Below are 72089 nucleotides of genomic sequence, written 5' to 3'. Positions count from 1 at the left end.
GAGAGAGAGAGAGAGAGAGAGAGAGAGAGAGAGAGAGAGAGAGAATGTGTGTATTGTATGAGAGGAGAGAATGAGCTACTTGTGTGTGTGTGTGTGTGTGTGTGTGTGTGTGTGTGTGTGTGTGTGTGTGTGTGTGTGTTTGTTCATTTGTTTATAGAGAGATTGAAGGTGATGGTAGTGGTAGAGCTAGCAGCGAGATGGTGACGGCGGCGGCAATGGTGGTAAAAGTGGAAGTGAAGGTGGGTACATCTAAGGGTAGAATAAGTGAACTATGCGAAATAAGAATAGAGGGGTTGCTCAAAAAAAATCACCCAAAAGCTTGCTAAAAAAACTTGCTTCTTGCCCTTCCCCTCATTTGAACACCAACTTCATGACGAGAAGCCTGATATTCAATGCTTGCAAGTGCACTTATTTGGTGAAAATAGTGTTGCTTTTCATGACTTTAATAATACTTGTGAGGTAATACAATATGAAAATGCTCAAAAAACAACTCTCACAAAGTGGTTTACTTGTAATTGTATATATCTTGAGGCTAACACACTTATGTATCAAGAGTTTCCAACATATTGGGTTTGGAGTGCATAAAGGAAAATATGGACAAAGAGAAAGTAGGAAAACACATATGGTCGAATCTATTTTGTTACTCCTATAAGTGGACAAAGGTACTACTTATATCTACTCCTTATGGCATGTAGGGGGTACACTTCATTTGAGGCCTTACTTATAGTTGATAATGTTATCTATTCTACTTTAAAGGATGATTGCATAGAAAAAGGTATATTGGTAATTGATGAAGAATGGCATATGTGCTTGTAAGAAGCTACATTGATGCAAACTAGCATGAAATTGAGGATTTTATATGTCTCTATTTTGATATTTTGTGAGCCAACACGACTTGGTCAACCTTTGGGAAGACTTTTTAGTACCACTCATAGAGGATATAGTACATTAATTATCTTTGCAAGATAGACCAAATTTTTATTTGTAGGATGAGACTACTAATGAAGCATTGTTGCATATGTAATATCTTTTGCATCAACATGGTCGCACCTTAGCTGACTATCTAGGATTACCCGAGGTGATGATGTACACTATGCAAATCTTTGTTGCAATATGAATTGATTTATGACAAAATGGAAGAACAGAAAACTTTATTTGCTTTGAAAGCTATGTTTAATGATGGACAAATGAATACTTTTCTAACTATAATAAATGCTATTGATAATGGTTCTGATAAAATATTCTTTCTAAATAGCCCAAGTGGTTTAGGAAAAATATTTCTATAGAAATGCTTGCTAGGCAAAGTTGCATAGTCATGGTTGCATTGCCTTGGCCACAACATCTTTTGGTATTACTACATTGCTTTTTCCAAACGGTCATATGACCCATTCCAAATTCACAATACCTTTGCAATTGGATAACCATTCTACCTGCAATATACTTGTTTATAGTAATCTTGTAGAATTATTGAAAAAAACTAGTCTCATTTTATGGGATGAAGCTTCCATGATACATCGATACACTTTTGAAGCACTTGATAGGACTATGAATGACATAATACACAATGATAAGCCATTTGGCAGTAAGGTTGTTTTGCTTGGCAGAGATTTTAGGCAAATCTTACTTCTTGTACCAAAGGCTGGATGTGAGGACATTGTGGGTGCAACTCTTTGTTAATCCAATTTGTGGCAACACGTCAAGGTTTTGAAACTAGCATAGAATATGCAAGAAATGGTGAATGGGCATCCATTTATCTAATGATTGTAAGACATTGGAGATGGAAGATGTTTGTCAAATAATGATGGTATACTACAAATTCCAACTGGAATGGCATTGGATGGGGAGTCAATGTAAGTCTTGGTTAAATGTATCCATCATATGTGGATAGCATAAATGAGCATGATGCCAAGAGACATATTCCATGGTGGATTCCGTGAGGTTTTGCGGTGGATTCCGTAAAATTATATTTATTGCCTGGGCTCATACACAAGGTGGATTTCTTGTGCGAAAAGTCGATGGGGATGCCTGTCCTTTTCGAGCGTCTCGTTAATTTAATGTGCAAGTAGGTAATTCCATAGCAGGTGATTCCGCAAAATACATATTTAAATTAATGGACGTTTATGAGTTTAGAGTGTGCACTGGTAATAAATTAAGGTTAGGACTGAGTTCTAACCTATCTATTTATTTTGTAGCTGAAGACTACTAGGTATTCACTTTTGTCGATTTAATTTTATTAATTTCTAACAATTATGAATGCTTCAATTGATGTGTAGAGCAAGTGGCGATGGCGCTGGGAAGCACTGGGCGATAGTGTGTATTCAAGTTATTTAGAAGAAATTATCATTTTTTATGGGCGTGCATCTTAGGCATGGCGCCAATATTTATTTTGACGCACTTATTTATTAAAATGCTTAACATATATTTATTATTTTGTATACGCATGGGTACACGATTTAAATATTTGTTATTGGACATTGTATTTGGGCACAACTTGACTCTTTGGGCGCCCAACCACTTTATTATTTATTTGGACAAAAGCAAACACAAAAGCTAAAGCGTGCTAATTGTAAATTTGGGCTATTCTTGAGCTTGGAGATGAATAATATATTAAATACATGCTTTGTGGAGCGCTCACACAAGGCATGGGGGGAGATTGTACCCAATGAGTCTTCTTGCTTCATGTCGTGCAAATTTTCTCTCTTGGTTTTTGAGCAAAAAGTAGAGTTATTTGTTCTTGGGACCTTCCGGCGCACTCGCTACGTATGCATACGGCATCCGATTTGCACGCTAGTGGTATCAGAGCGAAGCTGAGATCGAGGGCTTCCAATCGCTTATCATCTCGCGTGAAGGCGAAGCTCGTGGAACGATCAAGCTCTACAGTCAATCTCGTGACAATCTGTCAATACCAACGCGTTCCTGGCGGTGCAGAACCCCTTGCTACATAGTCAGATCGCAAGGAACCACTCATAGGAAGCGAAGGACCAGCAAGGAAGTCTCTTCGGAAGTCATTTTTATCTCAAAGAATCAGAAAGTTTGAATCTTATGAAAGATAAGCTTAAAGGCTTAAAAGAGCTTAAGCTTAACTTAAGCTTTAAAAAAAACAATTGTCGACGGCGTGGCGGCAAGATATACTACCGTTTGACGGCATCGTCCAACTTATCCTGACGTCTTGGAGGGAAAAAAATGACTATTAAAAATCTTTAAAACTTAAAGATTAAACTCTTTAAGGCTTACTAAGGCTTAAAGATTTAATCTTTCATCTCCAGCATAGAGGTAGTTCATACTTAGCTCTTCTTCGAATCACTATCGGACTCGTTTCAACCTCTCTACAAGCCCCTGTTCGCATCTGCGCTCTGACAGAGTTAAGTTCCAGCACATAGATTGCTATACGTAGTCTACACAGACAACATATCCTTTTGGAAGAAGGCCAATATCAATTCCCATAACCATGCGAAAGAAAGATCATCAAAAGCCACATTTAAAATAAATAAATAAGCCTTGTAATCCCAAACTTGAGCTACGCTCATCCCACTAACAAGATTTCGAGTGTGTGAGGTTGTTTGAAATTTTCGAGGACGATCGATCAAAATATGGAAGATTTTATGGCTGAAGGTGATTTACCGGAACCAACGATGGAGCGAAAACTAGACCTAATTATGATGCAACTTCAAGAGGACAGAGAGCACATTAAACTTTGCAAGCTCAATTGGCCAGTCTGCAACGATCTACTGCTGATCAAGATGGACCGCAATCTGAAGATATTATACGACATACGATCGATGCGACACTTGAAGCGCAATCTATTCGGAAATAAACAAAGATAAGTTTAAAAAAATTCAAATTTCATACTTTCAATGGGTCACGCGATGGAAAGACTATACTTGCTTTTATCAGCCAGTTTGATGATTATTTCCATGAAGAATAGTATGCTGAAAAAGACAAAATTAAGTGTGTCACTAATTATCATTTAGTGGACAGAGCATCCCTATGGTGGATTGTTGTCCACAAAAGCATTGATTATCCTACTACTTGGGAGACTTTCCAAAAGAATTTTTTGCAGAATTTTTTTCCACCCCAATTCCACGAAAAAGCAATCAAATAGTGGGATCTTCTACAACAAAGAGATCGCGAGCCTATTTCCCAATATATCGAGTGTTTTTGGAATGCTTTATTGCAACTATGAATGCTCAAAGATGTACCTGAGGCGACTCATAAGCGGAAGTTTATGTATGGGTTACTTGGTCACTTCTATGCGGAAGTAAACATGTTTAAGCCAATGACTCTCGAAGATGCACTTTCCTTGGCCCATGGTGTTGAATATAAGATTCGAGGACGAGAAAAGCGACCACAACAATTTTCAAACAATGGTAACTTCGGTTCAAAACAATTTAATTCTAATTTTCGAAGATTCAATCAAAATCATTTCCTTCCATCTTCATTCCATAAATCTTGGACACGACCCCCTGCTTTACCATCAAACACAAATCCAAATCCTAAACCATCTCTTCAGCCAAATCCCAACATTCCTAAACTTTCGGCTATTACCAATAATGTGTCTAAGGCCAAATCCATAGTCTGTTACAAATGACATCAACCTAGACATCTAGCGGTAAATTGTCAATCCAAAAAGCCAACTTTCACATTAACTATTTGGGAGTGACAAAATATGAAGACCATGAAGAAAGGCCAGATTTCACGGAGGACGATGACGATAACGGTACTACTTCAGATACTATACTAGGTATAACAAATCCCCATTCTTTATTAATGATGAAATGTTTTATGCATGTTAAAGAAAAGACTATTTTACATGATGATGGGAGTACACACGACTTTATTTTTGCAAAATTGGTCAAAGAATTGAAATTACATACTGTTTCTACTCATTATCGCATCAAGGCTGCATTTTTAGGCACTAGATACAATGGAACACAAGAAGTGCATGACTTAGAAATTAAAATTGGTGATTATGTTGAATGTAGAAATTTCGTAGTTGTCCCTTTGCAATCTAGTGACATTATTTAGCCATGCCTTGGCGTCATCAGTATAATCCCGATATAGATTATTCTACATATCCAATGAAGATTCATTCTCATGGAAAACAAATCACATTGCATGGTATGCACACCTTTGATAATTTCCATTGCTTAGTCATACACAGGCTAAACTAGCATTAAGAAAAGGTAGCAAATCTTATTAATATGGGTGAATCAAATTGAAGTTAAAGAAAATAATATGCATCCTATAGGCACACAATTTCTTTCACAATTTAAAGATTGTTTTGCTGCTGACTTACCACCTGGTTTACCACCCACACATCCTAAGATCATAAAATAGACCTAATTCTAGGTTCTCAACCTCCATGTAAAGCACCTTATCAACACAATCAAATTGAACAGAAAGAAATTCAAACTCAAGTTGAAGAATTATTAACCCGAGGACTCATTGGACCCAGTAGTTCTCCATTTGGTGCACCATCTCTATTAGTTAAAAAGAAAAACAACACTTATAGGATGTGCATTGATTATCGTGCCCTAAATAAAATCATTGTCAAAAATAGATATCCCATTCCTAGGGTAGACAATCTTATGGACAAGCTACAAGGGGCTGCAATATTTAGCAAAATAGATCTTAAATCTAGATACCATCAACTACGACTAGACACATCTAACATTTTCAAAACTACATTTAAAACTCAATTTGGGCATTATGAATTTCTAGTTATGCCTCTTGGATTAACTAATGCACCAGCTACATTCAGTCGTATGATGAATCACATCTTTTTGAAGCATCCGCATTGTGTCATTGTTTTCTTTGATGACATATTGGTTTTTAGCAAGAATGAAAATGAACATTATGAACATTTATCTTTGGTTTTCAAATTACTGAAAGATAACCAATTATATGCTAACCCTGAAAAGAGTGAATTTTTCCAAACACAAATTGAATACTTAGGACATATTGTTTCATGTGAAGGTATTAAAGTTGATCCTAAAAAGATAGAAGCAATTTTGAATTGGCCGATACCTAAAAATGTGCATGAACTACGTTCTTTCTTAGGTCTTGCTTGCTTCTACAGAAAATTTGTGAGAAATTTTTCATTGCTTGCATTACCTTTAACAAAATTATTAAAGAAAGGTATTGTATATCATTGGTCCAACAATAAGCAAAAGTCCTTTGATTTACTGAAACATGCTCTAACTCATGCTCCTGTATTGCAACTTCGTGACTTTACTAGACCATTTTTCCTAGTAGTCACTAATGCTAGTGGATTTGGAATAGGAGCTATCCTTATGCAAGATTCCCATCCCATAGCTTACTCCAGCTGCAAACTTAAACCTTCTGAACTCAAGTACTCTACCTATGATAAGGAATTGCTAGTTGTAGTACAAGCTTTACGTCAATGGAAACACTATTTAATGGGATCTGAATTCATGATTAAAACTAACCAACAAAGTATTAAACATCTCCTTAGGCAGCCACAAATATCTGACTGACACATTAAATGGGCTGCTTTTATTCAAAATTTTCATCCACTTATTCAATATAAACCCAGAAAAGAAAATGTTGTTGCCAATGCTTTAAGTAGAAGATCGACTATTCATAATATCTCTATGATATCTTTTGATTCTCTTCTCCCTATGAAAGATACCTATGACCAAGACCCTAGTTTTTAAGCTGCTTAGAATAAATTAATTGTCGATAACTGGATTCCAATTAATTCATTGTCTTACACTGATGGATTTATGTTTTATGAGAAAAGGTTATGTGTAACTGTTCCATTTAGATCCTTTGTGTTGCATGAAATTCATTGTTCCCCATATCAAGGCCTTAGAGGTATTATTTCTACTTTATGTACTTTGATTGAAGATTTTTATTGGCCACAGATGGAATCTGATGTTTCTAATTTTGTATCTGAGTGTTTAATTTGTCAAATAGTTAAGTGACACCATGGTAAGCAATATGGTTTGTTAATGCCTTTACCAATCCCTGAAAGATCATGGGAGTATATTTCAATGGATTTTATTACTGGTCTGCCTAACACTCAAGCTAATCACGATATGATATAGACTATTGTAGATCAATTTAGCAAACATGCATATTTCATTCCATGCAAGAAAACATTAACTGCATCTCAAGCTGCTCAATTGTTTCTGAAAATTATTTTCACTAACCATGGTTTACCAAAAGTTATTATTTTTAATTGAGATTCTAGGTTCTGCAATAATTTTTGGACTACTTTGTTTGCTAACTTAGGAACAAAGATTGATTTTTCATCTGCATTTCATCTTGAAACAAATGGGCAAACAGAAGCTACAAACATCACAATCTTAGATCTGTTACATGCATACACAATTTCAAAACCACAAACCTGGGATACACACTTGCATTTACTTCAATTTGCATACAATAACACACCCCATACCGCTACAAGAAAAGCACCTTTTGAAATCATTTATGGATATAGATTGCCTACACCTCTTACTTCACTGTCAAACAAAGTTAAAGCTGCTGATGATATTGCCCACATGCATGCTATTATTTTCGATGAAGTTAAAGATATGATTGCAAAAGCCTAGCAATCATATACTAAACAAGCAAACAAGAAAAGAAAAGCTATGAATTTTACAACCGATGATTATATATAGTTACGAATTGAAAACCGAAGTCTACAAAGTGTTGAGAAACACCATGTTGTAAAGTTAGCTCCTAGATTTTATGGACCTTTCAAAATCATTCACAAAATCAATGATAATGCCTTTAAACTAGAACTACCCCAACACTAGAAAATCCACAACACTTTTCGTATTAGTTTGTTACGACCTTTCAAAGGCAAATTGCTCCTGTTTATGAAAATCCTCCTTTGTTAGAAGAAGAAACTAAAATCCTTGAACCTGAGACTATTATCGATACGGACTTCATGACCACTAGAATCAGCCGTAGAAACTCTAGATATTTGGTGAAATTTAAAAATTCATCCTGTTGAAGAGGCCCAATGGATGCACGCTCATGACCTAAGTGCTTACCCCTCATTACTCGCTCCACATTGAGCTAATAGCAATTGAGGACAATTGCTATCCCACCCTGGGGATATGATGCCAGGAGGCATATTCCACGGTGGATCCCGTGAGGTTTTGTGGTGGATTCTGTAAAATTATATTTATTGTCGGGGCTCATACACAAGGTGGATTCCTTGTGCAAAGAGTCCATGGGGACGCCTGTCCTTTTCGGGCGTCTCGTTAATTTAATGTGCAAGTGGATGATTCCATAACGGGTGATTCCGTAAAATATATATTTAAATTAATGGACGTTTATGAGTTTAGAGTGTGCACTCCTAATAAATTAAGGTGTAGGACTAAGTTCTAACCTATCTATTTATTTTGTAGTTGAAGACTGCTAGGTATTCACTTTTTTTTTTTAATTTGATTAATTTCTAACAATTGTGAATGCTTCAGTTGATGTGTAGAGCATGTGGCAGTGGCGCTGGGACGTACTAGGCGATAACATGTATTCAAGTTATTTAGAAAAAATTATCATTTTTTATGGGCGCGCATCTTAGGCGTGGTGCCAATATTTATTTTGATACGCTTATTTATTAAAGCGCTTGACATATATTTATTATTTTGTATGAGCATGGGCACACGATTTAAATATTTGTTATTGGACATTATATTTAGGCACAACCCAACTCTTTGGGTGCCCAACCGCTTTATTCTTTATTTGGACAAAAGCAAACATAAAAGCTAAAGCGCTCTAATTGTAAATTTGGGCTATTCTTGACCTTGGAGATGAATAATATATTAAATACATGCTTTGTGGAGCGCTCACACAAGGTGTGGGGGGAGATTGTACCCAATGAGTCTTCTTGCTTCATGTCTTGCAAATTTTCTCTCTTGGTTTTTGAGCAAAAAGTAGAGTTCTTTATTGTTGGAGACCTTCCGACGCTCACTACGTATGCATACAACATCCGATTTGCGCACCAAAGCATAAGTCCTTCTTTAGTGAGCTGTACCATTCTTGTATGCCAAAATAGTAAGGTGGAAATGTTAAACAATCATGCATTGCAATTGATGCTAAGAGAGGTCAAATAATATTATAGTGTTGATTCTATTGTAGACATTGATGAGAACTCCTTCATGTACTCTATGGAATATCTTAATTTTCTTGACTTCGGTGGAGGTATTCCTCCTCCTGTATTGCTACTAAAGATAAATGCTCCAATAATATTGCCTAGAAATTTGAATCCTGCTAAAGGTCTATGTACAATGCATTTAACAAAAAGCTGATTGAGGTCAAGATATTAATAGGAACCAATGTTGTGAAAAGAGTGTTCATTCGAAGCATAACCTTTATCCCAACTACATTACAACTCCTTTTCCTTATGAAACGTATGCAATTTCCTATTCGTTTACCATTTGCAATGATAATTAATAAATCTCAAAGACAAATGCTATCATATTTGGGATTATATCTAAAGACCACATTCTTTACTCATGGGCAACTTTATGTTGTGTTCTCTAGAGTAAAATCACTACATGGATTGAAGGTCTTGCTCAGTGAGAATGATATGGTAAATGCCACCATCAACATTGTATTTAAGGAAGTTCTACATAGAGTATTATAATATCTCATTTCCTACATTGATAGTTTGTCAATATTTTTGTGCAAGTGTAAAGTCTTTACTAGCCTGCTTTAAGACTTTAGTACATATCTTATTAGGAACATATTTATATATAATTTCTCTTGAGTAAAATCACCATGTGGATTGAAGGTCTTGCCCATTGAGAAAGAGGACATGGTAAATACCACTATCAATATTGTATACAAGGAAGTTCGACAAAAATCTCACATTTCTTACTTTAACAATTTATCAATATTTTGTTTGGTTTGTGTAAGGTCTTTCATTGCCTACTTAAAGCCTTTAGTTATTATGACATTAAAAACATGCTCATATATAATTTCAAATTATGCTTCATTGAATTTAGTTTTATTTTTTAATACTTATTTATCTCTAAATATACTCTCATGTAATTAATAACTTTATTAATGTCAAATGGAGAAGATACAAATAATTAAATATTTAGTATCTTCTTTGATTATTTATTTTCAACCTTAAGTTATTTGAATTTGAATTCTCTACATCAAGTATTATTTCAATTTCACTATCATAAAAGTTGTTATTTTTGTTGTCTTTGCTTATTTGTTTTTATTTTATTCTTTCATATCTAGGGTGAGTTCTCTTTTAAAATGATTGAAGGAACTCAAAAATGATAATCATTGCTATTTTTTAGATCCCTTAAATCAACTTTATTTTCTTTGCTAGTTTATTATTTGTGTATTCTTAATTTCAAAGGTATCTTATCTTATATTTATAATTGAGATTATTTAAATTTGATAATAAATACTCATTTTTTATTTTTTATTCCTTTTAACTATGTTTTGTTAGATGGCCCAATTAGTCTTCCAATATTATTGTGCCTCAACTTATCAAATGCAATTGCAAGAGGCATTACATCCATTAGCAACAATTGATATTATCATATATCTTTTGTGAGGGTGATTGAAAGATGGTCAACATATGGGTTTACCAATGGAAACTCTCCTTTGTATATAGAGAATTTGTATTATGGTTATATCTAGTGCTACTATATTGTGCAAACAAATGATGGATACTATATACACATCTCACATACCAATCAAATACCAAACGATTGGAGTAAATGGGAGTTTCAAGATCTCGCATGTTTTGTTACTTTGCATCAGTTTCATCTAAATTCTATAGATTGCTCTACCAATGCTAGGGGTAATGAAAATACTCGTAAAAATTTTATTCTTGAACTTTTTTTTCCCATAAAATACATCATCAAAAACTATTTTTCCTAAATTTTAAACAAAATTTCAAGTGTGGTGAGAAATGCTAGTAGGTGATGTGGGGTAACACAGTTTGAGAGGGGACATGGCATACCACCCTTGCATGTTGTGTGAGCCACGTTAACTTTCAATAATTCAAATAGAAAGAGCAAGCTATCTTTCCAATAATTAATGTAGGATGATTTAGAACAATGAATGTATAAGTCAAATTTATGCGAGCAATGTAAAAAAGGTTATCCATTTCTTTATAGATACAAAAGTTTTCAAAAAGTGAAACTATATTCGGAAAGATGATGTTATATTTTCTATTTGATATGGGACAATGAATCCATATTACCAAAAAAATGTATGTAGCTTTATTCATTCATCTTTTTGTATGGTTGAGATATCAAAAGTTGTATGATGTACTAATCCTTTTTTTGTACTTCGATATTGCTATAAGTAGGGATAAGTAGGCATATTGCTTGCATGTTCATATACAAGTAAGAATTTGAATGACATTCTTAGTTTAATTTTAGATGCACCCTAGAATCATATTGAAAATATATTTAAATATATGGTTACATTAATAGAGAAGTGCTTTGAGCTTTAGTGCAAATCATCAAAAGAACAATGGCACGAAGTGACGATAGAACAATGGCACAAAGCGCCAAGAGAATCTAGTGCATAGCACCTAGTGATGTTTATTGAGACTCCATTCATATCATCTACTTATGTTTGTAATTACACGAGAAAAGTAATTCAAGTATGGTGAATTAATAAAGTGAAAGTATATTGCTATTTTTGAATGACCATAACTTTAAAGGACCCTAGTTGCCTTTGCAAGAGGGCTTAAGTGTTGAGAAATGAAGCTCACTCTAGACTAAGGATTGCAATTAATTGATGTGCACTAGTTACAATTAGTATTAAGTATAACCTTAGTCATAAAGAGTGCTAGCTAGATGAGATTTGTTGATGCCACTAATTGTCTTCAAATTAGATTTGCTTATGCCAATGATGATGTCATCCACATTGGTCAATTTAATTGAAACATTCTAAAGTTGAGGAGGTGGATAGAATCAAGGTTGCATTCCAAATTCTAGGAAACTTTGTGTGGCAACTATGTCCTATAGTGAGGCCTAACTACATCTATAAACAAGGCCATTGTATGTGTGATTATTGAAGCTCTGTCTCTCTCTCTCTCTGTCTGTCTCTCTCTCTCTCTCTCTCTCTCTCTCTCTCTCTCTCTCTCTCTCTCTCTCTCTCTCTCTCTCTCTCTCTCTCTCTCTCTCTCTCTCTCTCTCTCTCTCTCTCTCTCTCTCTCTCTCTTTGTGTCCCCCCTAACACACGCACGCACACACACACACACACACAGTGGGCTCAATGTCTTGGACCATCCCATGATAGATATTCTTGTCTCGAGTTGGGTACCTTGTCTCTAGAGAGTCATATTGAGCAAGGTGGGATCTTATGAGCTAGTTGAAGGATCATTGAGACCATTTTGTACATGATAGCAGCCTATACTTGTAGTCATCATAGTTAATGATTTTTAATTTTCGTTGTTGTTCTCGAGTCAATACATGTTTAGATGTACTCATTTCTTTGTCTCATTGGCCATTTTGGCTTTTTGGAGATGTAAATACATCTCTCTCTCTTTCTCTCTTGCTCTCTTTCTATGTGTGTGCGCATGCGCGTGCATTTTTCTCACATCATGTCAAAGCCATGGCTCTCTCTTAAGTCCTCTCAACTCATAATCAAGTCATATCATACCCACCTTCACAATTTAACCCACAGCTTGTTGTAGACACGCTCACTCTTAGAGTTATTTACGCAAGAATGAAGATGACTTCAAGGCCTCCAATTTATGTATTCACATCCCATTGAACTTTCTTTATCAATGCCCTCATACTTTTCTAGAAATCTCAATCACCATTCTTGGCAACCATAGTTACTTAAGAGCTTTGATAAATCTACTATATGTTCCACCAAATAACATTAGTCTTTGAGATCTAGAGCTCAATCCAAAGAGCATAATAGTGCATCAAAGTTTCCCCAAATAGAACTAGAACTAACTTCTAATGGGATTTGGTTACTTCAAAGATAATATGCACTATATATGTTGACAAGATATGGTATGTTGGAATGTAAACCTAGGGACATGCTTCTTGATCAAAATCTAAAATTGATGGCAAATTATGGACATGACTAGTAGTTTAATTTTTCTTACTCCCGATCATAGAGCATGGCATGAGGAGTATATTGGGAATTTTAATCAATGTAAAAGAGAACTGATATGACTAGTAGTTTAAAAATTAAACATATGAGGAGTATATTGAGAATTTTAAGAAATTTGGAAGGGCATTTTGGAAATTTCAACCAAAACGGAGGGTTACCATTAACCACATATGGGGGTTCTTGGATCATTCTGAAATTTCAAGGATAGTGGTAGGGGTGTTTTGGAGAGAGAGAGAGAGAGAGAGAGAGAGAGAGAGAGAGAGAGAGAGAGAGAGAGAGAGAGAGAGAGAGAGAGAGAGAGAGAGAGAGAGAGAGAGAGAGAGAGAGAGAGAGAGAGAGAGAGAGGGGACAAAGGCATGTGAACCAAGCTATGATACTTGTTTTGTGTGGGTTAGTTGGAAGCACTAGCAAATAATCGCTTGAGGATTCTAAGAGAACCTCCATTTGCAAGTAGTTTACATGTGTGACGAATTGGGTGACCATATATGCAAGGAGAGAGGACTACATGACATTAGGGAAAAATGAAAGAGTATAAAATTGACCAGCTGGTTGGCACTTAACATGTGGCAATCGCTTGGTTGAGTTGGAGTACCCATTGAAAAGGGGGTGCATTGAGCACAATGAGTCACCTTCAAAATTAAGCCAACGTTAAGGAGCTGAAGGGGATGCAATGGTAGTGGAGAAGGAGAAGAGGAAGATGCGGGAGAGAAGAGCACACACAATGTAGGTGCTGTCCAAAATGATATGACAGCTTTATTACACTATCTTATATATATGAATGAAGAAAATGGGTGGTCACTATACATGGGCAGGCCCAAGGGCCTTTTACCCCCAACAATCTCCCACTAAAAGGCCAATGTGGATGGGGAGTGAAAACAAAAAAAAGGAAAAAAAAGACAAGGTGAGGAATCATGACATCTCACCCAACGCCCAATCGGAAAGCAAGCTGTGCAAGAAGTGTTGGGAACCTCTGTAGAAGAATAGTCAGGCATCCCCGAGTCCATGACATCCAGGGGATAAGCGATCCCACAGCTCCATACAATGGAGCAATCCAAGAATGCTTCTCATGAAGCAAGCACAACTTAGCAGTGCACATCTGTAAAGCATCAGAGTCACGCATAACATCACCGTAGCGCATACAAGATAGCGAAGAGTAGTCAAACTCTCTAGAATAAATCACTAAAAGAGAGACAACATCCCGAACACTCGTCCAATGGGGTCTCAAGACTACATGTGGCCTCATCGAAGCGGAAGACTGACATATGGCTGGCTGTCCAGCCTACAAAACTACAAGAAAACGGCTCTCATGAGCCAGCAAGGGGTCTAGCAACTGACCACTAACATCCTGACCCTAACTGCTATGCATAGCTATGTCATCTGGGCCAATAAGTGCCTCATTTTCAGCATAAACAACTTGCTATAATGGCACTATAGCTGCTTTAAAATCAGCCATAAAGCTTATTGAATGCTCATCAAGAGGCCTGAGAGGTGTCTGCGTCTCATAGAAGCCAACATGACAGCTGCGTATGACCTGCTGGGCATCCAAATCCCATAATCTATAGGCCTTAAAGTCACCATCTCCATAACCAAGGAGGATACATCTACGTGACATAGGCTCATGTGGCATATGTACAGATGCCTAGCATCCAAACATCCTCAAGTAATCATAGGAGGATTGCATGCCACTCCATGCCTCATGGGGTATAATACCATCCAAGGTCAAGCACGATGTCTTATTAACCAAATAGACTGCCGTCATAAAGGCCTTAGCCCAAAAGCCATAAGACAACCTAGCTGTGGTAAGCATAGAAGCAACCTTTGCCTATAAGGTCAGGCACATGCCATGAGCAATCCCATAATGCCGTGGGCTCAAGAAATCAATGCCATACTGCTGACAAGAGGTTTGAAAGCTGGGAGAGAGAGCATGACTCTCATAATCCATCTGCAAGCACCTAGGCCTGCTACCAGCAGAATGCATAAACCTGTCAAGCATAACTGCAACATCCTCAATTTGCACCAAGGGAAAAGCCCAAACACGGTGGGTAGCATGATAAACAAAGGTCACAAAGTACCACGCTCCACCAAGTGATTGGGAAGGCATAGGTCCATATACTGCACCATGGACAAGATCTAGAGGAGCATGCCTCATACGATTGCCATAAGCCAAGGGGGCTCTGCAAGGACCAAGAGTACAATCAGGGCAAGCATCAAGATCTGTAAGTGACATAGGAGGCAACAATTAGTCTAAAAAAGACAAGATATCCATCTCTCTGTGATGCATATGGCCTAGGCGATAATGCCATAACAATGCATGTGGTATCCGGATAACTGCAACCATACAATCTCCTACATGAGAGACATGCACTGGGTAATGAGAACCAACTCTAGAACCTCTGGCCAAAACCAAGCAACCACGATAGATCTTCCATGACCTATATTGAAGAAAAATAGTATATCCTGCATTATGCAGTAGACAGACAGAAATCAAGCTCTTACTGAGCATGGGAACATGTAAAACATCCCTGAGTATAAGAGAAGTCCCATCAGGCAAAGCCAGGTGTATGTCCCCTGTACCAACAATAGCATAAGACTGCTCAAGGCCCAAATCAATACATCCGTCAACCTCCGTGTAAGGAGAGAATCATGCTTTATGAGGGGTAACATGACAAGATGCCATAGAGTCCAAAAGCCAATCAAACGTATAGGCTTGATCACTGAGCAAGTAAGCTATAGGGATACAAGATGACAAGAGTACATGCTCAACTGCATCATCATTGGTAATTGCATGTACCTCACCACTAGTAAGAGTGGTAACATCTGCTGCATCTGCTGTATCTCTGACTCTCTGCTCATGTCAAGTCCATCTCTGTCTCTGATGCTCTCTAATCTGTCTAAAGCATTTTCTTTGAACATGCCCAAGCTTCCCACAATGGAAGCAAATAACATCTAAAGTAGAAGAACCTGTAGAAGACGACAAGGAATCCAAGTCATCATGAATAGGGCTATCCATAGCATCCACGGAGCTCAAGCAGTCCAAGGGCTATCCCAACAGAGGGAACTTACTCATAAAGGCAATCATTTGCAAGTACATTAGTGGTAGAAGCATGCTGCAAAGGCTCATGAAACCTCAACAGATGGGAGGACATAAAGGCATCAACCAAGGATGCAAAAGCTCCCACATGAAGAAGAGTTGTAGCCAACTGCATGACATAACCAACCACAGTACGGTAAAGCATAAGACATTTGCCATAAGAGTATATGGTATTTAGCCATGAAATCAACCCATAACCATAATGGCAAACATGGCTCTGCAGTACATCAGACCACATAGTAGCATCCAAGTCAATGCAAGACCGGTAAGTGGCATAAGATCCTGTAATGGTCAAGCTCCATGAGAAGTCCAAGTATCTATACAACATCATCCAAATAAGTGGCTCTATAAAGTACATGACAATAGACAAAGTGCATAGCCGGGTAAGCATCAAGAGCAACTGCTCTCTGATCTATATAGGCAAAAGCAACCCAACTAGCATAGAAGCTAGGCAACACAGAAGCAACAAAGCCATAACTACTAAACCCAAGCACTGTCAAGAAGTCTAGTGATCAAGGAGTAACCCGCAAAGAACCAAGCACAATGAGCAATGAAATCTCAATAAGTAACTGCCAAGACAATGGAGCAAGCACTGCTCAAAACACGTATCTGCATCCAAGTAAATCCAAGATCCATAATCGGGGTGCTAAGGGCCAAATAGCATCCAAGCTGCATAAGTGATAAGCCAACCAAATGCAAATTGCTCCACAAAATTCTCAAATGCGAGTCAATTCAAGCCCAAACATCTGCCATACTGTAGCCGAACCCAAAAGCATCCACATCAGACATCAATCCCATAATGGGTGGCACGGGACATAAACCTTGTCAAGTGAAATGCCAGTTGCAAAGAAAATGACAGTGAACCAAGAATTGAGCTCTACTCTTTGCTCAAGAAGCATTCGGGAGCATAAACATCAAAGTGGCATCATCCAAATACATCAGCATATCATCTCGAGTAGTCGGGAGTACCCGTAGACCATAGGCATAACCAAACTGGAGGTAAAATAGCCTGTCAACCAAGGTAGCATAAATCTCAACCAACAATGAAGTGTCGGCATCCAAATCAAGGCTCAATAGCTCTCAAATAGCATATCCGGGCATAAACCATGATGACTAAGCATCAATACATCTAACAGGACACCCGAATGTCAACAAAGAGTATTATGCATAAGCCGTCCCTGATAAAACCTTGCTGCCTAAACAATGTATAGTAGTAAATCCCTGCATAAATCGAGCTATGGAAGCTCAAACCAAGTCCCAAAGCATCTCAAAACATCGGGCAAACATCCGCAAAGCATTTGTGCATCAAATACCAAGCCTCGGGAGCATCACATAAGCTAAGAGCATGACATTCTCTTGTTGTAAATCAACTCAAATCTTGCTTAAATCGGGTTCCGGATGCCCTAGATATGTGAAAAAATGGGATTTTTGAGCTAGATTTTGAAACAAGCGCAAAAAAAACGTGAGTTGCTACTGTGGGGTATGCTGGTTATGCTTGTAAAATATTACACGGCGCAGCGAACAGAATCTGAGAAAGAGATAGAGAGTACACAACAGATAAGAGGAGAATCAGTAAAATTCTTTAACTCCAAACAACTGATACAAAGATGGCTCTGTCCACCCGTGCGCTTCCACTAAATGAAGCTTAGATGGCGATCTAGACAGAAGATAGGTGAAGAGCTTAAGGCTAGCTGGAACAACAACTCTGGCGAAGGTCGTTAGGTCGGCTTGCTGACCGACCTACCATATGAGCCTCCACTAGTCGGCCAGGGAATATTCCAGGGAATATTCCCTTTACCATCGGGCCGGGGGCGCTGCCCCCGGACCCCCGCCAGGGGGGCCGCTGGCCCCCCTGGGACCCCCCAGCCAGGGGCCGCTTCCGCGGCCCCCGGACCCCACAATAGGGGCCCCTTTTAACTCCCTTACCACGCAACTCAATGCAATGTGCCTCGAGTTGCTACCAGCTTAACCACTCCGTCTAACCCAAAGATTAGACCCACAACAGTCACCTTTTTTTGCCATCCGGTCACATAGACCTCATCTGATATACAAGTCAGGACTCAACCAATGTCCGGGCCGGTCACATAGACCTCATCTGATATACAAGTCAGGACTCAACCAATGTCCGGGCTCACATTTGGCTTCTCCTCATAATGGGGGCCTTACAACTTTGAGCACCATGGATCATTGGTAGCACCTAATGAGGGTGGGGCATTGATCATATCTAACACCCCCCCTCAATGTCCACCCATAGGTGAACTATCTCCTCGGCCCAATGCCGAGTCTCTGAAGATGAACTTGAAGCAGATCCTTCGTAAGTGCTTTGGTGAAGATATCTGCTCCATTCTCCTCTGTTGGACAGTAGACCAATTCCACTATCCCATCCTCCATCAAATCACGCACATAGTGATACTGGATCTCTATATGTTTGGTGCGTGCATGAAACACTGGATTTTTGGCAATGGCGATGCAACTCTGATTGTCACATCTCAGCACAGTTGGTTCTTCATCCTGCACTCCCATATGCCATAGAATCCTTCTCAACCATACGGCCTCACATGCAGCAAAACAAGCTGCCTTGTACTCTGCTTCGGTAGAAGACAATGCCACTGTTGGTTGCTTCTTACTAATCCAAGAGAAAATTCCTGAACCCAAAGAGAAACAATAACCAGAAACTGACTTCCTGGAATCAATGTCTCCTGCCCAATCTGAGTCACAGTTCCCCACAAGAGAAGTTCCGAAACTGTATGTGATACCATAGTCAAGAGTTTTCTTCAAGTATCTGAGCACCCGCATCCCAGCCTTCCAATGACTCTCATGAGGTTTGTTTGAGAACCTGCTCAAAACACCAACAGCAAAACTGATATCTGGTCTGGTGTTACACAAGTAGATTAGACTGCCGACCAACCTCCTATACCTCCCAATGTCTGCTAGTGCTGATGTATCCTCAACGGATAACTTTACATTCACCTCCATAGGTGTAGCTATCTCCTTGCACTCGGTCATGCCAAATGCCTTCAAGATCTCCCATGCATACTTCTTCTGAGAGATGAAGATCTTTCCTGGCTCTTGCCAGACTTTAATCCCCAAACAATAGTGCAGCAAGCCCAAGTCTGTCATTTCAAACTCAAAACTCAAAGCCTTTCGAGTTTGGTTGATCATATCTTCATAGTCACCTGTAATAAGAAGGTCGTCCACATATAGGACAATCACTACAGACTTTTTACCATCCCTGTAAACATACAAGTTAGCATCTGAGGCACATCTTTTGAAGTTTAGGTTTAAAAAGAACCTATCTATCCGCTGGTACCATGCTCTGGGGGCTTGTTTCAGCCCATACAATGCCTTCTTCAGTTTACACACTTTGTTCTCAAAATGGGGGGCCTCAAACCCTGGTGGCTGAGCCACGTACACCTCCTCCTTGAGGTCACCATTTAAGAACGCTGACTTAACATCCATTTGGTACACTGGCCACTTCTTGTGGGCAGCCACTGCAAGTACCGTGCGAATAGTGGTCATTCTGGCAGTTGGGGCAAATGACTCTTGAAAATCAAACCCTTCAACTTGTGAAAATCCTTGGGCAACCAGTCTAGCTTTGTACTTTTCTAAGGTACCATCAGCCTTGTACTTTACCTTCCAGATCCACTTGGTGCCAATAATCTTCCGCTTTGCTGGCCGATCCACTAGCTCCCAAGTGTCATTCTTCATTATGCTGTCATACTCCGCCTGCATAGCAGCCTTCCATGATGGATCTGCAAGTGCTTCTTCTAAGTCAGTTGGCTCCTTTACTTCTCTCATAATCTCAACCATCAAGGCCATGTTGACTATGTGAGCAGAAGCCCTCCTTTGCTCCTCTATTCTCTGAGACCTCCTTGGTCCGTCTGCCTTCTCCTCAACAGATGCAGGCCTAGGATTATTGTGGTCATAGAGCTGCTTCACCCAGCGCGGCAATGGCTTTTCCGGTGGGGTGATGTCAGGTTGGTGAACTTTTTCCTCATCATCTGAAGATGATGCTTCCTCCTCCTTAAGGATAGGGATAGCTCTCGGGACAGGTTCATAGTGGACTACTTCTTCGCTTGATGATAAAGTGGAAGACCTTGCCTTCTCCTCCTCCACTGTATGCGGCTCCTCCTTGAACACCACATCACGGCTCGCGATGATCTTCTTTGCCTCTTGGTCATATAACTTGTAAGCCTTCTGCTCATCACTATAACCCAAGAAGATACATTTTCTGCTTTTTGGTTGTAACTTGTTTCTCTTCTCATCTGGAACATGTGCATAACATTCACATCCAAAAATTCTGAAATGTGAAACAGATGGTTTCTTACCAGTGTAAGCCTCATGAGGTGTTTTTCCCTTGAGAGCCTTTGTGTAGCTCCGATTTAGAATGTAGACTGCAGTATTAACAGCTTCAGCCCAAAAATGGTTAGGCAATCCCTTGCCCTTTAGCATGCATCTTGCCATCTCCACAATGGTACGATTCCTGCGTTCCACAACACCATTCTGCTGAGGTGTGTGAGGCGTCGTCAATTGACGCTTGATCCCTTTGCTCTTGCAAAAGCCTTCAAACTCCTTTGAGTTGAACTCACCACCACCATCTGTTCTAAATTTCTTCACACTTTTCCCTGTTTCATTCTCAACAAGTATTAGCCATTCTTTAAACTTACCAAAAGCTTGAGCCTTATCACGAAGGAAGTACACCCACATCTTCCTACTGTAGTCATCGACAATCAACATAAAATAAGAAGATCCCCCCAAGGCCTGTGTAGGCATCTTACCACACAAGTCAGCATGCACCAACTCTAGAGGAGCATGTGCTCTATTCTTGCTTTCTTGTGGAAATGCCTTTCTCTGTTGCTTGCCCATCATACAAGCTTCACATGGTTCCTTCAATTCAGTTATTGTAGGTAGGTGAGCAACCATACCTTGCTTTTGCATCTCCTTCAATACTGCAAATCCGATGTGTCCAAACCTTTCATGCCAAAGCTTACTTGTGCCCACTCCAGCGGTGGCTGTAAGAGCACTTAGCTCATACAGGTTGTTCCTCCTTTCTCCTTTTCCAACAATTGTGCCAGCACTATCAATAATTTCTGCACCTGTCTTCTTGAACCTCACTTCATGACCAAGATCAGTTATGGCAGCAACTGATAAGAGATTTCTCCTGATTTCGGGAACATACAACACATTTGAAAGCTTTTTGACTTCACCATTTGCAGCAACAAAAGAAATAGTACCTGTGCCCGCAGCAGGGCATTTAGCATCATTTCCAACCGTCACAGTGATGGATTCTTGTAGAGGCTGCATAGAACTGTATAGACCTTTCTTGTTGGTCATGTGACGGGAGGCCCCACTATCCAACACCCAAGAGTCAGTGGTAGATTCTTCTTGCGCCGAGGAGCACACTTCCTCAATGGTCGCCATGAATAATTCCAACTCTGCTTCAGCCGTATTGGCTGTCTCTTTCCCTTTAGTTTTAAGGGTACCATTCTTTTCATCTGCCTTCTTGACACGACAATCTGCAATCGCATGTCCTTTCTTCTTACAGTAGAAGCACTCTCCTTGAAACTTCTTCTTGCCGCCCTTTTTCTTTTTGTCACCATCATTTTTGGTGGAGGAAACACCTTTGCCTTTTGCATTGGCAGAGAATGCAGCATCTCCATTGTTGCTTCCTTCTCGGGCTTTCAGCCTCAACTCCTCCTCCATTAATAATGCACAAAACTCCTCAAAAGTCAAAGCTTGAGGTCTCACCTGAGTATTAAGGGCAGTTACTAGTCCATCAAACTTTTGTGGACAAATCCGAAGACACCTCCGAGCTAGCTCTTCGCTAGTCTTTTGTATCCCAGCGCCAGCCATCTGGTCGCGCAGATTCTTAATCCGAGTGATGAATGCTTCAACCGTCTCTCCTTCAGCAAACTTCTCCGCTGCTAGTTGATTCTCCAAGTTTTGAATCCTTGTTTGGTTTCGTGTTTCATATTGACTCCTTAGTACATTCCAAGCCTCTGACGCTTTGGTTGTATGCTGAATCAGAGTCAAAACACTGTCAGAACAGCTTGTAACTAAGGCACACAATGCATCTGCATTCCTTCGTTTCCAAGCTCGTAGAAGATCTGCATTCGGAGGAATCATCACACTAGGATTTGATGGGTCGGGGGTAGGCTGTGGTTCTGCGTCAGTCCCCAGCACAGTCTCCAGAAGCTCATAAGAATCAAGGATAGTAGTAATTTTGAACTTCCACAAGGTGTAGTTTGTACCATCTAACTTGCCTTCGCTGAAGGTTGGTGGACGAATCCTCAGTGTTTGAATAGCCGGTACAGCAGCACCACCTCCTGCACCGCTTCCTGATGCGCCAGAACTGCTTCCCGGAGTCGACATCGTTTCTCTTTGCTGTTGAAGCCTTTGCCTCTTGCACTCTCTCCGATCTCTAGAACCCCCTGGGCTCTGATACCATGTAAAATATTACACGGCGCAGCGAACAGAATCTGAGAAAGAGATAGAGAGTACACAACAGATAAGAGGAGAATCAGTAAAATTCTTTAACTCCAAACAACTGATACAAAGATGGCTCTGTCCACCCGTGCGCTTCCACTAAATGAAGCTTAGATGGCGATCTAGACAGAAGATAGGTGAAGAGCTTAAGGCTAGCTGGAACAACAACTCTGACTGGGTGAAAGATGAGTGTGAGATGGCTGCGAAGGGGTTTAGCTTTTATAGCCCGCGAAGGTCGTTAGGTCGGCTTGCTGACCGACCTACCATATGAGCCTCCACTAGTCGGCCAGGGAATATTCCAGGGAATATTCCCTTTACCATCGGGCCGGGGGCGCTGCCCCCGGACCCCCGCCAGGGGGGCCGCTGGCCCCCCTGGGACCCCCCAGCCAGGGGCCGCTTCCGCGGCCCCCGGACCCCACAATAGGGGCCCCTTTTAACTCCCTTACCACGCAACTCAATGCAATGTGCCTCGAGTTGCTACCAGCTTAACCACTCCGTCTAACCCAAAGATTAGACCCACAACAGTCACCTTTTTTTGCCATCCGGTCACATAGACCTCATCTGATATACAAGTCAGGACTCAACCAATGTCCGGGCTCACATTTGGCTTCTCCTCATAATGGGGGCCTTACAACTTTGAGCACCATGGATCATTGGTAGCACCTAATGAGGGTGGGGCATTGATCATATCTAACAATGCTGAGGATAAGGGGGCAAATGGGGACATACAAGATGTCCAATGAAGCCAAGGAACACCTGTGAAGAGCCTATGAGGGCCGGGGAGAGGTGGGAGATGAAATCTTATCTCGAGGGGAAGAAGCCATGGATGGCATTGAAGCTCCAAGCTCTAGGTTTTCAATCTGGGCTAAGTAATGCATAGCCAAGCTCCACAATCAAGCTCTGATACCAGTTGATGGGGATCCAATGGCAATGGAGAAGGAGAAGAGGAAGATGCGGAAGAGAAGAGTACACACAATGTAGGTGCTGTCCAAAATGATATGACAGCCTTATTGCACTATCTCATATATATGAATGAAGAATATGGGTGGTCACTATACATGGGCAAGCCCAAGGGCCTTTTACCCCAACATGAGCCTATATTTGCCTTGATTAGGACAACTACGATCATCGCCGCAAGTAAGCCCTATCACTTTGCATTCTTGAAAATTATTTGTATGGAATACAATATTATAAATATTTTTGCGTCTAAAACTTTACATATATGTTACATGACTTAGCAACTCTAAAGTTGGCCATGGCATTTGTTAGCATTATGCTTCAGGGCATATGCTTATGCAATGGTATAGTGACAAGATAGTGAGGTTGTTGACTTTAGTTAAGTGATCCACTTAGCCTTGAAATGCGTGGATGACTTGCTTTTGGAGAAAAAAGAGTTTATTTTTGAAAAAATTGAAAAATGTTTTTTTTTTCTCTCTCTTTGTCTTAAGCGTGATAGTGGGCCCTTATTAAATTTAATTGCTTTAAAAAAAAGATATTCGTAATTGGGGAGTAATCGTATTTCTACGGCTAAATATTACGCTGGGCATTAAAGGTTTTGCGCGATTTATATGGGATCTCATTTAGTTCAAAGACCCCTGGTAGGAGCTCCTTGTTCGTTTGCTACAAGGAAGACGAAGATTTTATTAAGAAGAAGAGGAAGGCATAGCAGAAAAATTGCATTGCTACAGCCATGATTCGTTAATCTGTCAGGTACGAACTTGCCTGTCATCTGTCGCTCGTTCGAAAGATTATCCCTAAATTCAGTTTTCGCAGCATTGGCGAAGTGCTCTGATTGGTTCTGCTAACCCTAGCGGTGTATTCGTGTCCGGGTGATGATTTTGTTATAACTGTTTGCATTCATTCCCTTTGGAAGAAGCGGCTCGAGGAAATTCTGACTCAGAGGGGTGGCATCCAAATCTTAGGTTCCGATGTCATGACGATTGAATAGTTCTTGTTAGCTTTCGCTCTCTAGAGAAAGATTTTGGCCTGGAGTCACTGTGTGTATTGGTCACTTATTGTCAAGGTGTCGACAGATGGTAGTGTGCTGATCTTGCCGTCCTAGAGGAAGACATAGCCAGAAGGGATGAACAGTGCGTTTAACAATCAGATACTGGCTGAAAAGCTGAGGAAGCTGAACAACTCACAACAAAGCATTGAAAGTATCCTTTTTACTTCTTTCAGGAAACCATTCGGTTGATGGTCACGTTGTTATTTAACCTTTCCTTCTTTTTTTTTGAGGGGGAGAGTTTGTTCTCTTTCTGGGCTCCTGCATTTCTTTAAGCTTTGTCACATTCATAAATCTGTATATCCTAAACAACATTCAGCTCTTTCCCACTGGTGCATTTTTCATCGCAAGAAAGCACGACAGGTTGTGGAGACTTGGGACAAGCAATTCCGGGAGCTGCCAAATGAGCAGCGGGTACCTTTTCTGTATCTTGCTAATGACATTCTGCAAAACAGCAGGCGTCGAGGTGGTGAATTTGTTACAGAGTTTTGGCGAATCCTCCCTGGAGCCTTGAAGGATGTTATGGAAAAGGGTAATGATCGTGCGCACAATATTGTGTTACGGTTGGTAAGTAAGCAACCTTGTGGATAATTTTTGTTGTGTGTGTGCATACACACTTTGTGGCAATTGCTTGTATGTATCATGTTGTGGAACTGTGGTTGTAGTTGTGTTTGTGCATTTATGTAGTTAAATACCTTCTTTTCTGGAGTTGAAATATAATCATGCATTCGTACTCTGACTTATACCTTGCTATTAACTTTAAGATGTTCAGAAGGCACCAATGCATGTATCAAATGATAATCATGTACGATATATACATACCTGAAACTTTGCTACTTGTGTTTTTTACCTCTCCAAGTTCTCTGAGGCCTAGGTTTCATGACTGATTATAACAGGTAGATATATGGGATGAAAGGAAGGTATTTGGTTCGAGAGCTAGGACTTTGCGGGAGGAGTTACTTGGAAATGATCCTCCAGCTGACTTGCCAGAGCATCGCGTCAAATCAAGTCACTCAATAAAAATTGTATGGCCATATTTCTACTAGAGGTGTTATGATTAGGATCTTAGAAGTTGGAAAATCACCTAATAATATGACGTGTTAAGTGATCTTGTGATCTGTTTATCTCTACAGAAAGTTCCATTAGGAGGCATCCAGGAAAAATTGACATCAGCTTATCGCTCCGTACATGATGTCGTCTCCGATGAAGATGCAACATTGGGTAGATGCAATGCGGCTGTTATCCGCATCGAAGGCTTGGAGAAGGAAGCCAATACTGTTCGAAATACTCGTAAGTACTATTTTGTGGTTTTGATGCCACAAACTTTGGATTTAAGAATCTGTAACAAATGTTTCTCGAGGTTCTTTGTGTATAGCAACCTCAGAGTAACCTTGAACTGCCCTTTCAATCATGTTTTATATTACCTTAAGCCCCAAGCAGTAGTGTAGATGTTATGATGTACTTGAGGAGAGAGAATCTAATATGATGGTTGACAATGAATGGCCAATTTCATGCAGAAAGACAGGCTTCTATGGTCATTAAGCCTCAAGTGGTAGTGTAGATGTTATGACATACTTGAGGAGAGAGAATCAATTATGATGATTGAGAATGAATGGCCAGATTCTTGCTGACCATGGGCGATATTGTCTTAAGCACTTATAATAGTGCAAAACTGATGTAGATTAACCAGTATGAAAAGCATTGCATTGTAGAGAGCTGTCTTAAGAGAGAGTGATCATGTGTGAAAAGCCAAGAGGCAAGCATCTTGTACAACACAGGAAATACATTTTGTGTGATTCAGTGAGATTAGATTGTTTTTAGGGGTGCACCTTATTTTGTGATTGGTATTGAAGCTATTGTGATTCAAATCGGCTGAGGGTCTAGACCGAGAATTAGAAGAAGGGGACAATGAACAAGGGAGACCCTTGTTAATGAAGTGTCTTGAGAGTGCTTGTTAATGAAGTTTCTTGAGAGTGCACCTAGTTTTGTAATTGGAGATGAGTTGGGTCTTGATTGATGATTAAGATAGGAGTAATGGTCCTTGTTCATTGGACTCGATGTACACATGATTGACTATCAATCAACATGTTTATGCAGTAGTCAATGGGAGAAACCCTGGTTAAGAAGCCATATGCTTCATTGGGCACATTGTTATGGATGGATAGTTCAAAAGTTTTTTTATTTTGGATTGCAATAAAGGAAAAAAATCAAGGACTTTGAAGAATAGTTTTTAAAAAGACAGAGAGATTTTGCAGTTTCATATTGTTTTAATATGTTATTGAAGTTTTTTTTTTTGGTGATTTTTAGTATTTTGCTTATTGTTTTGTTACAAAAGAAGGGTGGATTCTTTTGCATGTTTATGAGTTATGAAGCCCTAATAAACTTTCCAATTGACAAAATTGTTGACCTTTTGGATTCAAGGAGCTTGTGTGCTTTCCAAGATTGATTTGAGCTAGTAGATGAAACCAACCTTCCTACTTGGGTAGGGTGGTAAAACCTGATCAAGCACTTAATCACACAACTAATAAACGAGCATAAATTGAAATACACATTATTTGATCAATCTTGGACAATAGACACCCAATGGGTTCCAAATCTGGTGTCCCTTTTGGTATTTCTTTAACTGTATTTGCTAATGGATTGAGTACAAGTTGAGATTTCACAATCTCCTTTGTTGATTCAAAAGCCCCTTGTTGTACAAACAATCAACAAGCAATTTGGGCCAATTGCCCCTTGATTTTTACCCAGGACTTGCACAAGTGGAACCACCAATTAGACAAAATGTTACCCCAACTCACAATGGATGACCTGACATTTGAAATTCCTATCAATTCCATGGATTTCAGGTGTTGATTCTAGTGTACGATGCCTTCTCTTGTTGACATGGGTTCCAAGGTGGTTGTAAATCCTAATTTTTGCTGAAATTTAGGATTTATGGTAGAAATCCTTTTGCTATCCATAAAAAATGGTTGATATCCGCTCCAAAAGACCGAGATTTACTGAGATTATCAGAGAATAGATTGGAGAAGATGAAAGAAAAATGTAGAGAGAGAAATCTTAGATTTTCTTTGTGGGAGACTCTCTAGATTGATTATTGCCTTGTCTAGGATTTCCAGGAAGGTGTTGCTCGTTGCCTAGGAGCCCCAAAAATGCAGTTGCCAGCCCCAATTTATTGTTACTTGCCTTAGGAGGGATCAATCTCGATGTTGTCTACCTTTTGGTGAGTGTTGGCTGCTATTGCTTGCCTTAGATGGGTCTCCACTGCCACACAAATTGATCAACGGTTTGTTCTTTTTCTCTCCTTCAGCTTGAACAAACTTAATCCATCTCTCCAATCTACAAAAACGTTTTTTTAGTTTGCATGGGCATTTTTGTCAAGTGACTGATTTCTAAACCAATTTTTCAGCACTATCTAGCCATTTAATTAATTTTTAAAAATAAATAATCCTAAAAATTAATTTTAGCCCTTCTAACCTTGCCCAAAATTAAATGTGCCCATCTATAATTAAATTGCCTAGGCCATTTGCAACTTGGAATGGTCCCCAATCTTTGTTGATCCTTAGACTGACATTAATCAATAAATTAATACTAGTCCTTAGTGTCACCATTGACATTTATTAACCAAACAACTGTGCCGGGATGAAAACTGACACCGATTGACCACCAAAATCTAGTTGGTATAACTTAATATAACTTTTATCTTTGATACCCATTGCATCCTAGGGGTTCTTGGCTGACACCATGAAATCGTTCCATGTGCATCACATGTGCTAAACAAACTTGTACATTTGATTAGTATCTCAATCAAATGTTATCGGATTAAAGTATCTCAAAATTTCATGTCCGCGTGACAAGTCTCCCTTTTGAGATTCCTCAAATCGTCCTTGATTATACTGCATTGTGCCAAAGGAAAAGCATACTACATTGGAATTTCCATAAGGCATCACTATCACAACATTGGCCATTGTTGTCTAACCATGCTATATATCCCAAACCATACTGGAAATTTCCAGCCAGCATAAGCATTTGATAATACTGAGTAACAATCCAGAATTGTTACTAGGAATCCATTGGATGCTTCCGTAACTCATGTTTCTCAATTATTTTGACTTCACAACCATAGTGAAGCATATTCTCAGCATAAACCATGGCTGAAACTATCAATGGCATTTACTAACCTACTGCTGAAACTATCAATGGAATTTACTAACCTACTGTTGTCCATGGAACCAATCGTAAACCATTGAAAATTGAGCATAAACTGATCGCTTGCTGATCTGAGAACTAATCACAAACTGCTACATTGTTGATCTTTTCCAACACGTAGAAGGGCCCATAGTATCCCATACTCAACTTTGGATATGATCTCTCTCTTTCTTTTGTCTTTTTCAGCCTTGCCTTCAAACCGTAGCAATACATAATCGCCTTCTGCAAATTGCAAAACATATCTATGTCGATCAGCTATTTTCTTTTACTTTTTTTGTGATCTTTGAAGTGCATACTTTATCCTTGCATAGACTGCAGCCAAGTTTTCCATATAACGATCAGTCTCAAAGACTTTATTCTTAGTTTGTAAGATAGGTGGTACCTTCTTGCCATCTTCAACCACCTCATATAGAGCTTTGCCAGCGAAACTATGCACTGTATTGTTTTATGCAAACTCAACTAATGGCAAATACTGCTTCCACTGTGTATTGTGGTTTGGAACATAGTACCTCAAAAGATCCAACATTGTGGAATTTGCTTCCTTAGACTGACCATCTATGTGCGGATGGAAGGATGATGAGAATTTCGGCGTGGTATCAATATTCTCAAACAAACCTTTCTACCATTCAAGGGTCTTAATCACTAACGATCGGCTTTGATATATACCCATATTCTCAAACTACCCCTTCTAAAATGAACTAGCCATTCAAGGGTCTCAATCACTAATGATCAACTTTGGCATATACCATATTCTCAAACTACCCCTTCTAAAATGAACTAGCCATTCAAGGGTCTCAATCACTAATGATAAACTTTGGCATATACCAGGATACTTAAAGATGTGTTTTAGAAACAATCATGCCTTATGATCAATGTTTATTTTCTCTCACCAGAATGAAATGGGCCTATTTGCTAAACTTACAAATGATAAGTCCATATCCCATGATTCCCTATAGATATCCTAGGAAGCTCAAAAATAAAATCGATTGCAATGCTTTGCCAAGGCCTATTTGGAATAGGCAAGGGCTGCAACAAGCCCGACGTCTTTTGCCTTACATGCTTTACCTTCTGACACACAATGCATGTCCTGATATATTGCTTTGCATCATGCCTCAATTGGCCAACAAAAGAAATGCTCCATTGTCTTGATTGTGGCATCGATACCTCTACGTCCTGCATACTGAGAAGTATAACTTTCAATGATAACTCTAGGCCTCAATTGCTTTGTGACACACAGTTGTCCATGCATCATTAGAATTCCGTTTCTAAGCACAAAGTGCTCATGCCTCTGGCCATTGCAAAGTTAATCATAAGCTGGCTCTTTCATGGAATCCAAGTTAGTGTGATAAAGCATTTTGACAGTTGAAATTTGTGGCTTATGTGACAATGCTTTAGCCATAACATTCTTTTCACTATCAATATGTACAATCTGAAAATAAAACATAGAGAGAAAATTTGCCCATCTCATATGTTTCTCTGATTTGTGTCAGAAAGCACCTCAAAGGCTGATGGTTTGTTTGAACTGTAAAATCAGCCCTCAACAAATAATGTTGCCACGTAGATAGTGCATGAACATTTTTCCTCCCCTAGACGAGTGCCAGTCCCATGGCACTCACATCATCAATATCATGATGTATGAGAGTAGCTCCAATGCTGTTACCACATGCATCACATTGAACGACGAATGACTTCTTTATATCAGGCAATACAAGCGAAAGATTTGAAGTCATATTTTTCTTTATCTTTTCTAATGCGAAATTTCCACAATTGTCCATCTAAATGGCACATTCTTCTTTTGTAAAGCATGCAATGGAGACGCAGTTTCAACAAACCCGTGTACGCACTTTTTGTAGTAAGAACATAAACTCAAGAAGCTATAGATCTCGTACATTTCTAAACGATGGCCATGATCGTATTGCCTCAACCTTTGTAGGGTCCTTACGAATATCATCATTTGATACAATATGTCCCAAATAGTGGATTTCATGTCAAAAAAATTCACTTTTCTTGTCATTGATAACCAACCCATGCTTACGTAGTTCATTGAACACAATAGTCAAATGTTTTCTATTTCTGCATCATTCTTTGAATAAACAATCATGTTATCAAAGAAAGTGCTTATAGATCCTCTATGTGCCTTGAAAATGTGATTCATCATCCGATTAAAAAAGTGGCAAGAGCATTTGTAAGTCCAAAAGGCATAATTAAAAAACTTATATAACCCAAAAGATGTTTTGAAAGTTATCTTAGGCACATCCTCCGTTCTAATGTGTATTTGATAATACCCGCTCTTCAACTGCCCCTTGTAATCTATCCATAACATCATCGATTGGAGGAATTAGAAACAAATTCTTTAACATGATCTTGTTTAGAGTATGATTATCAATGCACATATGTCATGAATCATTCATTTTCTACATTCGAGAATAAAAAGGAGACGAGTTGGGCTGGATTAGTCCTTTTTCTAATAGCTTATTCAAGTGCCTCGTAATCTTCTCTTACTGGGCTACATTGACTTTATAGAGTGGCTTATCAGGTGGGCTACTTTTGGGGATAAGATCTATACCATGATCTGTGGGCCTTTTAGGCATAGTTGCCTTGAAAGTGATTGAGAGAAGCATGTCAGAAGTGTTGCAATAATGGAAGCATAACAACATGCTGAAATATTCTGTTGAAACACAAGACGAGAAAGAAATAATGAATGAACACAAATACAAATGAGAACTTAGATGTATGCTCGGAAAACGAAATCCGTATCGAACACGAGACAGCAGTGAATCACTGGCTGTGTGGTCACTCTGGCACTGGCTCCTCTCTCCCTTGAAGAATCCACAAGTGATGGCTGAAGTATACAAAGAGGAGGAGGAGCCCAACAATATATAGGCATAGAACGGGGGGAGCAATAAATGCAATCGGCTAGTATTAAATGCTTCCCAGTCCTAAAAAGGGCACCAGAAAATGTCAGAAAAATACTACACGAAATGTCACAGCCTCTGCAGCATAGACTCACACCTGAGTTGACTAATTTGCTAACAAAGCAATCTATATACACATTGAGAAATGGAATGTGATCCTTCTTTAACTTAGGTATATTTCCAACATTCTTATTATCATGTTTATGCTTAGTAAAAACCAAGTATGTTGAAAGATGATTTTTAATTGTTGAGATATCGAGCTCCACTCGTGATATGCCAGGGTGACCGTTGTGCATTTATGTCACCGACTTGTTAGCTGCAGATGCGGTTGGTACACCGCCCATGAATAATAGCTAGATGACAGCTATCCTTATCTACTCTAGTTCGTGGCTCAGTTAGTATGCTACCTTAGTTAGTTGAGTTTGGTTTGAGATCCACATATAGGATTCTTTTATTTCTTTTGTACTTGAGTTCTTTTGGCTTACACAACTAAGAAGAAGAAAACTGTTTTTAGTCTCCACCTGTGTGTATTCTCCCATTGTGCAAGCAAGAAAGCTATAAGTGAGACTCCTTCCTTCTCTCCCACAATCGTGACATGGTATCAGAGCCTGGTTCGTGGTAAGGAGCTCAAGAAAGCAAACCAAGTTCACGGCGTTCTAGTAAGAGGACCAGTGTTGCTTTCATTTTTCGAGTTTGGGAGCAAGTCTCTACAGGTAGTACGACCGGAAAGTGCAAGAGTGCATTGTCTCAGATTGAGACGCCCTTCGCGGTGTAGCAATAGGACAGTATATGTTGCGGGAGAAGAGCTTTAGCTCTCAGTTTCCCTGTTTTTTTGATTCGAGGCTATTTCGGGGTCTGTTTTGGAGGCGGAAGTTTTCCGCACGCACTCAGGAAAAGGCCCTGTTTTTTGTTGTGAGACCACTGTTCTACAGGTCGGTGAAAAGTTACTGTAGAAATTGCATCATATGCCTGTACGTAGAGACATTGGGAGTTACAGAATTATCCTTGTTGCCTGTTGATGCAAAATCGTCACTAGGAAGTGACTGTGTGGTCAAATACCATTTTCGTCAGTTTTGCAGATTTGTCATTGTGAGGCTGAAGCTGTGTTTTTTGCAGTGACAGATGTTTTTGCAGTGTTCTGTAATGGCGTCTGATTCTCTTTCACAGATTGTCACTGAAAAGCTTGACAAGAACAACTTCCAAGCATGGAAGTTTAAAATGACGAATTTCCTTATGTGAAAAGGATATTGGGAATTCGTTGCAGGAAATGAAGAACCAGTTCTTCCTGATGTTCCCAATCAACAGTAAATGCAGGCCTTTAAAGGATGGCATGAGAGAGCCAGAAAAGTTATGTACTGGCTATCTATCAGTATTTCAGACTCTATGATTGTGCATATTCAAGATGCAAGTATGCCAAAGGAGGCATGGGATACTTTATAAAAAATGTATAGCACAAATACGCAAGCCAGGAAAATGCAGCTCAAGCAAGAGTTGCACTGTGCAAAGAGAAAGTATGAGTATCAATGACTACCACATGAAGGTGAAGAAAATTGCAGATGCACTTGTTTCCATTGGGTCACCAGTGGAAGATGATGATTTAGTTTTTGTGACCTTGAATGGTCTAGGAAAGGACTATGCACAGTTCCGAACATCCATTTCCGTTCGTGAAAGATTTCCTAATTTTGAGGAGTTGATTGCTCTTTTAATTTCTGAGGAGCAGAGAAATGGTGGTGCATCTTCTTCAGGAGGAACTTCAAAAGAAGCTGTCTTCTACTCAAATGCTGGAAGAGATAGAGGCAGAGGTAGAGAAGGCCGATCTGGAGGCCGTGGTAGAAATCAGAATATGCAGCAAACTCAAGAAAACCAGTCCTATGGAGGACGTGGTAACTCTAGAGACATGGGGAGCCAAAGAGGTCGTGGTGGATGGCAAAGAGGCCAAAATGCAAACAACAATGTTGAGTGCTACTGCTGTGGTAAAATGGGTCATATGGCTAAAGAGTGCTATAAAAAGCAGAATGACATCATGAATGGAAAATTGCAACAAGGGAATTATGCATCTTCTAGTAGACAGGGTGATGACAGAAATGAGCACTTGTTTATGGTGTAGCACATGACCAATTCTGTGACAAGTGCAGAAGAAAGCAATGATGTGTGGTATGTTGACTCAGGCGCATCAAACCACATGACAGGTCATGCAGAATGGATGGAGGATGCAAGGAAAATGGAAAAACCAGGATTTGGAGACTGGTGATGATACTGCACATCTTATTGTGCAGATTGGAAATATTCCTTTGTCTATGTAGGATGGGAAAAAGAAATACCTGTCGGATGTATTTCATGTTCCGAATATCACCAAGAACTTGGTTTCTGTTGGTCAAATGGTTGAGTAGGGCTTGTAGGTCAGATTTAATTCCCATGGATGCTTTGTTGAGGATATGAAAAATAAAGGTCGCTTGATAGCAAAAGGAAAGAAGAAGGGCAGAATGTTTACGTTGGATGCAGACGTGCCTGAATTGAGTGCAGCAATGTTTGCACATGGGACCGGTGTAGTTGCAGATATTGATATCTGGCATAAACGCATTGGTCATGTTAATGTAGAGCGACTTAAATCAATGCAAGCTCAAAATATTGTTGCAGGATTGCCTAAATTTAAGGTTGCAGAAATGCATAAGGTATGTGAAGCCTATCAATTTGAAAAACAGGCAAGGAAACCATTTCCTAGATATATTCAAGAGAGTAAGAAGCCATTGGAATTAATCCACTTTGATGTGTGGACTACTAAAGCTGCATCTATTGGAGACTGTCATTATTTTGTTACTTTTATTGATGACTATAGCAGAAAAGTTTGGGTGTATTTTATGAAAAAGAAAAGTGAAGTGTTTGGGCATTTCAAAACTCTTAAAGCTATGGTTAAAAAAGAAACAGGCCTGCAAATAAAATGCCTAAGGTCAGATGGAGGGGGAGAGTACCTCTCAAATGAGTTTGTAAGGTTCCTGTAAGAGCATGGCATAAAGCAGCAATATTCATGTAGTCATATCCCACAGCAAAATGGAATTGCAGAAAGAAAAAACAGACATATTGGAGACGTATCTCATGCCATGCTCAATGAAAAAGACCTGCCAGATTTTTACTGGGTTGAGGCAGTTGCTACAGCAGTCTACATAATGAACATGACTTCCACTGCAGCAATACATGGGATGACTCCAGAGGAGAGGTATACTGGTAGGAAACCAAATATTTCTCATTTGAAAATTTTTGGTTGCATTGTCTATGTTCATGTGTTAGATGAGTTGAGATCCAAGTTGGATCCAAAAGCTGAGAAGTGCATCTTTATTGGTTACTCTTTACAGCAGAAAGGGTATAGATACTATAACCCTTCTGCTGTAAGTTTATAGTGAGCAGAGATGTTTTTGATGAGATGAGTAGCTGGTATAAACCAGTAAATGTGATTGATGATGTAGATTCACAGCAGCAGTCACAAAATATTAGTGGACCTGGAGTGTCCTCTAGCAGTGGTTCACATTCTTCGCCATGGACAGGTAGATTGAGATCAGGAGAATCTCCTCAAAGCAATTTAGATAGTGGTATGCAGGTTTCACGAAAAGGAAAAGAGAAGGTAGATCAGCCCATGTTTGATGTGAATGCAGGTCACTCTTATGTGGATGGTGAATCCAGTGGCTCAGAATAGAGCATTGATGATGAGTTGGGTATTCCTTCTATTGTTACACCCTGAGTAAGGAAGACCAGGGATGTTTTGAGAGCACCTGGGAGTGAACCTACTTTGCGTAGGTCTACCAGAGCTAGGTATCCTGTGGATAGGCTGAAATATGATGGATTTACGGCCATTCACTATGCCTATATGGTCAAAGTGATACAATAACCAGAACTTTCTTTTGAGCAAGCCATGGGAAAAGAAAAATGGGAGAAAGCCATGGATGAAGAAATGGATGCCTTGGAAGTAAATGCTACATGGGAATTGGTACCTTTGCCTAAAGATTAGAATGCAATTGGTTGTAAGTGGGTTTATAAGGTGAAGCACAATGCAGATGGTTCTGTGAACAGATATAAGGCAAGATTAGTAGTCAAGGGGTATGTACGAACATATGGCATTGATTATGAAGAAACATTCAGTCAGGTTGTAAGGATGGCAACCGTAAGAGCAATCATTGCTATGGCTGCATCAAAGGGATGGTCTTTACATCAGATGGATGTAAAGAATGTCTTCTTGTATGGTGATTTGCAAGAAGAGGTCTATATGGAGCAGCCACCTGGTTATGTGCATGCTGTTCATCCTGAGTTTGTTTGCAGGTTGAAGAAAGCCTTGTATGGCTTGAAGCAAGCACCTAGAGCGGTCTGACAAGATAGGACAGTATCTTGTCACTATTGGCTTTCAGATTTCCAAGGCGGATTTCTCACTTTATGTGAGAAAAACAGAGAAAGGTATTATGCTGCTAGTCATTTATGTTGATGATTTGATTATCACAGGTGATAGTGATGAAGATATCCTTCATGTGAAAATGCTATTGAAGCAGAAGTTTGAGATGAAGGATTTGGGAGAGGTGCGTTATTTCTTGGGCATTGAGGTGATTAGATCACCAAGTGGGATATGGCTCTTGCAGAGGCAGTACGGATTGGACATGCTGTCCAAATATGGGATGACAGGCTGTAAGCCTATTTCAGTTCCTTTGGAGCAGAATGTGAAGCTGAGCGCAGATGTAGGTGAGCTTCTGGAAGACCCTATTATGTATAGACGCATAGTAGGAAGTTTGATTTATATGACTATTACCAAGCCAGATTTGAGCTATGCTGTTGGATTGGTAAATCAGTTTATGCAGGCTCCAAGGAAACCGCATTTGGATGCGGCTAGACGCATACTCAAGTATGTGAAGTCCACATTACAGTATGGACTATTTTATGAGACTGGGGTTCAGATATAGTTGCATGGATACACTGATGCTGATTGGGCTGGTAGTATTTCTGATAGACGATCTACCAGTGGATATGTGTTCTCTTTTGGGAGTGCTGCAGTCACTTGGAGCAGTAAGAAACAACCTACAGTTGCCTTGTCGAGCACAGAGGCTAAGTACAGGGGTGCAGCAATGGCTGCATGTGAGGTAGCTTGGTTGCATAAGCTACTTTATGATATGTATCAGTCCCTACAGATGGGCCAGTTGTCATTTATTGTGACAACATGAGCAGTATACACTTGGCAAATAACCCAGTCTATCATGCTAGAACAAAGCACATTGAGGTGCATTATTACTATGTGCGGGAGAGGGTTTTACTAGGTCTTATTGATCTAGTTTATGTCAGCACAGAGGATCATGTAGCTGACATATTCACGAAGGCATTGGGCGCAGAGAAGCTGTGCAAGTTCAGAGACCTGCTTGGTGTGCAGGAATTGGGATTGAGCTCGAGGGGGAGTGTTGAGATATCGAGCTACACTCGTGATATGCCAGGGTGACCGCTGTGCATTTATGTCACCGACTTGTTAGCTGCAGATGCGGTTGATACACCGCCCATGAATAATAGCTAGATGACAGCTATCCTTATCTACTCTAGTTCGTGGCTCAGTTAGTATGCCACCTTAGTTAGTTGAGTTTGGTTTGAGACCCACATATAGGGTTCTTCTATTTCTTTTGTACTTGAGTTCTTTTGGCTTACACAACTAAAAAGAGGAAAACAGTTTTCAGCCTCCACCTGTGTGTGTATTCCCCCATTGTGCAAGCAAGAAAGCTACAAGTGAGACTCTTTCCTTCTCTCCCACAATTGTGACATTAATTACTTTAGATATGACAATTGCAGATATAACAGGGACAGATTCACCTTTCAACTTTACATTAAGTGTGAATGTCTTTCCTCTATGTTGAATTGTGATCTCTTAAATCTTTTGTATGTGAATCAATCACTGCATGCATATGGTGACACCATGGTACACTAGTAAGACATCACAACCCTCAAGTGGAGCAATGAAGAACTCTTTGTTGTGCACATGTCCTTGTATATGCAAACCAAGCTTTCCAACGAGCGGTGTGATAGGCCTTGCATGGCCTTTATATGCCATTTCAACTCTCCCCATGGATCCCATCTCGATCACTAACAACATTGTGCACCAATCCCATTGATGTTTTAGGCTTCTTTTACTTGTCTCCTTGATTTTTTGATTTTCCAGCTTGCTGTCTATTGGGACTAAAACTAGCCTTTCTTCTCGGATAGGGTGGTGAATAACTTGATCAATCACTAATTACAGCAAGTAGTCAATTCATATAAATTGAAAATGCATACTTTACCGCTTTAATCTTGGACAATGGTTACCAGATTGGTCCCAAAACCGGAACCTCTGCGGTATTTTATTGATTGAAATCTCTTTCTTTGATGCTTTAATTGCTAGAAAATACCAAGATAACTTGAGAGATGATTGGGGAATGAGAGAGAATGCCGTAGAGAGAGAAAATTCAGAGTTTTATTGCGAGAAACGTTGAAAAGCTGTTACTACCTTGCTCAAACAGCTATCAAAGCTGTTATCTATAGCTTAGGACCACTAGAAAGACTATTGCCCTCTCTTGTATGTTGCCATTTGTACTAGGACTTTGGGTTGTTGTCACCTTGTCATGAGGACATGTATTTTTGAAACCTCACTTAATATGTGGATTAATTTTTAATCACATGGTTAAGTAAATGTTGCACATGTGAGGTGTAATTAGGGTTAGAGTAAATTTATGAGCTTGAGACACTAGGAAATCATAGGATGTCGAAGGCAAAGTTGCTAGAAGTTATGCCGCACAAGTACTTGGTGGTATCTGGTTGGCCTGGGTCATTCATTTGGCCATAAATGCTAGTTGGTGACACTAGAGAAGTGTTTAATGGTACCTAATGCCAATCTGATGGTCAAAGATGGCATAGAGATACTCGAGAATGGAAGTTGCCCAGCCAATTTAATTATGGCCAGTCAGATTATTTTTTATGGCATCGAAATAATTATTAGATTAATTTTTAGTATTTAAAGACTGAAAATTACTAGTTAATTATGGATAATGCTAGAAAAACCATTTGGGAAGGCTGTCACTTGTCAAAAATGCCTATGCAAAACTGAAAAACGTCTTTAGAGACTGGAGATACGCATTTTTAGTGTATTTAGTCTGCAAGAGAGAGGGAGAAGATGCTACTGGTTTGATTTGCAGCCGTTGGAGGACCTTCTGATGTAGCCAGGGGCAGGCGAAGACCAATCAACAACAGGTGACATCGTCTACAGGCTGTTGAGATAGGGTAGCAGCAGTAAATGACTAATTTTCTTCAATTCTTTGCATCTATATGCTGTAGTGGCAGGGCAGCAGCTGCATTTGACTGATTTTCAGTCATTTTTCGCGACAAAACTCTGAATTTTCTCTCATCTTCTAGCCATTTCATAGCCTTGCTCTGAAGATCTTAGCATTTGGACCCTTGGAGGTTGAGAAATTGCAAATTTCTCTATTGTAAACCCTAATTTACAGCAGAAATTAGGGTTTAGCAGTAGCCTCGGGAAGTGTGCTAGAAATTGGAAGCTCTAAGACTTGGATTCAACAGGGTTGAAGTTGTTTTTAGCCTACTCAAGTGGAGGGACTAGCAAATAATTGAATTTGGGATATTTTCCATCTCCATCAAAGAGGGTGAAGGCCAATTGATTGCTTGAATCAAGGGGCAAAACAGATTGAAAACTTGCTGGTCACTTTGGACAGCAAGGGGAGTTTGGATTGCAAAGGGGATTGGGAGAATCCCATTGTAAATCAACTTCTTTTTCAATAAAGCTAAGTAAGTACCGAAAGGGGCACCAATTTTGGGGCCAATTGGGTGTGCATTGTCCAAGATCAGTAGGTAAATTTGTATTTTCAGATTTGCATTTATTGTTTGCTGCTGTAATTAAGTTGTAATCAGGGATTTACCACCCATCCACGGAAGGAAGACTGGTTTCATGGTTCCATTGCCAGGATACCATCAAATCCTTTTAATTGGTGGGCCCGTGGTAATTGATTGCAACTTGGGACTATTGCATTATTGCTGAAATTGTTCTCAATAGTGAATTATAGCAAGCATGTCTTCACATGTTGATACGGGATTAAGTTGAGAGGATGCATCACTCCTTGGTTAATCACATGGTGAAGGGGGAAATGCAGTGACTTATTTTGGGCATGGTTCTTAGCATGGACAGCATGCTGTCCAGGATTGAATGTGTACAGCAGCAAATCTTTTTGCTGAATTGGCAAAGGATCCCCAGTTTACTCGATTCTTGAATGTCCCAAATAAGGATAGCAAAGGCAAAGAGAAGAAGGCACCTTCTATAGCTTCGGGACAGCCACAAGAATCGAAGGAAATGCCTAAGCCTTCTTTAGAAGAGCCCAAAATGCGTGATGAGCACCTACAGTTGGTATCCGTGGGGTAGCAAGTGCAAATGCGTGGCCAACTTGGTAGTGCCAATCCATGGAAACATGGGCAGAAAGGCAATTATGCACATGCAAGCATGGGACAACAAGGATACTTTGGTGGTGGTACCATTTTTCATACTATGGTTGGATAGGCACTGCATACGGGAATGTATGGCACAAATCCCTAGGGTATGCAGCAGCCAATGCATGGCTCACAACACCCAATGTATCCGGGTAATGCAAGTGGGATGCCTAATCCCATGTATGGCAACATAGGCATGATGCATGGAGCACAAAGCGGGCCATATGGATGTGTATCGGTACCCCTAGGGATTGTTGGAGCAGAAGGATTTGGTGCTGGTCATATAGGTGTTTTAGATAGTGCTGGTTTTTATGCAAATACAGTCAATGCACCCTTTTTGCAGCAACCCATTTATGATAACTTGACTCCCATAGGTTCGTCGAAGGACTATGATGAAGGTGGCAAAAGCGTGAAGTTTGAGCCTTTCTGTGATACACAAGATAGGGTGAAAGCACTTGTTTTTATTCAGTAGTTTGATGCAGCCTATTCTGGAGGCAACTTCACAGAGGCATCTAAGATACGCAGCTGATTGCTATGTGGAAAGTATGGATGTAGCTTATCAGAAGGTTAAGTATGTGCTTCAAAGATCCCAGGATAAGCAAAAGAGAGTAGCTGATCATCATAGGCATGCTTTGCACTTTGCAGAGGGTGACTATGTATTGCTGCGATTTGAAAAGGCATGGCTGAAAAGGATGAAGGGCAAAGAGCGATTGTATCCAAAGTTGTCTATGAGATACTATGGGCCATTTCAAGTGTTGGAGAGGATCGGTGATGCATGCTATAGGCTGAAATTGCCTCCACACTGGTGGATACACAATGCCTTTCATGTGAGCTTGCTTAGACCTTTTCATGGAGATGTACTAGAGGATGTATTTGCTGAAATTCAGCCGGAGGTTGAAGAGCTCGATGAAATACTAGTACTAGAGTAGATTTTGGTACACAAAGAGAGGAAGATTAGGGGTAAGGGTTCCAAAAGGTACATGGTGAAGTTTTAGAATTATTCACCAATGGATGCAAAATGGATGGCTTGGCAGACCATCCTCAATTGTTGCAGCTTTACCTTGATGCTTTCTAGTTAGCCGACTTTAGTTCGGGCTCAATTAGGTCCAGTAGAGCAGAGGTCAAGAGTATTACCTGATGCTTGTGAGGGAGCAGTATTTAAAGACTGAAAATTACTAGTTAATTATGGATAATGCTGAAAAAACCATTTGGGAAGGTTGTCACTTGTCAAAAATGCCCATGCAAGACTGAAAAATGACTTTAGAGGTTAGAGAGAGGCATTTTTAGTCTATTCAACCTGCAAGAGAGAGGGAGGAGATGTTGCTGGTTTGATTTGCAGCCATTGGAGGACCTTCTAAGGCAGCCGGGGGCAATAGAAGACCAATCAATAGCAGGTGATAGCATCTACAGGCTGTTGAGACAAGGTATCAGCTATAAATGACTGATTTTCTTCAATGTTTGTGAATTTGTTAATTGTTGTAAATAGTGCTTAATCAGGTTATTTACCACCCTATTTGAGGAGGAAGGTTGGTTACACACTTGCTCTTATAGGGCTCCAAATTGCTGTTACATGTTGTAAGACCGATCCTTGGTGGCTGCAAATCACATCAACAGCCTTTCCTTGCTCTCTAACATTCTTCTTCTCCCCCACAATGGTTGGAATAAGCATTGTCTAGCTTATTAAGTTAATTTTCAGAACAATAATTTTAAAAATCAATTTAACAATTATTCTAGTGCCTAGAAAAATAATTCCATTAGCCAATGGTTAAATTGGTGAGGCCAATTTGTCTTCCAAATATCCTTGAGTGGTTATTGACCCTTAAATAGATATTAATTAATTAATTAATACTTAGTCTCTAATGTTACCATTGACATTAGTCCCCAATGCCACAGCCAATGTTGAGTCAATGTAGGGGTTGCTTCGTAAGTTCCACTCTCAATTACGGCATTTTCCCCTGGCATCTAAGCATTGGAGTCATCTCATTGATTGCTATGTGGCTCGAGATTGCACTTGACGTATTAATCTCGATTTGAGCTTTAGGAATTTTCCGTTAAGGAAGGGGGTGATTTGAAAGTCAAGTTGGTTGAATATTGGTAATTACTCGTTGAGTTTGCCACTACTAGATCTCGAAGTTAGACAATTTTGATCTAGGCCCAAATTTGACAGTTGGTACCACTTAGTACCTGTTAGTTATAACTTATTATAACTTTTGCCTTTGGCACCAACTGATATCTCAGGGTTTTGGGTCCCATGTTGTGAAATAATTAACTTGCACTTCATATGTGCAAGTCACATTAGCACATTTGATTAACTTTTGATCAAATGTTGGGCAAGTCAATAAAAATTCACATCGTTATGATAGGGATAGTCCCTTGCAATGTGACCCTCGTTTTCACAAATGAAACATTTATTTATAGCCATTGATTCCCTATATTTTGCAAATTTTTTGCAAGTCACATTAGCACATTTGATTAACTTTTGATCAAATGTTGGGCAAGTCAATAAAAATTCACATCGTTATGATAGGGATAGTCCCTTGCAATGTGACCCTCGTTTTCTCAAATGAAACATTTATTTATAGCCATTGATTCCCTATGTTTTGCAAATTTTTTAAAGCCCTTTATTTTCTATTTTGGCCTCTTTTTAGGTTGATTTTCAAATCTGCCCATTTTCTTAGCCTTAAACAACTTTTTATTTAGATTCTCTTTGCTTTTTAGGAAGCTCGAATCCTTCCCACGTAGTAAAGCATCTACTATAATAGCAGTGTCTATGAGATGATGAATGCTATACACAGTGGATTTTATGCAAAAATCTCTGATTCCTTTGGGCAGTCCACAAACATATTTTTCCACTTGCTCATAAAGGGGCATGGGGTAATAAGAAATGATGGGCAGCAACCCAAAACTTCTTATTTTATTGCTCCAAATTCTTGTATTCCTTAGCATCCAACTTATTCCAAGTTGTCATGATGTCCACCTCAACCGATTCGATTCAAACATTTGGTTGAATTGTACCTATGTTGACGGTGCTCTACCTCGCATCAAAAGAGCGGATCACCACTGTAATGCATTCCCCCTTCAAGAAAGTGATTGCCTTTCAAATCTTCAAGGACTCGGTGAAGCTTTCCCTTGAATACATTGGGCCTTGCACACCATGCATTGGCTGTTGCATATCATAGGGATTTGTGCTATACATTCCCGTATGCGGTCCCTGTCCCAACCATAGTATGAAAAATTGTGCAACTACCAAAATATCCTAGCTGCTCCATCATAGTATGCATGCTCGCGGGTTGTCTAAAATCCATTGGATTGGCACTTCCTTGATGGCCTTGCATTTGCATTCCTTGCCCCATAGGCACTAACTATTTTGCTTTCATAGCATTTTTGGGAGCTTCCAGTGAAGGCTTGGCATTACCTTCGGTGCATCTTGTTTTCCCGAAGGTGTAGAAGATGGCTTCTTCGTTTTTTCCTTGTTTTTCTTGGGAGCATTCAAAAATCGGGTGAAGTGAGGATCCTTTGCCAATTCAGCAACAAGATTTGTTGCTGTCCTCATCTGATTCTTGAACAGGTCATCAAATTCTTATTCACTTTGCTAGTCGTTGGTCTGAAGGCTTTGTATCTCACCTAATAACAACATTTTGAGCTTGCTATCCATGATGTGAACCTTGTGAAAGATGAGGCATTGCATTTCCTTCATTCCCATGTGAATGTTCATACTAAGAGGCATCATCATCATCATCTCTTGATTCCATTTCATTGTATGAAGACATATTGTTGTAATTTCTAAGCTGAGTTAAAAAATCAGCACTAGCACAAAGCTTTGGCTTGCAGTCAGGTGCCTTGGGCCCACCAAATCAAGAGATTGAGTGGTTATCTTGGCAATGGAACCATAAAACCAGCCTTTCTACTATGATAGGGTGGTAAGACTTGATCAAGCACTTAATTACAACAATTAATAAATGAGCATAAATTGAAATACACACATTACCTTATCAATCTTGAACAATAGATACCTAGTTGTCCCCAAAATTGACACCCCTTTTGGTATTTCTTTAACTTTAATCGCTAATGGATGGACTACAAGTTGAGATTCCACAATCTCCTTTGTTGATCCAAAAGCCCCTTGTGTACAAACAATCAGCAAGCAATTGGGGCCAACAAACTTTGGAGGTTGTGATACACAAACATTCTCATGCAAATTCCCATTCAAGAAGGCTGTCTTAATGTCCAACTGATGTATCTTCCAACCACAATTTGTAGCCATAGCAATTACACGTCACTGTACTCATATGGGATGTAGGAGCAAGTCTCTTCATAATCTATGCCCTTCTTTTGTGTATAGCCTTTTGCTATCAACCGTGCTTTGTATTTGTCAATGGTACCATCAGCCTTGCGTTTGAGTTTAAAAACCTATTTTGTGCCAGTGACCTTCTTGCCAAGTGGACTATGGTAAATCCACAAGATCCCGTGTAGAGTTAGTGGCAATAGAGTCAAACTCATCTTGCATGGCTTGCATCCAATGTACATCTTGTTGAGCTTTGTCCAAGGAAGTAGGCTTATCATCATCTAACAGTGAGCTTATAAATTCCTGCTCATCACAATCATCTACTTTTGGAAAATTAGCCAAATGGGCTCCCTTTGCATCATGTGTTGCATCTAGTAGCCCTTCTAGTGTGTTGAGCTAAAGGGGCATCCATTTTACTCTCTTGGAGAGTTTGTAATAGCCATCTCAGGATTGTTTTTTGCTGCATTTATAGCAGCCCTTTCATGTTGTATTGCATCTTCCATTGCATTTGGTAAACCATCATCAATACCCTATTGTTTAGGCGCATATGGTGCAGCAACAGCTTGCTGTGTTATGTCTGTCTAGCCATTTACAGCAAGCACAGACTCCAAAGAAAGTGGCAAGAGACCCTCAAAGACATCACCAATGTCATGGGTGGTTGGCATTTGAAGCTGATCATGTGAAAATCAGCATTTTCAGCAAATATGACATTCGTATTGACAAAAACTTTCTTTGTGCGTGGGTCATACAAGTGATAGCCCTTGCTTTTCGAACTGTAGCTAGTAAATATACATTTTACAGCCTTGTCACCGGAAGCTCTTCTGGGACATGTGCATAGGCTATGCAACCAAACACTGAAAAGTAGTCAACCTTGGGTTTCTTGCCATGCCAACCTTCAAATGGGGTGATCATCTTTAGCACCTTAGTGGGTGCACGATTCAACACATGATTTGCACATTGAAGGCCTTCTAACCAAAATTTATGAGGTAGAGTCATCTCCATAAGAGTGCGATTCTTCTTTTTAGCAACGCCATTTTGTTGAGGAGTCCTTCTAACAATGGCTTGATGTGTAATGCCATGATCAAGCAAATGTGTCTCAAAAGCACGAGACATGTACTTCCCCCTTCTATCTCTGCGAAGTGTTTGCACTTTCAGGCTAGTTTCAGCCTCAAGCTTTGCAACAAGATGTTTAAAATGCATAAACACATCAGATTTTGCTCTCAGACCATACACCCATGTATATTGAGAGTACTTATCAATAAATGTAACAAAGTAAAGATGACCTCCAAGTGCAGGTGTCCTCATGGGACCACAAACATCAAGTTGAATAAGCTGCAATTTTTGGATAGCACACATTGCACCATCCTTTTTGAAGGCAAATCTATGCATCTTGCCCAAAATACATCCCTTATATGCATGAGGATGTGGAGTCTCCATTGGAGGCAATGTATCTACCATATGATACCTCTGAAGGGTCATCAGACTCCCAAAACTCATATGTCCATAGCAGGCATTCCATACCTCCGCATTTGCATGGTGGGCAATAGAGTAGTGATTGCTAGAGCATCACGAGACTATGCATCATAGGTACCCAACAAAAATAAAACCTTATACAGGGTGCCAGATAGCCTGAGTGTATAATCCATCTCCCTGTCTTTGACAATGCATTTGTCATTGTCAAAGATGACATGAAAGCCATGCTTGTTAAAAGCAGAGATAGACGATAAGTTCTTTGTAATGCCAGGCACAAACAAGACATTTAGAAGCATGAAGTCAGAGATAGACGATAAGTTCTTTGTAATGCCAGTAGTAATAGTGATTGTCCCAATGCCACAAACATCATAACTGTTGCTGTTCGCACATTTTAACATGCTTCCTAGTAGGGGTTGAATGCAAAGAGGAAAACAAACACTTTCTAAAAGTGGTGTGCTGTGCTTTGAAGCTTCACTGTCAAAATACCATGTTTGTTGCGTTTCAGCATCATTAAATGCTAAATCAGCCATTGAAGAATCATAATTGTGAGTCAAAAATGCATAGTCCTCCTTCACAAAGTTGGTTGAAGTATCACCATTAGTAGGTTTGCTAGTTGATGTTTCTTAGATAGCCAAATTGGAGTCCTTTTTCTTCTCTTTGGCTAATCTCTTATGGCATTCATCAATATAGTGACATGGCTTCTTGCAATAATGACATTTCCCTTTCTTTTTAGACTTTTCTATATCTTGGATAATCTTATTTGATGGCTGTCCAGTATCACCCTTTGTTGATTTTTTTGCATTTTGCTCGACTTTTCCTTTGCCTTTGAACTTGGAAAGCGTAGTCATATCTCCTGAACTCAACGCAACATTCTTCTGAGTCGGTTCCTCTTGCAAGAAGAGGCCTTCCAACTCCACAAATGTAAGGGGATGCTGCTCCCTCTCAAAGACAATATCAAAGAGGTGTGGAAACCAAGATATGACTCTAGAAGATAGTTCAGTGTGATGTTTACCAATTTAATATCTTGAATGATTTCATCCACATTGAGCAGTTGCCCGTGCAAATCTTGCATGCGAGTAAGGTGATTTGTCATGGTATCATTCTCATCCATGTCCACATTGGCCAAGTTTCTATAGAGATAAGATATTTTGGCCTCGTTATGTGTTGCAAACATACACTTAAGTATATCCCATGCTGATTTTGAGGTCTTATAATAAAATCGTATGTTTGGAATGATCGTTCTCCTCTTCCTTGGGCAAAGAGCTTGCTGATAGCAATAGGACCTTAGATGGGGCGGCATTGGTTGACGGTGGTTCAACTGAATCCGCACTACGTAGAACCTTGCTCTGATACTAGATGTTGGAAAATGACAACCAGCTATGGAGGAGAGAAAAGAGAGATAATTAGAGTGTGCTGAAGCAAAAGAGTAGAGTGAACTTGTTGAATTGAAAGAATGAGAATGAAAGGTACAAGATAGGTCTAAGATAGACCTAGCTCTAACTCAACTAGATTTAACCGATTCTAACTCTTAAGAGTGGTGACAACTTTTAACTTTAGGTGTGTTCATAGTAAGAACTGAAAAAGAACTAAAAACTAAAACATTGGGCACTGCCCATAGAATTGGCGAATTCTAACAACATTTACAACTACACTGTAATGTCTATGGCTTAGACACCCTTTTGTTGATTGTAGTGTGAAACAACAATCACCCACTCCTATTTATATTGATAGTCAGGGTGCCATGGCAATTGTGGGGAATCCAATTTTTTATGCTCGTGCTAAGCACATTTAGGTGTATTACCATTATGTCAGAGAGAGGCTTCGTGTAGGGGAGATTGACTTGGTCTATGTCATTACATAGGACAACTGGGCAGATGTGTTTATGAAAGCTCTTTCCAAAGAGAAGTTTGAAGCCTTTCACAAGGCTCTAGCCTTGATACCATTTGGGGATTGATCTGCCTATTTCTTGTATACGTTCATATCATTCACCGAAGGGGAGTTTGTTACACTTATTGTGTTTCTCCTAAGTTCTGGTGTGAATGCTCCAAGCTCCCGTATCCACTAGCACTTTTTACCTTCTAGCTAGAAAAGCGTATGGTTATTTCATCGGAATGGTTGACATATATTATTAGTTTGGTTAAGCAGTAGTGGCCAATGTTGTTTTTACTATGATGCTGTATGGAAGTTTCAATGCAATTTATCTTTCTTTTGGCTCAATGTAGTGTAATTGAGGGTGATTACAAGGATTTCAAGGGGGAAGTTTATCATAGGGATTGACCTAATTTTAGAGTCCTAGGAGGGTGCAGTTGAAGAATATCTGCTATAAACCCTAATTTTACAGCAGAAATGAGGGTTTGACAGCCACCTTGAGAAGTGTACTCAGAATTTGAGGCCTAGAAATTGGAATTCAGCGGCTGAAATTCGGAATTTCAAGGAATTCCAAGAGGCCAACCAGCCAATATAAAATTTGGGGCTGAATTTGTCATCTAAGGAGTGAGGTGAAGGCCAGTCCCCCTGTTAGATGAAGGGGCAAATCACATTGAAAGCCTGCTGGTCATTTATGAAGGAGATTGAGGGAATCTTAGTGTACTCCAAGAAATTGCAATACAAGTTAGAGAAATACTGCAAGGGGAGCCAATTTGGGGCCAGCAGGGTCTCCAATCTCCAAGAATTAACCAATAACATTTCAATTTCAGTTCATGTGAATTTAGTACTTGCTGTACTTAGTATTTGATAAGGTCATCACTATCCTTTCTCTTGAGGAAGGTTGGTTCCAATAAGCCTCAATTTGAGTCAAACAAGGACATTAGGAGCTTTGATACTCAGTTTCCAGCTCTTTGCATTTCCTTTCTAGTGGCTGGAGAGTCAATTTACATTTGACAAGGGTGATCAACATTTTTTTGATGGTGACTCCATTATTTTATTGCCAGAAATGCAGTGGGCCAGTTTTTTGGACATTAATGGGGGGGGCAATCGGCCAATTTCATTCTTTTTTGGCTATTTATACTACTCCCCACTTGGTTGCCATCATTCTTTTGTAGATCTTCTCAGCACACTTTGACATTCTGGTTTCTTGTCTATCTTTTAGTGCTCCTTCCATCATCAGCCTAATCTGATGCCCTCACTGATGCCTTGGGATGTGTGCAGGGACTGATCAGCCTATCTTTTTATATTCATCTTTCATTCAGTTCAATGCAGATTTCTCTTCTTTAATTGCAATCTTTCTCTTCCCTTCTCTGCCCATGTTTGTGTTCCTCTTTTGCTGTGCACTTTCACAGCTTGGTTTGCACTATGGATATGCAACTAATTCATAATGTCTCGGACCTCATCTTGGGATCCTATGGTGTCTAATGTGGCCACTCCTTCAGCGGGGTCCTTGACGTGGCATTATGGTCTTAGTGTGGAGGACAATGCTCCGACCTTCTCTTCCACTTCTTTTTATCTGTCATTTAGGTATAGTTTCTTGAATCCCAACTCTCCTTATCTTCATATTCATTCTTCACAAGATGCTTCTCTCTTGGGCATTCACATGACAAGATTGATCACCTCTTAGTTGGGGGAAGGCAAACCACTTAAGGTACAATTGGCAGCTCAAACTTCTCATCTCAACTAGCTTGGTGGTAGGTTAGTACAATCCCTTTTTTGGGGGGGGGGGGGGGGGGGGTGGGTGAACTTTATTCTCGTTTATGTTACTCCTTTTGTTATGTAGAAACCAGCTGTAAGTCATATAGAGACTTAGATTGGTACTAATATGCACATAGTGGAAGTTCAAAAATGAGGAGTGTTTACCAAGGCACACCTATGCCTTTTGTTTTATACGAGTTTGGTGCTTTACATTCTCAATTCCTACCCTTTCCTCCCAATTCTTCTACTGACTTTACCTGCTCAATATGCACCTCCTACTTATCCATGAGTGAGTCTCATTGTCCTTTGATCCAATTGTGTGAGAACCCCCCTTCTGCACACTGTATCACACTTGCCGATTGATCAAAAGCAAGGGCCTCCCTTAGGATCCTTAGGCTAGTTAGGCTACTTTCCGGCATGGAGAATCTCAAAATGTGTTTCCCCTTGTCTGAAACAATGCCATGTGACTTTTCTTTTAAATGTTTCTCCTAACATTTCCCTCTTGATCCTAGCTTTGGAATGCCAAGTGAAAAATTTGTGGAATTGGTGTTTCCCCTCTGATAGAAAATGTTTCCCATGACATTTCTCTCTTCAACTGTTTTTTGAATGCCATGTGGCAAATGCGTAGAGCTGAACATGGGTGTAGGCCATGATAGGCCTGTATCTGTTTATCCCTTTTAAGAGGCCCATATTTCTTGAGAATGTTCTCTCCCTTTTCCTCTCACACATTTCTCACTCTTTCCCTTTCCTCTCACGACCCTTCATGATGTGGCATGTCCATTTCCCTCTTCTCAAAAATGGTCGGTCCCTGTTCTGTTTCTGCTTTGGAGTTTTGTCACTATGTCCAAGATGCTAGAGTTTGAGTTTTGGAATCAATTTTGGCCTTTTAGAGTTGGAAGCTGCTAGGAGCCGCAAAGATTTGGGTTTCTATCAGAAAATTAGTAGCAACGATTCTTGCTTCTTTGTAGAGTCAAATCAGATATCCTGGAAACAAAGATTCCATACTTCAAACAAATGATCTAAGCTGTTGCAACACTGTCATGGAGCTTGTACCAATGACCAGAGTTATGTGTGTGAAACGTGCATAAGAATATGTGATTTGCCCAAATAATAACTGCTAACAAGTCTTGCTGCAGTGTATAATTCACTTGGGGCTGAATTGGCATTGATTAGCGCTCAAGGAAACTCTTAAAGTTTTTTAGTGCTGTAGTTGTACTTCATTATCTTCAAAAGAAGACTCAAGGAAGATCTCATGGTAGTCAAATACTGCACCATTTTGTTATTTCCTTCTGAGACTATTAGCTTCTTGTAGATCTTCCAGTTTGTCTGCACATCTTATCACATGGGGAAAAGATTCCAGTCCATCTTGATTTAAACATCAATAGTTGGATAGAAATTAATAAAGGGACCAATGATCTTACTTGTCCTTTATAGGTAGTGATACCCCCCTTCGTTGGATTACCCCAGGCCATAACTTGGATATGGAACTTTTGGTTAGTTTTGGCATCCTGAGACAGTGTGTGCTAACTAATGTAGGGAGCAGGGTGTGCTTTGCATAAGACAGATTCTGGATTTTTACTACTCGTGCTCAGGCTTGTGCAGTTGTAAATTTTCTCTTAATCAGATCTAATTTGTAGTGTGACCAACTGTAACTTGTGTATGATTTTCAGCAGCAGAACTGCAGGACATTAGTACCCTTGCAGATGAACTGCAGGAACAGCAGAGTATACTTACTCAATGTGTTGAGCAGTTAGAAATGTGCGAAATGGCCAGGGCAGCTCTTGTTTCACACCTTAAGGAAGCATTACGTGAGCAGGTATTTGGTTTTATGCCTTCTTGTCTCTCTTGAAAGTGTAATTGTGTAATTATCCTTAGAATCAGGAGGTTTGTGTGCTTGGATTGATATATGCATGTCGAAATCTTTAACAGACTTAGGTTGGACTTCTAAATAGGTTCATTGTATGTGTTGCTTCCCAGCAAATAAGGACTTTTGGATCTTCTGTTCTATTGCGACTTTACATTAGTAACATGCCCTTGATGGAAGTCTGAACTTCATGCTTTGTGACCTTCAGCATCGATCTGTTAAAATGTGCACTACCTTTCAGATAACAGTGTGTATGTTGCATAGCAGTTTAAGGTTTTTTAAGTGCTGCATTCATGCTTGTTAGTGATACAAGCCAACGATATGCCAACAGAATGATTGGGTCACAACGATAATTATCTGGTTGTCAGAGTTTCACAAGTAGGGGCACAGCTGATCTGCTTGATGGACACAGGACACATTTGAACTTTATATCTGGATGTATTAGAAATATGGAAAAAGGCATTAAAATTGGTGTTGTCTTTGCGCAGGAAAGCAAATTGGAGTTGATTCGCACTCAACTTCAGGTTACGTTTTTCTTTTCTTCATTATAAATGTAAAAAAAACATCAGACGAACATCATTTTCTTGTTTTTTGAAGACTTCATGAACCTCAGCTTGATTCTGAAACATTGTTTTATGTTTGACTAGTTTTGACAACAGTCATGCTTTTTTTTTTAAAATTACTGATTTGGGTGAATTGCTTGGATGGCAGACTGCTCGGGCACAGGCTGAACATTCTGGCATTTTACGGGAGCGACTCTTATCTAACAGTACATCCGGAAGTGATGGAAATAACGAGAAAGTGCCTAGAGAAACGGTCACTGATGATTCAAGGGGCTCTGTAGCAAATCAGAACCAAACATTTTCTAGTGGAGAAAAGCTTCCATGGCCACCTGCTCCTCCTGTGGAAGGCATGGCCCCTGTGATGGAGTCATCCAAGAACACAAAGAGTGCAATGTCAATTGCAGCAGAAGTTGCAGCCAAACTTGCTGCTTCATCATCATCAGCTCAAGTGCTGACATCAGTGCTTTCATCCATTGTGGCTGAGGAGGCAAGCACAGCAAGTGCAGCTTTAGAGGTGCCTTCTAGCACATTCATGGCCGATAAAAGACAAAGATTGAATGGACAGACTGATTATACAGAGGGAGTCTCTACTTATGTTCATCTTCAGCCCCTGCCTTTCAGCACCAGCTTGCAAAACTACACAGGAGTGGGACAACAACATGCTTCTTCTTCACAGCAGATTTCTTCCGCTGGACATTATCAACTCCCACAACCTCCACTATTACCGCAGCCTCAGTTCATGCAAACAAACTCTCCAAACGTAAACCTGCAAGGTGTGGGATTTGGAAATCTTCCACCTCCTCCCCCACTCCCGATGCAGGTGATGGGCATGCCTCGATTGACCATGCACCACCAGAGTAAAAATTCAGGGTCTTATCCGACACCACCACTGCCACCACCGCCTGTCCCTGCCTCAGGTTTTTATGGCCAACAGCCTCCTTTGCCTGCATCACATTATCCACACCAACGAGATGGTCCTGGTTTGCTGTAATACTTTATTGAAATCTCTGTGCCCCTTTCCAGCAATGAATGGATTGGGAGAGGTATCGCTCTAGGCGAAATGTTCTATTGAACATCATGTGCTCCTTTGCAAGAGTAGTGAATGGATTGGTAGATGTTCTGCTCTGGCAAGGAAAGGATGTGCTGCCTTTCGGCTTACAATACACATATGCAATGTGCCTTATCAGTGTATGTGCTGCAAATTGATGATATGTTCTACCCGTGGCAATCAATTTCGACTGAGGGCACTAGTCGCCCCAAAGTGCATATGTTCAACTGAGGGCAGTAGTTGTCCCAAAGTACAAATGTTCAACTGAGATCATCCACAATTTTGGATCAGTGCAGATGCTGCGATCACCTGTAGAGACTGAGCATTTCGAGACTATTCAGATTCCAATACACAGCAGCTCTGCCTGAGTGTTTGAGGACCAGCGGCAGTAGTTTACATGTTTCAGTGGGAGAGAATGAAGGCATCTGACTGATGAACTGACAGTGGCACAGCTTCCATCTTTGTATTATGTAAAAACTTGCCCACTAGCCTCCAATGTTTAACATGTACATTAGTCATCACTTTGGAAGGCCGGTTTTGAAGGTTGGAATTAAGACCATATCTTGTGAGAGTAGAGGATTATACTTGGTTTTGAATCACTCGTGTTTATGTAAATGGCAAGGGATGTCCAAGTAATTTCGTTTTCTTGGTGAATTTTTAATTCTTTGCGACATACATGCCCATGATATTGTAGTATTTTTGTGGTAGGCAATGAATATATAAAACCCTCCCCCCTTTCCTTCTTGTGGCTTTAATCCTAGAAAAATGAACAGAGAATTTAATGAAAGGCAAAACAATGCCAGAAAGGTAAAAGAGTGTCAGAAAGGTATAAAAAATGATATCAACCAATATGTGAATTCATTCTACTAGGAGTTGCCCAAGGTCAATATTATGCATGCTTCTGGATTTTTAATAATGGAACTGGTGGGGGTTGTGGAGCCATATGTGCGTGTGCGTGTTGATAGCAAAGGCTATAGGCTTGTAGACTATATGAGTATTTCTCTAATATTTAGGTCTTAATTCTCTATACGTATGTACATACTTTGCTCTATATAGCATGTACACATATTTGTAGAATTACATACCTACAAATGTATACGCTTGATATATGCTTGTAGACACACAGGTGGAGAGTTTGTAAAGCATATGTACACATTTGTATTTTTGTATATATTTACAAATATGCCATATCTAATGAGGTCTTAGTGACATGATGTATGTATACCTACATGCATACATAGCAACACAATTGTACGTACGTATGTATGTATATGTGTACCTAGGAGTTTTAAAACTTACATATGCTACGTATCTAGTGCCCAGAATGGTCATGACAATAGGGCCACCTTTTAAAAGAATGTAGATGTTTATTGCATGTTGGATAGTATTGTCAAAACATATGCCTCCTAGGAAACATTAAATGCAACATTGTTATGCCTTAACCTTAATTGATTTGCTAGTTTATGAAGGCAAGATTTTCAAACCAGCTTTTATGAGTGAAGTGTGTTGAATTGAAAATGTATGTCCTTGTGTGATTTGAGCATTTGTTTATTCTCTCTAATAGGAGATGCATAAGTTGGATAGAGCAACACATTACATGGGCCATGAGAGCAATGCGAGTTAGTTTTCCATAGTATACAAACTTAATCACAATACATTGTGGATTACTTAAAATCCATGATGAATCTTTTCGTTTGTCAGAATTTCCTCCTTGAGTAGTCCTTAGTAGTGTTGGTAGTTTTGTCTCAATGAGAGCCCTACTCACCTTGAATGAAGGTTAATATGGGCATAAATAGTTTTTCTATTCCAATTTTTGCAATGCTTTTAGCTTCATTCTTTAACCACCCATGCAATAGCTCAGTGGTAGAAATGCCATTGGTGCTTCTAAGGCCTTGTGTCTATATCCATGTACAATGTTAAAATGTCTTGATTATTGTATTCCTTGTCTACATATTGTCGTTATCAATCTAAAATATGTTTTATGGTGACAAATGTGTAGACTTTGGGAAGAATTTTGCAATCACAATTTATGTTCAATGAAGGGTTTCAATCAAAGCTTTTAAAGATTCATTGCATCAACAGTAGGATCCAACTTTCGTTAAGAGCTTTGGATGGATACACTTAGCTATAAATAGTTAGAATTCATGCTATTGTAACATGTATATAAGAAGTGATATTTAAATGACTATTATTAATGGTCCAAGAATTGTGAAGCTAGAAGATGAGTGCATTAGTTAAACTATGGCTAAAAGCATTTTTTGCACAAGTTCCAAATTTAGAAGATCTTTCTTTACACATACTTTGTTATAAAAGAAGAATTTGTTCTATATCAAAATGTATGTAACAAATCTTATTGTTTGGCTTAATTTGAAATAACTATAGTCAATAGTCCAAGCATTGTTTTGTTGGGAGATACATATGATAGTCAAATCTTGGCTAAAAATTCATTAGTTTCCATAAATATTCATAGCTATTTATAATGGCCTCAATTTTCCTTCAATACTTACTTCTCCTAAACCATTATGATTAATCATATCCTTGCTTAAGCTTTGAGATCAATTGATGGAAACTAGATCTTGGAGCTACATTCCTTGAAGGTCTATTTTAATTTTAGGGATGGAAAAAGCTAAATTCGTGGCTACTTTTGTAAAATTTATCGCTATTTTAAACGTGTCATTGCATGGTCTATCTAACACTCTAGGTGATATATTTGATACGGTATTGTTTCTCAAATACTCAAGATGATATATGTAGTGTTTCTAAAGTGTGCTATTGCATGGCGTACTAAGCACTTAAGGTGATGTGTGGGGTGTTTTCACACTTTTTGGGTCAAGAATAAACTCAATACAAGAACTAATAGCATGAATTAGGGATGTATAATGTGTTGCGAGTTTACATATAAAAGAAGACTAATAGCTGTGTGGTGTGAATTATGGATGTGCATTGTACTTTGCCCTATTTGACCTTTCTAATAGAGTTATGTGAGTGAATTTGTTAAACTCCATATGTTTGTGAAATAGGAGTTATGTGGAGATAAATTATGAACATTGAGTTTCTTAATATCTCTTTGGGTGCGAAAACACTTTTGCTATTGACTTCATGCGCCCAACTAGACTAGTGAAAGGTAGCCCTTTTTGCACACTTGCATGCATGCCCTTTTGTTGTTCACACTGTCCTCTCTTCCAAGTGTGTGTATGCTTCTCTTTCTCATTGCACACATGTTTCAATACATGATTAATATTTAATTTTTCATTGTGATATATCAAAATTTTATCAATGCAAGTAATGTGCATGCACATTGTAGGCTACTTCTATCACTCCACTTCCCCATTGGTTGGTTGGCATTGATGTATACATTTTATTCTTGCCTTAGTTCTTAATACTTGGAGTGTGTATTGTTGTAAGATAATCGCAAGTGATGCCATACATATGTATGCTTTAACTCCAAAAATTTTACTTGTATTGCTTGAGCCATTTTCTGGACTTAACATGCGGTTAGGTGACAAATCTAACACACATTAGAATTCAACCTCAATATTTGACTAGGATATGCGTATGTTGCATCTTCACACATGTTCATTTGTGGTACTTGGAACATTTTGTTTGAAAGATCTATTGTGTTTATCCTTGGATGGCCTTGCCACTTTACTTTTATCCTACAACTATTTTTGTGAGTGTTTTCTTTATTAGTAACTTATGGCTTCCCTTATTCTTGCACTTTAGATTTAAGAGGCTAACTTGCACTAGAATGGCCTGTTCATAAAACTTGTGATAGTTAGCATCCAAAGTTGTGATATTTACTTTGTGAACTAATCTTGCAATGATCTTGCACTACTTCATGGACTTCTTCCTAGAGGTATCCTTGTTTGGTGCATGTTTCTTAGCCCCTTAAGCTTAATAAGGAAAAAAGGTGGAGGAAGGCATGTGATATCTTAGAGAATCAACATTGTAGATTTACTTATTTCATATCTCACTATATCCCTTTTTTAAATGTTTCCTCCTCTGCAAATTTCTGTTCAATCTTTTTAGTCATTTTGCCAAGAGACAATAATGTTACCTTCTTTATAATTTTGAATGTTCTCATTCAAGGGCATTGTTATGAAATTGATCTTTGACTCAACATAGCATGGCAAACCCGAGTGGATCTCTAAAACTGGCTACTTGTAAATGTTGTCATGTTGAAGCCAAGGGCTGAAGCAACCTCAATCTAGGTCAACTTGTTAGCATGTGTGTTTATCATTGATCTGTTACTTACTGTTTGGGTGAAACATTTATGATTTAACTGACTTGGTTTAGGTTGGAAAAGTTGCTAGCTAACTTACCATTTTTATGGCTTTATTATAGGCTATTTATAGCCACCCTCATCTTCTCACCTTTCATAGTTGAGAGAGAGAGAGAGAGAGAGAGAGAGAGAGAGAGAGAGAGAGAGAGAGAGAGAGAGAGAGAGAGAGAGAGAGAGAGAGAGAGAGTGCGCGTCTGCATGTGTGCATATGCATGCACGTGTGCGTGTGCGTGTGCGTGCGTGCGTGCATGCATGGGCATGTGAGCACGTGTGGAAGTATTGTTGCCAATTACATTCAAGAGAGATTTGTACCCTTGGTCTATTTTGTTCTCATGCTTATGTGATGGATTTTATTGCCCATTTTTGATCATTTTAGGTTCTTAGATTTTTTAATTAACTATTCAAAATTCAATCTATTATATGTTCATGTGTTCTTTTTATGATTGGCCTATTTTTGTGAAGTAGATTCCATCTTGCCATCACCTATTGATATCATATGACCTCGCCTTATCTTTATGGACTGTGGGTTTCTTCCTCTTGTTGTACCTACTCTTGGGACTATTGTTTTATGCTTTTGTCATAACACTATACATTTTCTTTCTTCTTATTGCCCACATGTTGTACTTTTCGATATAGTTATTTTGTGATGCTTTAGTACTTCTCCACTAAACTCCATTCTTCGCTATTGTATGTGTTCTCTCTAGAACATATGTGTAGTGGTGATTCTTGAGCTATGAATTGTGAACACTTTGTGTTCTTTCTTATGCTCTTGACCACTTAATGTCTCTACGTATCTCTCTATTTTTGTATTTGTATCCTCACTATTCTCCGTATGGCACCTTGTACAACCAAATAAGACAAGCTTTGAGGTCCCTCCACAATCACACATGGAATGATGTGATGAAAGCTTTGTTTGTGTAGTAGAGAAACTGATATATCATCTTTGTTTTGACCCACAGACTGATATCACTCATATTTGGAGAGAGGGGAGACATGAAGAAGAAGAGAAAGTTCTAGTTATAAAATAACAAAGGTATCTCTAGAAGGATGATAAGAAACTAGTAGCTTCAAAGTAGAAGGGGGAGGCAAAGGCAAGGGTGGATCCAATGCTTCACCCCCATGAGACTTCATCTTTGATTCCAATTTGGCACCAGAGGTTAGTATTTTCATGAATCACATGGTGGGGGGACTTGCTTGAGCTATTGCACCAAACACACATATATTAAGTCAATCTCACCTACAAGTACATTCTCTCTCACAAAATGGTAATGTACCTTAATGTGTTTTGTCTTAGCATGGAACACTGGGTTCTTAGCTAATTATATACTACTCATGTTTTCATAGTCATAACAATACCTCTATACTCAACCTTATACTTGATAAAGCATACTTTTTGCTACTCCAAGTAACCATTGCACTACCAAGAGAAAACATGAATGAATTGGTAGGTCTTCTATCAAACATACTATCGATCCAATCTGCATATGTGTACCTACATACATATACATCCTTACATTCCTCATGCTTGAATAAACTGACCCATAAATCCAAAAAGATAGCTCAAGTCTAACCTTGTGATCATCATATATATCAAAATCCCTACTATCTTCTTGAAAATAGTAGGGCCTTTAGCACTTAACTTTACATTTTGCTCCAATGGCATTGAAAGAGACTTACATGTTGTCATACCATACTTAGAGAGCATATCCAAGCCATACTTTCTTTGGGACAATCATATACCATTAAATATATCTAATCACCTCAATACTAAAAAAGTTATCTTAGCTTACTCAAATATTTCATCTCAAACTTTTGCTTTAAAAAGGCCCTTGACACTAGCAATCCCATTGCCATTATCATATGTAAGAATCAAGTCATCCACATAGATGACTATGGTGACCAAATTTGCATAATTGTTTCTTACATAAATTGGTCTACATCAGAAACATAAAAGCCAATGTTGACAAGATACTCTCCTATCTTGTTAAACCATGCTCAATGTGCTTGCTGAAAGGGTGAGTAGCAAGGGGCGAGAGAGAAAAGCACAATTGGACACAAGAGCAAGGGGTATGGAAGTTTGAACAAGAGAGAGAAAGATTGTGTGTGGGAACTCCAACAACAATTACAATGTGTGACTTGCCTTCTCTTACTATTCTATTATAATAAACAATAATGAATGAATATGATAGTGATGAGAAGTCACCATCGGTAGTGTATAGATGTGCAGGCATTGAGTGCAACGTAAATATAGGTGGCCTTTAACCCCCTAACAATGGCTTCAGTCCATAGAGCACATTTCTTAACCTATAAAGATACATGGGATGCTCTAAATCCTCATAACTTGCTCACTACTCCATATACACCTCTTCTTGAAAATCACCATGCAAGAATGCATTCTTTACATCCATTTTCTATAAACTCTAACCTTTAGGTACTGCCAAAGGAATCACACATCTGATAGTTGCCACATGAGCAACTAGATTGAATGTCTCTTCATAGTCTATGCCATATGTTGTACAATGCCTTTCGCAACCATCCTGGCCTTATACTTGCTAATGGAACCATTTGCATTATGCTTTATTTTGTCGGCCCATTTATAACCAATAGCTTTCTTTCCCTTGGGAAATGGTGCTATATCCCAAGTGCTAATGCATCCCAATGAGCATGACCAACACCCTCCTCAAAACAAGTAGGCTCTATATCCTCAACTATCTTTACCATTTAAGTATAATGGTGAGTTGCATGACCCTCAAAACCAAATCTTCTAATAGGGTATCCCACCTTGCTAGACTTGCATACCATTGGATCACTTAATGGTATGTTTACATTATCATGTGCTCTATATAGACCTAGTGTCCTCATTGAAGGAATATTGAGCTCATCATCCAAATTCTATGATAAACTAGAGTCTCCATCAAGAATTGAATGACTAAAAGATGCATCATCATAATTCAATACTTTCTTATTCCCTTTTTCATTACTTGTAACACTAGTAGATGTACCTAAAGATGTGGGGTTGTTCTCACTGTAGTTCTACTACTAGATGGTGTCTCTAGTCCACTAAGGATCCACGATTGCTACTATTTTGTCTACACATAACTATTATGATCTTTAACATCATCTAATGTATCTCCACTAGATGTATATCAACTACTCAATATGGTTATAATAATGATATTATTTTTTCCCAATAGAGTATCAAATGAAAATACAATGTTTAGACTTTGGCTCCAATTGCTCCCTCAATTCATCAAGAACATGAACATATGCAATATAACCAAATACTTTCGAGGGTGATACATCATGTTTCTTGCCTATATAATATTATTCAAGGATATACAATGAACTCTAGAGCTATGGTAGTTTTGTTCATAATACAAATAGTGGTATAAATAATCCTAAGCCAAAAATACTTGGGCATATTCTTTTCAACCATTAAAGCCCATGCAATTTATGCAATATGTATGTCTTTCCTTTTGCAATCCCATTTTGCTGTGGGTTATACTTACATGTAAACTTTCACTTTCTCCCATGAGACATTAAAGAATCGTTGAACTCATTAGAGAGGCTTTTCTCCCTCTATCTGATTTGAAGCATTTTAACTTTCAAGCATGTTTCTATTTCAACAACAATCTTGAAAGTTTTGAAGTACTAAAACACTTCACTCTTTTCCTTAATGAATTATACCCAAATTTTCCTAGAGCAATCAACAATGAAAGTAACAAAATACTTATTGCCACCCAGAAATACATTCTACATAGGCTCCCAAACATATGTATGCATAACATCAAGTACATTCTTACATACAGCTCTATCATGCAAAAATGGTTTCCTTCCTTACTTCCCAAACTGGCATGCTTCACAAACTTTATGTAATTCTACAAATCTAAATGTAGGTAAACTTGTAATTAACCCTTTGGGATGCATTAATTTTAGCCTTCACAGATTTGCACGTCTATGATGTTTTTGCCATATTTCAATGTCTACAACCACACCTTTAGCATACATAGCAACTTGTATAGTAATAATTTTACTATCCAAAGAAAAAATGGAGCCAACTCCTCTTTCTTTTGCAATAGACATGTACTTATTATTAAACTCTTCAACAAAATAGCCCTTTATATTGCATCTAACACTTAGTCTTTTCTCTACCATTTGACCTATAGATACCAAATTCTTTGTGATAGATGGCACGTGTAAAATATCTGACAAACACTTTGTCTATAACCATGATGCAAGGACAAAGGAGCATTTCCAATGCATGAGATCAGGTGGCATGAATCATCACCCATCTCTACATAGAGTAAACTTTGCAAATCTTGTAGTTCTCCAAACTATTTAGCATGGTTGGTCATATAAATTAAATGCACATGAATTAACATACCATATGTCATCAAGTGAAAGCATGGTTGGATGGTATCAAAATCCCACTATTTTGGTGGTTCATATAAAGTCCTCTTGATGCTCAAAAATTGCGAAGGAAAGTTGAAGATACAAAATCAAACATTTAAAAAGCACTTGAATAAGATAAAAGTTTTGAAAATTACTAAGTATATTTATGAGTAATGCATCCACTATATATATAAGAACTAATATCAACTACTAAAATGATTGCCAATAACAATACTTTTTGCACTACCTAAACATGATTTCAACCCATCACATGCCCTCTTTTTTGTAACAATATTCATCATATGATGCATGACAAAGAAATGCTTATTTTTTTCATTTTTTTGTCTTGAAGACGTTATATATTTTTCTTGTTCCAATTTGCTACTACAAATATAATCCTTTTTATCATCATAATGAGCCGCAATATGATTTGTTCTTCCATAATAATAACATGCAATATCAAAATTGTTAGGATCTTTGTTTTTCCATCCATATCTTCCTCTAGAGCTCCATCTGGATTTAGAATTACCAAGTTCTCCCAAAATTTGCATGTCACCAAATTACTGATCTAACCTATTTTATTGGTTACCACAAGTATGTGCCATACCATGGGCTCTTGAAGAGGATCTACCACATCTCCTTCTTAAACTTGATTAAAATACTTGGATATGTTTACCACTTCTTTCAGATGATTCATCTTGCATATTGATCTCTTCATGTTCACAAGAGAAACCAACTCATCAAAATTTGGAAATGGTTTTTGTACATACATCAAAGTAATAAAAGATTTTTAAGCCTTATCATTATTAAGGCCACCCAAAGTAGACGAAACCAAATCATCATCATTAGGTATTGCATCAATATCTTTAGTGCCTTTGTATTTACTAAAGATATATTTTCAAAGGTTGTCCAAGTGACATGAATTTTCCGCATTTTTGATATGCCCCAACATAGTGTTATCAATGATTGTAGACAACTGATACATTACTTATTCTTCTGCAGATAACCAATATATTACTTATCCAACATAGTATTATCAATGACTGCAGATATCCAATACATTAATATTTGATATGTCCTAACATAGTGTTATCAATGATTGCAGACAACCAATATATTACTTATTCTTTTGCAGTAGTAGAATTACTTAGCTTTGATTTCTTTTCTTCATTTGAAATGAACTCGTAGAGGTCTTTTCCAATAAGAAAGTTTATCACATGGAATTTCCATGATGGTTTATACTTATCTAGCTTTTGAACAATAAGATTTTCACTATTCTCAACCATTACCACAAAGTTGAGAACCAAATCACAAGCTTGTAGATAATTTGTAATTAGTTTGTAGATAAACCTTGTTCTTGCTTCTTGACAAACACATTATAACTTATAGATTTGAAATTTGTAACTTGTGCACTTGAGAACAATTGACACAGTTGAATTTATAGTATGCCTTTTGAAACACTTCTTTGCAATCTTTCGAAGTTTAAATGGAGTTTGAAATGGCCTTAGATGGCAAAAAACACAGCAAGAAAGCCATAGAGGGCTTATTTTCAAAATATACATCACCTTGCTTATACACCAAATCTCACAACAATTTAGGATTTTTGCACCTTTCTGCCTTCAATGTCTCCATAGACACTATCCAAGGGAAAGAGAGAGACAATGGTAAAGCTTCTTACCGATTGCTTGTTTGCTTGAATTCTTGCTCCTTGCTCCTCCTTCTTCACTTCAGCCTTCAAAACTACCCTCTTCTAGTGGCACTGCTATGATAGTATGTCACCAATCGCATGGTGGGGAGACTTGCTTGAGCTATGACGTTAAACACACATAATATATACAAGAGGAAGCTCACTTGAGAACATGAGAAGAGAGATGGAGACCAAAATATTTTCTTGGTGGTTTTTCTTCCATATTTCTCTTATAATATAATGTAAACATAGTGTAGATTAGATACAACATAAGGGAGAGTGGCCTATTAAGTCAAACAATGCATAACTAACTATACTAATCAGTTGGTGTTATAGCTATGCCAATTTTAGGCAAGTGTAAAACCAAATATAACAAGTGACAAGTTAGTGGCCATGCGAGGATCATAATGACCATTGATGTGCTAAGTATAGATCTACAAAGCCACCTAACTAGGTAGTCCATCATCAATATTTGCATATGTTGAGCTTGCTATCTCAATACATGTAATCTCAAAATTTATTTTCTAGCCTTATTGTCAAAGGGCCCCGGGATTGGGAATGCCATGCCATGAGGAAGGATTATGTTACATCATGGAGTGGAGTTGAGGGTGTCATGTCATGGTGATGAAGGGGGAGGGGACATTGCATCAACATGGGGGGTGTGCCATGGTATGAGGGACATTGTGCCATGGCAAGTAGAAATGCCCCATGGCATGGTGGCTGAGGTATGCCAATTACAATTGGCTAACACACCTTGTATGTTCCCAAGACAAAGAGGGTAGTGACTGTGGGATATCAATTTCTCACATATATCTATACAATGTGGTGATTTGTTGACCATGGTTTTTGTACATATCACTTATTTGATGGTTTTCAAATCCTAGAGTTGGTGTGCATTGATGTTCATGATGAAAGTATTCAACAAAAAGTTAGCATTGCATTGAGGTCCATAATGAAGGTATTCACAATAACAAGTCATTCTTACTCTTCGTTGGTTTCGACATGGGGAACTTCCTTTGGGATAATAGCTAAAGAAGAGGAAGTCCATGATCATGATAGACTTTAGGATGTTCATGATAGATAAATAAATTTTGCTATTTTTACTTTCTTGATCAAAGTTCAAGTATGTTCAACATCAACTGCACTATCTTCTCCAAGGCACATCCACCATTGGTATAATCACCCAAGAATGGTGTATCCATGGTTTATCTATTTCCATTATTGTATGTACTATGGTCTTATCATCATTTAATATTCTATTGTAGTGATTACCCATGCTCTTAAAGAGATTTATCATGTACTTATTAAGGGTCTATTGGTCAATGGCTTTGGAATGCACTTTTTTACAAGCTAGTCAACCTATGTCTTCCCTCGGAAACACATTGATGAGGTGGTAAATGCACACTTTACTAGCTAGGAAACTTGTGTTTGCCCTCGGTAGCACATTGATGAGGTGGATGACATGATTCATGTCAAACCATTTGCTAGCCAACCTACCCCTTTATGACTTTCCTCTTGGTTATACTTGCCCTCTTGCTTTCATTTTTCATCATCTTTTACACACACACACACACACACACACACACACACACACACACACACACACACACACACACACACACACACACACACACACACACACACACACACACACACACACACACACACACACACACACACACACACACACACACACACACACACACACACACACACACACACACACACACACACACACACACACACACACACACACACACACACACACACACACACACACACACACACACACACACACACACACACACACACACACACACACACACAGAGAGAGAGAGAGAGAGAGAGAGAGAGAGAGAGAGAGAGAGAGAGAGAGAGAGAGAGAGAGAGAGAGAGAGAGAGAGAGAGAGAGAGAGAGAGAGAGAGAGAGAGAGAGAGAGAGAGAGAGAGAGAGAGAGAGAGAGAGAGAGAGAGAGAGAGAGAGAGAGAGGCTAGTTGTTGTTGGTCACATTGAGAGCTATGTACCCTTTGTGCTACATTTTGTTCTCATGCTTATGTGATGGACTCCCTGCCTGTTCTTGATCATTTCTAAGTTCTTTGATTTTTGCTTTTAGTGTAATGTATGTTCATGTGCTTATGTTTTTGTATATCGTTTTTAGTGTATTCTATATTCACATGTTTATGTTTTATGCTTTTGCTCTAATTGCACACTCTCACACATCTCATTCTAGAGAATGACAATGAGTGTGATGATGTGGGAGATAAGATTGATATAACAATGGTAGTGGTGGATGTGACATGACAAAAATGGAAAGTGCTTTGTGCCTTGAGCCACACTTTGTGTGGCAAGAGTGTTATTAGGTAAACATGTACCACACATAGGGATCATATCTATTTGAGGGTCCATGCACTCTATCATGCTTTGTGGGAAACCCCTACACAACTCTGCCTATTTGTGAGAAATAATGACACACACATGCACATAGATACACACTTGTCTTTGTTATTTTAGTTTTGATGGCCTTGATTATCCTTTTGATGAAAAGTAAAGACTATAGATATTCAAGAATAAAGCGGTCCCTCCTCTCTCTCTCTCTCTCTCTCTCCAGTTTGCATGGTTGGTTACTATGACACCATCTTCTAGATTTTGGACATAACTAGAATAATGTCTTCAAGAAGGATTTCATAATCAATACACCATCGAGATAATTTGATTAACCATACCAAAGATGTAAAATTTGCTCGAATCATTACAATAAGTTTTCCTTATCGTGTTACCATCTACACATATTATTAACCTTAGACACAATGCTTACCCTCTTTTTGTGATGTCCAAAGATGAATGAATATAATACAATCATGTTTTAAATTAGTAATCCTAACAATGATTTCCAAAAAATTTAACTCTTTTTAAGCCACATAGCAACAAACCATTGGATATCTACAAGACAAACATGTTCAGGCTTGCAGTTCAATATAAGGTTACAAATGACATTTCACCAAAAAACAATTCAAACAACCTCATATTTAGCAATTATAAAACATTATTTGCGAAAAATTTAGAGTTTTAATATGACGTCATCTTTGATATTTTCAAACACCCTTTATAAAAAATTGAGTTTTTAAAGGCAGTTCACTCAAACATTCCTTGTATCCAAGGCCTATATGATGAGAATGGAAAAGAAATGACCTTTTTGGCATCATTATAGTCAAGAGAGGTCAACAAAAAGGCCTTTCTTTGGGGAGAGCTTCTCTTAAAAGAGCAGTCATGGTAGCACATGTGCACATGCATGCATGTGTGCATGCACATGCATACGCACACCGTGTGTGCACGCACACACGCACGCACACACGCACACACCCTCATCAATAATTTGTAATCATTTATTTATATTGAGACTTACAACATCACTAGAGCATAGTGGGTGCCATTCAAATGCTCAAATTTAGGGGCTACATGAGAAAAAACATTTGATTGTTTAATCATATGCCATCTTACTTTAAGATCAACATTAGTGATTAGTAATAACATTTTTGTAGACACAAGTTGACATGAAAAGGGTTTACTCAAGATCTTGTGTAGGTCACACTTCTAAAGTTGATGAGGGATCACACTCTACAACTTGCATGTGTGAAATGCTCTTGTGGAATGAGGTGTGCAAACTACAAGTCAAAGGGTGTATTCACCACATAACCACATGCAAGCATGGCCATGCTTTAGTTTATCCCAGTATACCAAGTGGATGGTAATGGTTAGGATAGAAGCCCTTATGCGGATGTAGACGCTAGAAGGAGGAGATGCTGAGGGAGCTAGAGTGCTATTGGTGATGGAGTAACAAAGACAAAAGAATTAGTTACAATGTTTCAAGATGGCGTTTAGCCAAAAGACAAATCTTAACTCACTATTGGAAAGAAGAAGATGAAGATCTTAGAGCCTCCATTTCTTTTCTTTTACTTCTATGAGTGATTATGGAATACCAGCAATCCCTATACACTTCTAGATCCTAGTGGATTGTCAATTTTAACTTCAAAATAATGTAATTAGAAACACATTTTGGGTATAGGCACATTCAGTACTTGATGAACACACATGTGGTGACTCAAAGGAGAAGAGGTGATTCTAATGTGAAGGATTGGAACATTGAAGTGGTGGCTAATCCATTTTTTGCGATCCTAATGCAGGGTGAAAACTTGAGGCAAATTTAGTTGCAAAAGTTGGGAATTGAGCATATGCCGCACAATTCTCTCACCTACTATGATTGGCAATCATGGGTTTTCTCTTCTCCTCTTTCTAGCTCTAATCATCTAGGCAAGCCCATAGAATCATGTAGAGAAACCCCTTGAATGAACAAGGAAGTATATGTGTGACCATCAAATAATTTCAAGCAAGCTATGACATGCTGATGCAATTTATCAAGGGGCACTAGCAGGAATAACCCCAAACCGATGGATAAGCTTTGAGCTTTTGTTATTAGCGTGTACATACACAGGGATGATGGCGTGCCTACTATCCATATAAAAAGGGCACATGAAAAGAAATCAAATTCCTTCGTATCGTGAATTGATGTGATGTGAGATTAGCAATAATGTAACAATAGGTAAAGAAAGCAAAAAGATTATGCTTGCTTCCCTTTGACTAGTTACCTACATTGATCTTATTGGAGCAATTTCATGGCTCATTACAATCAGTAGAAGGCACAATTTTGCTTTCTCATCACAATTGCTTTCACTCTCTAACATCTCCTACGGCCAACCACAACCTTCTACTAAGTAGATAGTAGATGTAAAGGATGAATCTCGTGGAGAAACATAATAGATAGATGCAAAGGATCTCATGCACCAAAACCTTCTATAATATTTAGATGTAAAGAATCTCATGTTGCACCCATCCATGTTTGAATCACTTCCTCACAATCAGGTAGATAACAAGACATTCATCCTCTTAGGAGGTTGCCACACTTCTCTTTGAAGGGTAGAGGTAAATACAAGAGCAAAATATGCTCAAACATTTGTAGCCAATGCAAAGTGAGGAGAGAGGGAGTGGGGGGGTCATGAGAGAGGGGGTACATGGAGCTGTGACTTCCCCTATGTTGAGAAGTTTAAGCTAGGGAAAGATAGGGGTTGCTCTTATGGTAAAAGAAGGGGCGCATCATAAAGATCACAAGATTAATGTGCTAAGCAACCAAGAACTGTTCCAACATAAACAAATTTTTATACTTGACAATGTTGGTTGGTGTTGCATGTTTGGAAAATTGAATAACAAGATGCTGGAGGAAGAGTGGATCTAATCCTCTGGCTTTTACTAGCAATTGACCTAATTAATTTGACTATTTATCCATCTTGGCCTCTTACTTAGTGTTCTTCTCTTCCAAAACTTTTTTTTTTTGAAATGTTGTTAACAAAATGACAAGGCACACAATAGAGATAGCATGCATCAATGAATGAAGGGAACTTAACCTTTGCCACAACCTTCAATCCGTTTGTCTTTTAAATTTCAAAATTCCAAGTAACTTCTTTATCCTAAGGTTTTGTCCATAGTATACATACAATCTAATGTATTGTTTAGAACTTCAATTAGGGCATGCACCTCATCTTTAAGCCAATTGGAAAGAGGGGAATGACACCCAAGTTGAACATCCATATGAGACAACCTCCTCTAGGGAGAAATTTGTTGACCTAATCCGTTATGTACCAAGTTGTTTGTTATATCTTGTAATGCTTCCAAAGATCCATTTGGTTTCTACATTAGAGCTTGCCAATGCAACAAAAAATAGCATACTTTGTGATATGGTTATCTGTTATTAGGTGAATAAGCTTGAAAGTCAAATTGCTCAACTTTTGGAGAAGAGCATTTAGTGTCCTATACAAGAGAATTCTTTTGTTATTTTTCAACATGTTGCCTATTGGTCACTACATCTAGGAAATAAACACTTTTATTTTACAAGGAGTCCAAATGCAAATGGGGAGGTTACTTCTTAGTTTGTATAAAAACCAAAAATGTTTTGTGAGTATATTTCACTTGTTAAATAGTTGAGATGGAAGATTTTAGTGGTTTATTAGTTGTTCAAACCTTTGGATTGTAGGAAATGTACTCTCCATAGACAAAACCACCTTGTTTCTACCTTAATATGTCTTCATGACCGTGGGTGCACCTATTCTACATTGGAGCTTTTGCTTTGTTTTATTTCTTTCCTTTTTTTCTCTTTTTAAAAATCTCTTCTTGTTGGGCTATTCCATCTTGCTTCTTTTCCCCTCTCTTGCACTATCAAGAGAGTGGCTTCAAATGTAGGTTCTACTCATTATGTAACCTTTGAAGGCCAGCCTTGTTGCTACTACTGTTGTTAGAAGGAAGGGATGACTACAATTTGTGAACTTGGCAGCATTCATATCCTCGAGTAACTCGAGAGAGTAGGCTTGTAGCATGGTTGTCCAAAGAAATAGTCTTACCATTGCATATTTGGTAATGCCTATGTTTATGTAAGAAAAGACTGTGTGCGAGCCCTTTTCTTGCACTTCTTTCCTTTGGTTTAATAATGTAAGGAACAATCACGAATACTTACTTATAGTTACAAAGACTAGATTGGTGCAATCTAAATTTTTTTACACAAATCATTTGAAGGAGGGCACCAAATTCATTTCTCAAAATTTGAGGTTATCTTCCTCCCTATGGGCATTGGCATTAAAGATAGGGGAAAAGTCATACCTCCCATGTTTTCTAGATTCATAATGAATGCCATGCTTTCATAGATAAGACATAAAGGTGGGGTCTCCTTCTTCAAGGGGTAGAATATTACAAAATGTGACCCAACTTCCATGTTGATAATCTATGATATTTCTTATCCATTTTGGTTGAGCCTTATACTATATTGGGCACTTTGAACACATTGTCATGCCAGTAGTCAGCTAGGTGTTGATGCCACAATGTGGGGTTTTGGGCCTTATGCTCAAGCCACCTTTTTCCTGGCAGTATGCCCACTCTTATTATTTTTTGCATTGTATCAAGGGGTAGTACCCTCTTGAGTCCCTATGGAAAATGAAGGGTGAATTGCCTTGATAAATCTTGAGACTCCCATGGTTCCACTTTAGTGATCTCACTATCTCAAACCCAAAGGGTTGGGTTCCCACTTTTGTGGAAAAGGCAGATTTGGGCACCTGTCCGGATTATAGATAGCAAAATTCTTCTTGATTCTTTTGCACTTTTTCCTAGAATTTATCGTTGCTTCCAAGGGTTACTAGCGTGAGAAGTTAGAACGGTGCATGAAGGGGGATTAACAAAGGTTTTGTAAGCTTAGGAAAAAAACGATTTAAACAAAAAAGAAAAGGAAAATTTGAGTGGCCGTCGGGGACCACGGACGCCACCGACTCCCTCAGAATTGTCGTCATCGCCAACTCCATCGGACTCGTCGCCATTAACACGCACAAAATGACCAGCACAGACAAGGAGGTATTAACTTCGACGGCGGCCAGTATCGCGCGATATGAGCAGAGACAGAGCATATGATACGCAAGGCTTATAAAATCCTTAGCTTGGGCTAATGCTTTCCAGTTGTGCAGATACGGAGAAAGAGAGAGAGAGAGAGAGAGAGAGAAGAAGAAGAAGAAGAGGCGGGGACACTGCAGCCCTCAAATTTGAAGGGCTAACCAACTTTTCATTTAGAAGGTCTTCCAGACCTCTCCTTCTCTTTTTAAAGAGTTTCCAAGGGCATATAACTATTTTTCTAAAATTCTTACCTTTTTTTTGAAGGGTAATATATGTATCACCCTTCTCTCCAGAAGGGCAAAACCCCCTTTTAAGATGTAGCAAACTTCGAATTTTAGGCCTGGGCGCAGAAGTAGGGAACATGAGGAAAATAAGAGAAGAGGAAGAGAAAAAAGAGAGAGAGAGGATAGGGGAGGACAGAGAGAAAGAGAGTGAAAGGAGAGAGAAAGTGAGAAGAAGAAGAAGAGTAAGACGAGCTCATTAATCGATTGCTACAAAAGAGAGTACCACTCCGGCTTGCAAAAGATTCCCCCACCTTTCGTACATCTAGTACCCGTGGAACGACTCTTCTCCTCTCTATCAAATCTCTATCTAATATCTCGTAAGACAAACTACTTGCAATGGCCCCGAAGAGATCATATTTTGGAGCGAGAAACACTGGAGTTACAAATATGGTTGTGATTGTGGACATGCTGTCACATGCATCACAAAACTAGGTTCTTTTGTAAATTAATGATAATTTATTGATACATAAATAGGACTATAAATAAAAGAGTCTCAATATTCAGTGAAGAAGTTATGACTTAACAATAATAGAAATTCAATAGGAAAGAAATGCTAGAATAAGTAGGGGTTATTAATTTAGAGTCTTAAAGTAGGATAAATTGCATGACATCGCAACACATTGGATGAATTCTCTCTAGCTGCATACAAACAAAGAGCATCAAAGAAATCAAAATTTTAAAATTTTTTAATTTATTGAGGATCATTAAAAAAATCTACAATAATTTTTAGTACGAATTAAGAAGTAATAAATTGCATCAAGATTATTTCTTTTAACTATAGAAAAAAGTAAAAAATACATCAAAAATATTTTTAAGTTATAAAAAAAGTAAAAATTA

General features: G+C 38.9%; 1 protein-coding gene across 2 annotated transcripts; it reads left to right on the top strand.

Annotated features, from left to right (window-relative positions):
• The first annotated feature begins 24237 nt into the window (after positions 1-24237).
• On the top strand, positions 24238-53784 carry LOC148027091 (uncharacterized). 2 transcript variants are annotated; one of them, XM_087691623.1, is made up of 8 exons: positions 24238-24373; positions 24697-24822; positions 24988-25235; positions 25565-25693; positions 25802-25958; positions 51326-51468; positions 52005-52040; positions 52228-53784. In XM_087691623.1, the coding sequence occupies exons 2-8, from the start codon at positions 24747-24749 to the stop codon at positions 53068-53070; spliced, it is 1632 nt and encodes a 543-aa protein (XP_087547749.1). In that variant the 5' UTR covers positions 24238-24373; positions 24697-24746; the 3' UTR covers positions 53071-53784. The 2 variants fall into 2 exon arrangements, with proteins under 2 accessions (XP_087547749.1, XP_087547748.1); XM_087691622.1 differs by having other exon boundaries at positions 51323-51468.
• The last annotated feature ends 18305 nt before the right edge of the window (positions 53785-72089 follow it).

Source organism: Lygodium microphyllum, chromosome 13 (assembly GCF_053477565.2).
Source record: "Lygodium microphyllum isolate KBCC chromosome 13, Lygodium_microphyllum_v1.1.10, whole genome shotgun sequence".
Taxonomy (NCBI): domain Eukaryota; kingdom Viridiplantae; phylum Streptophyta; class Polypodiopsida; order Schizaeales; family Lygodiaceae; genus Lygodium; species Lygodium microphyllum.
The sequence above is the reverse complement of the archived record's forward strand: the minus strand, read 5'-3'. Positions and strand labels throughout refer to the sequence as shown.

What these genes read in the sequence shown, in the direction of transcription:
- LOC148027091 (XM_087691622.1), top strand. Translation starts at nt 24,747, where the DNA reads ATGAACAGTGCGTTTAACAATCAGATACTGGCTGAAAAGCTGAGGAAG. An exon ending in CTCACAACAAAGCATTGAAA is followed by an intron (nt 24,823 to 24,987) that starts GTATCCTTTTTA and finishes AACAACATTCAG; the next exon opens with CTCTTTCCCACTGGTGCATT. An exon ending in CAATACTGTTCGAAATACTC is followed by an intron (nt 25,959 to 51,322) that starts GTAAGTACTATT and finishes TATGATTTTCAG; the next exon opens with CAGCAGAACTGCAGGACATT.